The sequence below is a fragment of the Gymnogyps californianus genome, chromosome 3, assembly GCF_018139145.2.
Source record: "Gymnogyps californianus isolate 813 chromosome 3, ASM1813914v2, whole genome shotgun sequence".
In the NCBI taxonomy this organism is placed as follows: Eukaryota; Metazoa; Chordata; class Aves; order Accipitriformes; family Cathartidae; genus Gymnogyps; species Gymnogyps californianus.
The window spans coordinates 49,047,378-49,119,188 of record NC_059473.1 but is presented as its reverse complement, the minus strand read 5'-3'; the positions used below and the strand labels follow the sequence as shown (position 1 = coordinate 49,119,188).

General features: G+C 43.7%; 2 protein-coding genes across 2 annotated transcripts; both read right to left on the bottom strand.

Moving 5' to 3' along the window:
• Nucleotides 1–2,308: 2,308 nt before the first annotated feature.
• Nucleotides 2,309–4,018, bottom strand: TTLL2 (tubulin tyrosine ligase like 2). The gene has a single exon (XM_050894597.1). It carries the CDS (start codon nucleotides 4,016–4,018, stop codon nucleotides 2,345–2,347), a length of 1,674 nt encoding a protein of 557 aa, XP_050750554.1. The 3' UTR covers nucleotides 2,309–2,344.
• An 8,904-nt stretch (nucleotides 4,019–12,922) lies between these two features.
• On the bottom strand, nucleotides 12,923–31,780 carry UNC93A (unc-93 homolog A). Its single transcript, XM_050894873.1, has 8 exons — nucleotides 31,694–31,780; nucleotides 29,115–29,296; nucleotides 28,122–28,351; nucleotides 24,918–25,043; nucleotides 21,825–22,042; nucleotides 20,557–20,692; nucleotides 18,816–18,947; nucleotides 12,923–13,188 (listed from the first exon to the last, which is right to left on the bottom strand). Exons 1-8 carry the CDS (start codon nucleotides 31,778–31,780, stop codon nucleotides 12,923–12,925), a joined length of 1,377 nt encoding a protein of 458 aa, XP_050750830.1.
• Nucleotides 31,781–71,811: the final 40,031 nt, after the last annotated feature.

Sequence of the window (71,811 nt, the reverse complement as noted above, 5' to 3'; positions counted from 1 at the left end):
GCCTACAGTCCTGCACAGGTGTAACAGACAGGGATATGTGCAAATCAGTCTCTAAAACTATGCATGCAGCGATGCATGTGTGCAAACACCTTGCTGATGCATGTATTCACCTTGCTGATGTATGCATTCACCTTGCTGATGCATGCATTTACCTTGTTCGCACCTGCTTACAGGGAGGTTGTAATGGTATGTAAGTATGGGCCTGGTTCTACTTTCTGGCAAATCAACGGCAAAGCTTCCATTGGTGAAATCAAACGGTGAGACTACTGAGGATTTCACAGTACTTTTGCCAACCCATGTCTGGCCACCGTTTTTACCAAGACATGTTTTTCAAGTGATATTTTATAGTATAATAGCAAAGGGATTATTGAAATAAGGGGCACAAATTTGGTTTGAAAAGGAGGAGACAGAAAAACACCTACATAAATGACAAGCTCTGTCAGGTACGTTATAACTGGGAGTCCTTCACAGACCAGTTATGACACATGCCACATTATTTTTCACAGGCTGATTCTCACACCCTATCTCCTTGTCGTTGTTTAACCCCAGCCAGCAACTAAGCACCACGCAGCTGCTCGCTCACTCCCCCCCCACCCCTGGGATGGGGGAGAGAATCAGGGAAAAAAACCTCGTGAGTTGAGATAAAGACAGTTTAATAGGACAGAAAGGAATGAAAAACAATGATAACGATAATAATAATATGACAATAGTAATACTAAAAGAATTAGACTATACAAAGCAAGTGGTGCACAATGCAATTGCTCACCACGCGCTGACCGATGCCCAGTTAGTTCCTGAGCCACGATCCACCCCTCCCAGCCAGCTCCCCCAGTTTATATACTGGGCATGATGTCATATGGTATGGAATAGCTCTTTGGCCAGTTTGGGTCAGCTGTCCTGGCTGTGTCCCCTCCCAATTTCTTGTGCCCCTCCAGCCTTCTTGCTGGCTGGGCATGAGAAGCTGAAAAATCCTTGACTTAGTATAAACACTACTTAGCAACAACTAAAAACATCAGTGTGCTATCAACATGATTTTCCTACTAAATCCAAAACACAGCACTATACCAGCTACTAGGAAGAAAATTAACTCTGTCCTAGCTGAAACCAGGACACTCCTCCACCTTCCACTTGCATGAGTTAACCAGAAGAAGTAATGGCTCTACCAGCTATAGTTCATAGTTGTAGGAACACAAATAATCCAAATTAAGTGTGACTGCATATGTACTTAAACTGTAGCAATACACATACCTACTTCACTATGTTTTTTGTCCTAGAGGGTTTATAGTGAATGCGTTTTTATGAATCCTTCAGGGAGATGGAACACAGTTGGGAAACCCCACTTCTCATCTTTCCACAGGCTTTCTGGCATTAGCGGAAGCATGCTACAGCCAGTATTTGGCCTCAATTTTGATTCAAATTTAGAATACACTGTGACTTCTGAACAGAGTTACTTCCATTCAGACAGCTGGGGGCAGCAAAGATGTACAAGGGAAGGGCAGTATTCTGACCATCATCTCAAATGCTTCAGCTCAGTGTTAGTATTTTTCCATGCACAGCTGATCACCAGTTTTATTGCAAGCAAAACAAAGCTGCCTAACCACTGTACCCATCAGGTGGCTAATGCAGAGTCTGCGAGAGAGAGGTTCGATCCAGTCTTCCGAATGTGGTATTTGCAGTTTATATTCTGCCCTCTGATAACAAATTTCTCTGTTACCTTGGGAAGCCTAATTATTTCTTTCTTAAGAGTTTATCTGAAATAAAACACTGGAGCAGTATATAGATTTTTTAAAAATTACTTTCCATAAGAATTTCTACAGAAACCTACTGGTCATAAAATGAAAGTTATTTATTTCATACTGTTGTTTCATACAATGCAAAATTAATTTCTGGAAATGAATGTCGGGAAGCTCACTGGATTCGTCAAAAACATGATAGTTTTGTGTCATTCATACTACCTGCACCTTTGTAAACTGAGTGCATGCTGAATGCTCCCTGGTGTAAAGCGACCAGTTTTTCAAGTTATAAAGCCCCCTTAGTTAGGAAAAGAAAAGAAGCAAAGATTGTTGAGAAAAATAATAAACAAAGACTGGCATTTCTGAGGATGTTTTGAGAAATGCAATTCTCCATTTTTATTCTGGGATTACTTCAATATTGCAAGAATTACTTTAAAAGATTAGTACTTTAATTTTAAAAAATAATCTCTCATGGTAATTGCTAAATTACAATTTTTAAATTGTGTATTGTTTGAGATATCTCCCTTTCTAATACAATTTCAGTGTACATCTACCTCCTTCCAGCTAAAGCTGTCATTTATGATATGTCTATATAACCTAACATCATGAAGTTACACAGAAGTTAAATAGCCTACCCTTTTCTTTGTGTTCTGCTGTACCATCTGTTTTGATGGTAACTGTTTGCTCACTAATTTGTTTATTTCCTTTATGATGCTTTTTATATCTGTCCCATCCCTGGAAGCTTTAAGTGCAGCTTCATTGAAAGGAAAAATAAGGACAAAATCTCCTACACGGGGGATAGGCCTCTGGTCTTTATCAGAGAGGAAATAGGGGCGTGTGGTTAACTTGTAGTTGCAGAAGTCAGGTGTAGGTAACCAGCGGCTGAGTTGGGCAGACTTGTATAGAGAATGCCCAGCTCCTCGGAGTTGTTTATTTTTAGCTTCAGCTTTTGCTTGGGAGGGTATTTTTGGCATGTTCATGCTTTCCCGCAGCTGGGAAGTCAGTGTTTTTCTTGGATGTGCTCTGGCACTTTTCTTGGTCAGGGTAGCCACCTTACGAATTGATCCTCTTGCAGCCTGCAGGGCAGGTTGTACAGAAGAAGCAGAAGTACATTTAGCCACTTTTTGGGAAGTGAGTAAGCCAGGAGTCTCCTCGGTGGCACTCTCACCAGCTATGTTCCAGGGCACCCGCCTTCTGCCAGCCTTTATCCCAGCCACTTGGTTTTGCCTGAAAGTGTCAATCTGCTTGTAGTTCAGCAGTTCAACAATATCGTGAAGAAGTTTTCTTTTCACAGTGTCATCAATGGAACAGTCTAAACACAAGGCTGGATTGTAGTTGACTTCTAAAAGCCACGGTTTGAATTTGTCATCTATCAGGATGTCAAAGCCAAAGAGCTCAAAGCAATTGGAAGCCACTGGTAAGGGGGTTACAGCAAGCAGGGTGAGAATCACTATGTTATTGATCTTCTGCCAGAGGACCATGTCATCAACCCCAAATATTCGAAGGTAAGAACGAAATTTGCTGAACGTCCATTTGCAGCCACAGCCAATCCCTTCTTTATATTTTTTATATGAAGCTCCGTATTTGTTGATGCTGGTGTTTGTTAGGTGGGCATAGACATTGTCCAGAGAACCGAGGTCAAACTTTTCAGTGGCAAACCTCACCAATCCTTCTTCGTAAGTGTAAATGGTGAGGGGGCAAAAACTGGTGACACACACATAAAGGCGCAGATCCAGTTTATACCCTGAAATGAGCAAGGGGTTGCTAATGTACTTCTGCACAATGACTGTACAGTCATATACTAAGTCTTTAATGTCTTGGAAAATGAGTATGCCCCTTCCACGGGAGAGATCCACAGGCTTGCAAATCCAGTAGCTAGGTCTTCTGCCTACTGACTGTCTCTCCTTGCTGTACTCTGCTATAAATTTGACATAGTCATTGGGCATGATGAATGCCACTGGACTAAATTCATACAGAGCTGATCCATATGCTCCTTTCAAACGTTTCAGATGCCTTGCCAAGTAGTCTTTTCTGGTGATCCGGACAGCTTCTGGGTAGTGGTTGAGTCTCTGCCATGGTTTAATGCTGTGGTGGTCTGTCATGCGGAAAGGTGAGTTCCGCCAGTACAGGTTCCAGTCTGCGTCATCTTGCTCCTTTTTGTCAAATTCAGTCCAGCCACGTTCCAGTAAAACCTCACGGACTATTGCAGGGACATTCTCATGGAGACGGAACACCAACGGCCTCAAGATATCTCTTGTATCATAGTCATCTGCCATCATTTCCATCTTATTACCTGAAACAAAACAGAAACACCAGGAAGGAAACAATGAAATTAATGCCACAGATTCTGCTAGCAGTCATCACCTTCACTGTATTCTTAATGCCTGCCACTCTCAACGTATTCTCAAAGCATGTTGCCCCTGTGTGTTTCTATGGTCCACGACTGAGAAGTCAAAGGCTGTGTTTAAGCTGAAAGATATGTAAAAGGGCCTCGATTCCAGATAGCTGTTACAGCAGCACAAAGCACTGACTGCTGCAAAGTTATATGTCTCCACACTTTATTTACTTTTTCTTTGAGGTAGCTTACTACAGCAGTTGTCCCAAAGCTTTTGTAATTCTTGGATACTTAGACTTTTTCTTTTTGTAACTGCCTTCAGCCTAATGGCCGTAACTTTGCCTAGTAAGACTTACTTTACAGTGCCGCATTACTGAGACATTCTGCTGACTTTGCATGTTGCTGTGCTCTGAGCAAACTTAAGATTATGAAGCTCGATGCAAAACTGATGGTAGACAGTAGGAAAATGCCTATTGATTCCAAAGCTCTTTTCCTCCTCTGACATATGCTGATTTAACTCACTGATAATCTTCTACTATTCCTCCAGTGAGCTCCTCCCCAGTTCCTGAAGAGCAGGGCACATTCTTGTCTCGTCACTTTCCTCTCAAGAAAACAAAGTTCCATAGAAATGTATGTAGATTCTGAACGAAATACCATTTCCCACTATCTATAGTGGAAGTAGATGATGGTCCCCATCTATTTTTATGTGTAAGAAACGCATTTTGAGTTATTTTGGGCATAGCAATTCTCATATAAACAGTTCATGAAGTGTGCTCTTCCCTCCCCAGCTAGTTCAAAATATACAAGACTCAAACACCTGCCTTACTGGCTGGTGGCACAGAGGGCAAAAAGTCCCATGGACCTGTAGATTCGAGAGTGTTGCTGTTTCTCTCAGTTTTAATTTCCTGAAACCCTACAGAGCTGCTCCCTGAGGATTAGACTCGGTGTTTGGAACAGAGAGTGTCTTGGATGAGAGAAGAGTGTTTGGGCTGAGGACCATTCTGACACAACATCAACATACCCACCTCCACCTCCTCTCAGAAAGTAGCAAGCAAAAGAAATACAAAGTGGGCAGGACATACGCTAGACAAGACTCCTTCACATCCTATTACCAGAGTGACATCCTTGCTCTTTCTTTTCAGGTTGAGTTTTAGACTCCGGAATGAGTAGCCTCCGCCTTCCAAACCACCACAGAAACCAAGAGAACATGTCACACCTGGAAGTACTCAATGCAATGTGCAGCTGAGTTGGCCAGGGATGCTTTTTCTGTGGAAAAATTACCATTTGTTGAAATGGAAAGCTTTTTTCCAGAGAAAAATGTAATCTTTTGCTGGCTTTTTTATTTCATTTGCATTTTCTTGCTTTGAAATTGTCAGAATATCTTATTTTCATTTTTTTAAAAGACGATGGTTCAGAAGGACTTTTTTTAAATGCTAATTTAGTTTTAAAACTAAAAGCCCAAATGTGAAATGAAATGCTTTATCATTACCAAAATGTGAACTAACATAATTCGAAAGTTTTGCAAGTCACAAAACAGTTTAAGATTCTCATTATTTTATTTGAATGGGAAAAACAATTCAAAAATTCTTGCATGATGAAAAAACCATGTTTCTCTCTCCACTCTGACATTTGGTGACTCTCTCGTACGATGTACCTATGTCTTGGCTGTCCAATGCATTCTGCTGCTGCTAACAGGCTCTGAGGGGTCACCACAAAGCAGTCACAGAGCTCTTCTACAAGCAGTGTTGTGGAGTATGTAACAAGTGCGTTACAACACAGAGAGCAAAACCAGGAGGGTCTCAACCAGGGCTTGATGGGAGGAGGGTTTTAGAGGAGGGTCCAGGAGGTGTTTCAGGGAGGCTGGGAAGCAGGGCAGTGGTGTTAGAAGTATATGGCTACTTTACCATAGGACTGTAGTGTGTAGGTTAAAAATAGCCCTGGACCATCATATATCCTGTAGTGAGGGAATCATTGCCTAAAAATGAAGGGATTTGAAGCAAGCTTTCCTCCAGGATGTGAGGAATGAGGCTCCTATTGGAAAGGGATTTTAGGCCTCATTAATGGGCTGAGATTGTGGCCAAAATTTGAATTTCTATATACAAAGACTTTCTATATCCCAAAGTAAAATATAATTCTATATTCCAATACTAATACATATATTAATATATTTAGTGATGTTTTACAGTCAGACATGCAGTATCCTTCCATCTCAGGTTTAAGGTAGTGTTAGAAGGGAGCAAGACCTAAACTGCGTTGGGGTTATTTCTCTGAATCCCCTTGGAGATCAGAGATTCCCTCCCTGTACAGACTGCAGTTGAATTCTCCTTAGTGAGAGCTTCCTTGGGTGAGGTGTTTATAGGGAACAGGAGAGAAACACGGTAAGTAGGTACTGAAGTGCGGTCATGATGTAATAGAACTTACATAAAATACCAATAAGGGGAAAGTAGTCTTGCTGTGTGTCTTGCAGTCAGTGCTTCTTTTCAGACCTCAGGAAGTTGGGAGCTTGCTGCTGAGCTTGCACACAAACCTAACGTGGTGGTCCCAGGAAATGTTTGTTATCTTTGCTTCCACTTTCTTTCCTGGGAGTTCTTTCTCCTGTCTGCTTATTAAACAGCACCATGCTACATGCTAAAAAAACCAAAAACAACCAACCACACAAAACTAAACAAGTTTTATAGTAGCTGGTTCAAATCCTTGGGCAAAGATTATTAAATTAAGAAAAAAATGTAATTGAAAGTAGCCATGTTAAGCATTTGGATGAGTCAACTTATAGACTGCAGTTAGCTTTGTCCTTTCTGCACTGCTCAGCATTGCTACTAGCAGTGTTTCAGTGAAAGGCACTGTTGTACGTTAATCCAGTGCATGGTAAGCTGTGCCATCACGGTCTCCGCTAGGTAATCATAAATTAATCTGTTAGTAATGTCTGAACAATGAAGCCTTCTTTGGTGGTTTGTTCATGCCAGCTTGTATTAATGGAACATCTTTCATACCTCTGGCATTCAGGGAGAAGTTTACAGGAACTTGGCTCACCAAGCCCAGATATAAAAAATGTCAGCTTCAGATTCCCTGGTAATTAAGTGCAAAGAAAATAAAACATTTTAACTAACAAAGAACACCTACCCACTTTTAAGGAAGTCATATCACATACAAGTAGAAGCTCTTGAAGTGCAATTATGAAACGGTAACCCTAGGATTAGGCATTGGTCTGAACGAACACAAATTTCACTCACTTTACTCTGTATAAATGTGTGCCCAGATGAACGCCCATCTCTTCATTAATCTGCATTCCCAGAGGGCTCTGTGTTAAGCCCATTCCTTAATAACTTGGAAACCCACCTGTGTGTTTGCAGACATTCCTCCACAATGCAAGAACTGCTACAGCTGTCTCTGACCACGCTCGAGTTTAACACCTACCTACCGCTGTTGCCGACTGGCACCCAGAAGCTGAGACCTTCCCCCTGAGGAGAGCAGGACGCCGTCGTCTGTGACCTCACGGCTCCGGGGCCGTGCAGGTGTGCTGATGCCACAGCGGCAGACCCCGTGCCGGCATCCCCAGGGAAGCGCTCACATGAGCTCGGGCTTCCTGCTGGCCATGGTTGCTTCCAGTTGCTCGGTTTTACACCTATGGGAGGAAACACGATCCTTAATGGTTAGGCATTAAAAGTGTGTGTTTGCCGAGTTAATGCAGGCTGTCTCTGTGTAATTAAACTTGGCAGACCGACCGGCGGTCTTTCCTATCGTCTTTAAGCCCTCAGAGTCACAGATCATAACGTGGGTCTGGCAGCTGCCCGCCTTGGGATTTCGTTTCAGAAATAACCATTTTAATTATTTCTTGAGGTGATGGTTTCTGTCTGGTACACCATCCAGGTTCACCCTGTCTGTCCCAGGCTACACAGCTTCGTCCCGTGGCTCTTGCAGGCGACTGGCGTTGGGCTGCAGCCAGGGCACAGGGCTGCTCACCCACCCACAAGGGCACTCTGTAAAAACACCGTCCGGCGCTCTGACGGCACGCAGCCTGTCAGCCGTGAGATACTGCTACCAGCATCAAACAAACGTCCCCGAAGGCACAGGAGAGAGGCTGAACTGCTGCACATCGCGCTTGTATTAGCCAAAGTATTAATATTTAAAGCCGTGGCCGCTGGGGTGGGGGCCCGGCTGAGCACCCCCCGGCCGCACCTCGTACCTGGGCCCGGCCGGACCCGCCGCCGCCGCCGCGGGCCTGCCCTCCTCTCCGCCCGGACCGCTGCATGCCCCGCCGCCGGCTCCGGCCCACCCCCGGCCGGCGTAGGCAGCCGAGGCGGGCCGGCGCGGGGAGCGGCGGGGCCTGGAAGGGCCGGCGGGCGGCCGCGGGCCGTTGCTTGGCGATGGCGAAGGGGGGAGCGGGCGGGCCTTCCCCTCCCTCAGGCCAAGGCCTGCAGGGCGGGCGGCGTGTCTCGGCAGAGTTCACCCCGGCTGCCCTGGCTCTTCCCTCGCAGGGGCTGGGGCCGTTTGTTGTTTTAACCGCCCGCAGCCTTTTTACTCGAGCCTCCCAGGGAAGGCGCGCACCCAGGGTGCCCAGAAGGGAGAAAACCCGTCACCTGCAGCTCCCCCTTCTGCTGCGTCGCTCTTTACCCGCTGCCCTCACTCACGGTGCTCTCTTCTTTCTCGAGGGTTGGGGCATGCCGGCTCAGCCCCGCCACCTGCCCAGGATGGACCTCCATCCGGACAGGCCTCGTGGAGGTAGCCTGCTCCATAGGGCCACGTACGAGCAGAGGCGGGCGTAGGTGTCCTGGGAGCTGCAGATGCTGGTTGAGCCCCTGCACGTCTCCCACCTCCTGTGCGTGCATCTGAGACCCTCCAGCTGCTTGGACTGTTGGCTCATGCTATAAGCCACCACGGCATTATGTGTCTCATGAAAGCAATTACTTAATGTATCAATATTAATTACTGGAACCTGACTATCTTACGTTGCAGATGAATGCCATAATCCATGGGCTCCCCAACACCTACGTCCTCAACAGAGATTGGTGTGTGACCCAGCCCCAGTCCCTGAAGCCTCTGGAAGAAATGGCTCATCCATCCTTTCTCAGGGCCTCTCCATAGGTGGCCCCTCACTCAGTGTCCTCATTCATTACCTGTATTGTCTCATGGTTCTCTTGCGTGAAGGCCTGACTCTCCTCCTATGCCTCTAGGGAACCACAGTTTGGGACTGAGAATACCAGGGAACACAGGGCATTGAGTAGGTGAGCATTAGCAGGCTTATTACCCATTGCCAGGTTTAGAGCTGTTGAAGATTTCAGGCACATGACTGGGGAGGGATTCATCTGGCTACAACTTCAAACCCCAAAGCTAGCGTCCATTGAGATAGCTACACCTGCTCTCCTTAACCTCACACAGTCAGAGTCAGACTGATAAAAGCTATTGTTTCATTGCAGAATGAACACTGTTATTGCTGTGGGTGAGGTAAGAGCTTGTGTGGTAGTGAAACATGGGGTGAAGAAGGGTGAGTCTACCTGCACCCTGCTGCTGGTTGAGGCCTCAGCCCAGACAGACCTATGCTGCTCACTGCCTGCTAGACTGAAGCAGGGCTTGTGGAGTCCTGGCCATGAAAGGGCAGAGGCCTCATGCCACAACAATCCAATTTTGTTTCTTGCATTTCAGTGAAGAGGTGTTCCTAGCTGAACTTCTGCCTGAAGTTTTTTTGATATACTATGCAGCAAAATCCCTATTGCCTTTATAGTAAACAAAACCACATAAATTTTATAACTGTGTACTGTCCATGCATACTGATGTCCTAAATGGCAATTTCTGTTTAGATCATGTCCAAGACAGAGGGGCGCCTTTATCCTCACCCTGTCCCAGGAGTAAGCATGTTCACTGCATCACCACGTGTAGCTGTGGCTTTCGTTACCAGTGTGAGGAGTTTTTCCTCACACTACCTGTGGGATGGAAGAGTTGTTTTTCCCCTTATTTTACAGTTGGGGAAATGACTACAGTAAAGTTCTGTGACAAAATCAAGAGTGGAAAACAGCTCCCCAAACCACAGGCCACAAGGTTCTGTCTCCCATACTGACACTGTGTCAGTGATACTGAGGTTCTCTCCGAGGTCAGAGCACTTTTTTCTTGCTCCTTGGTAGCTCCTCACGATTTCAGCTGGAATCTGTGGAGTGAGGAGCCATTTGCGGGGATGCCACTGCTGAATTTTACTGCAGAGAAATCCTGGGCACACAGAGTACAAAACAATTAAGGGAGTGTGCTGGGTTGACCTTGGACACCAACAAAGGACCCACCTAGTTGCTGACACACTCCCCCCACCAACAGCATGGAGGAGAGAATCAGAAGAGCAAAAGTGATATAAAACTTCTGGGTTGAGATAAGACAGTTTAACAGATGAAGCAAAACCGTGTGTGCAAGCAAAGCAAAATAAGGAATTCATTCACTACTTCCCATTGGCAGGCAGGTGTCCAGCCACTTCCTGGAAAGCAGGACCTCAACACGCATAGCGATTGCTTGGGAAGACAAGTGCCATAACCAGGAACATCCCCACTGCCTCCTCCTTTCCCCCGAGATTTTATTGCTGAGCACGGCATCATGTGCTATGGGATATCCCTTTGGTCAATCTGTTTCAGCTGTCCTGGTCGCGTCACCTCCCAGTTTCTTGGGCACCTACTCACTGAAGGGGCAGTGTGGGAAAAAGAGAAAAGCTGGATGCTGCGCAAGTGCAAGTGCTGCTCAGCAATAGCCGAAACACTGGTGTGTTATCAACACTGTTTTAGTTACAAAAATCCAAAACACAGCACCATATGGGCTGCTATGAAGAAAATCAACTCCATCCCAGCCAGATCCAGTACAGGAGTAAAGAGAAAAACTTACCAAGCTGTATATCCTCTGAGGGAGGGATCATCTTTTTGTTCTGAGGTTTTATAGCATCTTGTGTAGTGAGATCCCAATTTGTGTGTTGGGCTGTTACAAATAAACAATAAATTATTACATTCACACAGATCAGATTTTCACTGATGTTGATCTCAAAAATCCTCTTGGCTTCACTTGCCATTGAACATTGCTGTGTAAAAGAGAATCAGAGGAGGATTCAGAGGTGTGTTTCATTGTCTGCTATTGAGATGAAATCAAGTTTCTGTATCAGATGGAAGCAGGGCAGGGTGAGAATCAGCAGCAGCCTAGCAAATCCATCTGTAATCTCTGGGCAGCTGGGAGGCCGTCAGGATTCTGCAGCCACAGTAGTTTTGCCATTTGTATTTCCAACAGAGAGATTAACAGCATGCCTTTGAGCTGACAGGGCAAAGGCGCAAGAGAAAGTGGATCTGTGAGGGAGCCCACCTGTCGCGTTCTTTTCTGCAGGACATAATGAACTCTACTAATTGTATGAGACCTGGAAAAGAAGCTTATAATTTGAAAAGCCATGAATCAACACAGGTGAAGTCTGGAGGGAAGTCCAGATCCTTGGGAACAAAAAAAGTTAGAGAGATAGTAAAGTAGCATGAAAGGTACTGTTATTTAAAAGCCCTAACAATTTGCGGATTTTTTTGCACATAAATTGTATTATTGATTTCTATCATGTTGTCACACCGTATGGTGCCTCATCCTCCTGTTATGGATAATAACCGAGAAGTAGTTTCAAATGTTAGCTCCATGGCATGCAGCAACTTAACTAGCCATGTAGTTTATTTCCAGGGGCAGCACTAATCTTGGAGATGAACAGCATTTGTCTTCAATTCCTTTTATGCTGTCTGCCTCACACAGAGGATCTGATCATAGTGTCATTACCAGTAATGATCATGATACCTGTACAGTGCTTTCTCATCAAGATGTAGGGACACTGCCCAGTAATTGCACTGTAGCACTCTTCTCCTTGCAGTAAAACCACAAAAATCCAAACCTGGAAACAACGTAGTATGGATAAAACTAAACAGAAGTTGAAATGAGATGAGGGAAATCCTCATCTGGGCCACTGCTAAATGCATATAGGTCTGAAGGAGATATTACAGCATAGGCCCATCCTCCTTTTCTCCTTCTCGCTCTATGACTTGCACTGTTATCTGCATCCTCTTTATGGCTGGGTTCCCCAAGTAACATGCCCTGGCTGCTTATCTTGAAAATAGCTCTGTCTGTGGATGGGAAAGTGGGGAAAGTTCATCATGACTGAAGTATTTGGTCACGTGGAAGGCCTCTCTTTTGGAAGAAAGCTGCTGTAAGTGGTGACAAAAAAATTGGAGACAGGAAAACCAAAAGGGAAAGAGTGCTGGGATAGAGGGATGACATGGGCAGAAACAGTTGTCTGCTGACCTAAGACAAGTTGGTGGACTCAGCAGTTAGCGGATTTTGTGGTGTTCAGATATGAACTGTAGATATAGCCAGTTTATAACTTGATGTTATTTACAGCAAGTGTTAAAGAATGCAGGACAAGAACAATATAAATATTTATAATTAGCGGTTCCATGAAATGATGTGTGTTGTCTGCAATCAGCTGAGCAACCCTAGTTGCTGTCACCTTCTGATTTCACATGTGGGCTTTTTAGGTTTGATTGTAAAGCTATGGTACTAGGTCTAATCCACAGATACAAAAATGTGGGGACTTTAGGAGTCTTGTTTACATTTATTAAGACTTTATTAATTAAAAAAAAGATAAAACATTTAGTTGGTCATCTGTATGAAAGGGTGAAGTGAGATAATCTTCCCTTATAAAGCTGAGATGTCAAAAGAGATTTTTACTCCTAAGACATTTGCATTGAACACTGGCCTTGAAATCTGTTCCTTTACCATCTTTCTGGAGACAGTACACGTTGGAACACCCTTGGAGACATGCCTGTAGGAGCCGGACAGTTTCCTTTGCCTCCATCGCTCTGACCCTGTTGGATTACAGGTGTGTTTCCTGAGTGAGGGGTCCTACATTTTCCTTCTTTGTAGCAGTAGGTGTCCCAGGGGAGCTCTTAGCTTCGAGGTATTCAACCGCTCCATACGTCACCATAGACAACACAAGCACAGACAATAAAATGTACAGTTTGATGTAGACTTGCAGTTTGGTGCTATAACCAAAGGCGATGACAAATCCAAATGATTCCCAGAGACGGTAATTTGCAAAGGCAGCCTCCTTGTGTTTCTCAAATAAAATGCCATAGAGTCCTAGAAGGAAGGAGAGACATGGCTTGTGAAGATTAAGTCTACAACAACGTATTTTCTGCAAAGGGAATAAATAGACCACAATGGGGAAGATAGACCCTCCCTCATAAATGTCAGAGAAAGGAAAATACAAGCTTTGTCTTAAAACGTTTTTGTGCTCCTGTGAATTGTTATAAGTGAAATAACAGAGCAAAAATGACAAAATAGAGAATATCAGAGAAAAAGGGAAAGAAAATGGAAGGAAGGAAGAAAGGATGGGCTCTACTGAAGTGAGATGGCAGGAAGTTTATTTTTCAGACTGTCAGCCACAAAAAGGAAGGTTCTGGCACTGACAAGCGAGTAAGTAAGGAGGAAGAGGAGACGGCCAGCAGCGGCCCTTGACACTGTAGAGTCTCCATGTGTAACTATTGAGAAGGTTATACCAAGTCCATACAGACTTTCACAGAACAGGCGCTTTTGTCTAGGGACAACACGGTCCTTCGGGACCAAGTTGCTCTTTCAGTCTGGGGTAGAAAGGATCAAAGAACCATAGGGACCTCCCTGCTGCCATCCTTCACCACTTTTTGGGGGAACCTGCATAGACCCTGCATGCACTGTCTACCTATTCTTCAAACCATTTCTTTCGCCCGCCTAAGAAGACGCAGAGACTGTTCACATAAAATGCATGTCCCTTGTTTTCCCCACAACTTGGCCTCAGGGAGCCCCCAGGTGAGGCTTGCACGGTGTTGCCAACGGTAGTAACGTGTGCTATTCATACTTGCCAAGTTAAGAGAAACGAACCGACCCAAAACACTTAAATCAGAAAGTTGAGGAGAGCGCTACAACTGGGCTCAGGTTTAATATGCAGAGGAGATTTGCCTCTCTGAGATAACGAGGTTTTCAAACTTTCAGCTCCTGGATGAGTTGGCAAAAAGAATATCCTTGATGCATACAGAACTTCTGGGCAGCAACTGGAAAACTTACTTGACATAGAGACTTAGTTAAACTGATCATCCTGATGCAGTCGTGTTGACTGGGAAGCTCCCACTGAGTTCAGTCAGCGGCACACCAGTAACTGGGGGTCAGGGAGGGATTCCCAGCCTCCAGGTCTGACGAGTTCGGCACACAGGGAAGGGGAGAGAGCTTGCTCTCCTCTGGGTGCTGAGCTAGCGTCAGTGGTGATAAAGAAGTGGGCTTTTCCACTGACTCAGCTGCGGTGTGCAGGGAGGGAAGGGGAGGAATATCATGAACCCTTGAATCTTCTCATCCACTTCTCTATCTAACAACACATCTGTTGTTTGAAATATGCACATTCAGCCAAAAGGCGCAGAGGAGTACAAAGTTCTCTGGAAGTCTGGGTGGGCTCAACTAACCCTTCAGTTTTGTTAAGAAGGGGGAGACATCATCTGTATGTAAAAACTTACTGCATCCTGATGACTATAAGAGGACATTTACTGAATGTTTCAATTTAGACATGATGGAAAATCTGGACAAGTGCATCACAAGATGTACTTAGTTCATTAAACTGGCTGAGTATAGTGTAGTGTGAATTATTTCATAATCCTTCATAGTTTTGCCTAATAAATGAACAAGTACAAGTTGTTCATATAACTTTGCTGATATGCCCTGTGTTATCTTCTGGAAACGGATTAGTAAGGAGAGTTTAATATAGGAAGGTGTCTGATGCCATGACAATTCTATGTGTAAAGATTCTGGTTTTCAGCTGGATTTCAGCCGGTACCTGTTTTCCCTTGCTATTTTGAAGCCTTCTTTTTCAATCAAAACAATGGGAGAATTGAGTGAGGATCTAGTCCAAGGTTCAGCTATAGGAAGGGCTGACTTGGCAGGAAAGTTCTTGTTTCCAGGATGCATATGTGGTATTAGCTAGCAGTTACATAGGAGCACAATGATGTTTTTGCCTCGACCTTAAACGTTTGTCCTTATCACAAACACTGTCAAGTGCAGCGTGGCGCAAGTTGCCTGGCTGAAGCTTTAGCAGGACCTGCTGGGCTGGCCGAGTGGAGAGGCTGCTAGGTCTGAATTCTTACAGCTGACTTCCATGGAAATTATTCTCCCTGTTTACTGCTGCCTGTTTTCCTACTCCGTCCCCCGGTACTAGTAGGCATGGGTATATAACAGGACTGCTGCAAATTATTTGAGTCCAGGTTTATGAACTTTCCAGACTGATTCATATCCTTTCTAAAGACGCACATCAGCCTGGAAAGAACTTTATTTTACTGTAGTCAACCCGATAACTCTGTGCTACACAATTGTTATGCCCCAAGTGCAGTTATTGCCAGGGGGGTAATAATAGCATCTGTGTTCAGGTTAGATAAGAGAGGGCACTGCACACTCTGAAATGAAGCAGCTTTCATTGGAAATAAATGAGAGCGTCCACACACGTACACAAACATGTTAGGAAACCTTTGTAAGATAAAGTGACTCATCTACTGTGAGCCTATGTATCCTCTAGGGGGAACTCCAGTATTAACTATCCACAGCAGGCCAAAGTAAGCCATCTTCGATTACCATGGAATGCCTTAAAGTATGTGGCACAATGCCATTGTATTTATTCAGTGGTTAATCTACTGAGGCCCAAGCAGCAGTCATGTCAGCTTGCCAAAGGAAGGACCACAGACCTTAGTTGCCAATGCTGTTTTAGAGGTCTTATCTCACCTCATAGCCTTTGGAGCTGGGAATTTCTCATGTGATGTATATCTGTATAAAACTGATGAAGGGGAGAAGAGATTTAGTCCTAAATGGGCATGTCAAATTGAAGATCCTGTTCTGGGATGCAGCATTATGGAGTAATGTCACTGCACCTCTCTGATAAGGTTTCATGTCATCACTCGCTGTTTCAGTGTGGCAATGTGACAAAGCAAACTCTGTATAACTTTATAACTGGGAGCTGTGGAACAGCTGAAGAAGGTAGACAAAAAAAGATACTGTGCAAGCATAAGGAACATTAGTTTTTTTCCCAGCTAACACAAACATGAAATTTTCACAAGTATCCTGCAGGAATATGGGAATGGAGATGACCTGTTACAGTGCTGTAATAGAGGGCAGTCTTGTCACATAGCTGCAGAGCTCAGTCACTATCAAGTAAGCATGAAGCATTGTCCACTGTCTGTGCCTCATCTGGGGGCTGGGAACTGCAGCCACTTCCCAGCCACCTTCTCTGACACTTAGGTCCTCTTTACTTACCCCTTTTTTCCTAAGGAGGGCATCAGGTCCGTCTTTGTCAGGCATGCAGGGACCTTATTGAGATGTCCTTCTTAAAGGACATCTCAAATGTATGTAAATCCCTGAAGAGAGGGTGCAAAGAGGATGGACCCAGCCTCTTTTCAGTGGTGTCCAAGAAAAGTGGACAAGAGGCGATGGGCACAAACTGAAACACAGGGGGTTCCCTCTGAACATCAGGAAAAACTTTTTCATTGTGAGGGTGACTGAACACTGGCACAGGTTGCCCAGGGAGGGTGTGGACTCTCCCTCCCTGGAGATACTCAAAAGCTGGCTGGACATTGTCCTGGGTAACTGGCTCTGCCTGAGTGGCCCTGCTTGAGCAAGGGGGTTGGACCAGGTGATGTCCAGAGGTCCCCTCCAACCTCAACCCTTCTGTGATTCTGAAAGAAGCCAAGTGTCTGAGGGCAAGGCTTGCTGGAAAAGAGAGAAGCAGGATAAAGGGCAGGTCCTTTATCGCAGTGGGAGACTAAGATACGGCTCTCAAGAGTGTTGGGAAGAAGCCTGATGAGCAGTCAGGAAGACTGTGGCTGAAGAAGCAGGAAATGAATGAACAGCTTTACTTCAGAGAGAGCAAATCCTCACTGATGTTGTCCTGTGAACCTGAATAATTAGAGCACTGATTTAAAATTGTACCAAAGGCACAAGGCTGTGGGTTGGGATGAGAGAAGATGAGAGGGTGTCCCTTGACGTATGTACTAGCTCTCCTCTAAGGGACATGAGCTGGACCTGCTAGAGGGACAGAGAAGAAGTCTGGCTGGTCACTTCCTTGTGTGTAGAGGCAAGGACCCTACATGTGCTTGAAAGGAGATCACTGTCGGTGCCGGGCAAAGGACTGTGGTGTTTTCCCTTTGGCTCTCTAGGAGGAACATGACAATTTATCTAGCGGGTGAAATCATCTAAGCTACTGAAGCAACCAGAGGGACTGGTGGGAGGGAGGCCAAGACACATAACCTGATGTGGGCCCAGATGAGCTAGTTCTGTCACATGCATATTCCTATGGCATCTGCCAAATATGAATTTGAGATAGAGGAAAACAATATTCATGAAAAAAAGAGGCAAAATATGGGAGCGGATGGGAGAGCATTTAACTGTCTTACTGACCCAGGCTATGACATTGATTTAAAAAGAGTGTGACTGACAGTCATGAGCAGACTACTTCAAGTCATCACAGACTATAGCTCTTTCTTGCCCTCTCCAGCATTTTTGAGTCTGTCTTTAGTCTCTATAAGAGAACTTCCTCTAGTTTTAATTAAGGGATAAGTTTAAATAATCCCTTATGGAAGTCAGTTTGTATCAGCTCATTATCTGAACTGTCAGTACATAATAATTGCATTGTACCACAAAGCAAAAGAACATAAAAGATTAAAAGAACAACTGTAATGCATCAGATAAGAAGTCCAACGGTATCCTTCCAGTAACAGACTCCTAGGATAAGAGTGTAAGAAATGAGGCAAGTATACAGTGATCTTTCCCCCTCAATGCCCTCCTGACTCTGGCAAGCAAAGACATAGGGACTTTCTGAGTTGGAGATTTCCTCTGGACCACCAGGCTTTAATAGCCCCCGAGAACATTTTCACCTGAAGTGATGTAATTCCAGCTTAAAAACATTTACCTTTTTGGCAATGAATTCCATACTTTGATTATGCATTGTGTGAAAAAAAGCATTTCTTTTGATTTCTATAAAGCCTGCTGCCTGATAACTTTATTTGGTGCCACTAATTCTGTTATTAAGAGAAATAGTAAATTTCTAATCACCTTCTCCATACTATTAATGATCTTACTGACTGCTTTCCTTACTTATCACTTGTCCAGGCTAAAGTGTTCTAGATTGTTAGTCTTCCTTCAAGTGGAAGTCTCCTATGACTCTGCTCCTTTTTATTGCCTCCATATGTCTTATCACATTGGATTATGATTTTTGAAATGGAGCAAATCAGAACTGCATGGATTTACTTGGTTGCATAATGTTGCTCTCTGTGGTTTTCTCCTTCAATTTTTTTCTAATAACTCCTAGCAGCCAATTTGCTTCTTCTTTTGTTGCTGTGCTTTGAGCTGATTTTTTATCCAGAGTGCTCTCCTTTATTGCAAAAGACAGACTAAATGTATCATTCTTCTTAGTTTTCTAATTTTCTTTGAAATACTTATACTCCTCCAGAATATTTATTCTGAATACCCATTATCATCTTCTGCAGTGTTCTTCTCTCTTCATCTTGGAAAAATTTGTTTAATGAGTATTTTACTTTCTTATTCCCAACTTGTTCTTATTTCTTCTACTTTCCAATGAGCTAACATATTTCTTTTAGATGCTGTCTTAAACCTATTATCATTTTTATGCACACATTGTTTTATACATACAAACATGCAGATTTTTGTATCTCAAGAGAATACATTTCATTGTCACCAGGACTTACCATTAGTTTGTGTCTGCCAAATGGCATCAGATAGGCCCCAAAGAGCAGGGAATACGAAAAACACAGCAAGCTGCTTAGGATGAGGTTTCCACAGCAGTAGTGCTATTATACAGGCGATGTTTGTAACTGTGGCTGTTGATTTAGAAAGAAAGAAGAGAAATATAAATGCGATTACAAACAGGACAGATAATGGTAGGTAACACTTTCAAATTCTTCCCCCAACTAGAGCACAAGGCAATCTTAAAGTCTTTCTGGATCATTGAGATTTGCGCTGACTGAGTTGATATCACATGAAATACAAGACAATGCAGTCCTTTGGCAGTCTTCAATTAATAATTCTGAGCAGCGTCCTGAGCTGAGAGATCCTCTGCGCTGACATGGGTGTTAGCCCAAAGGACAATAACTGCCACTGAGTAGGAGAAGGGGCTGCTGAAAGACTTGCAGTCACCATGTGAGGCATGTGGGAAGGGGGACGAAGCACCCTTCCGCTCTCCTTACCTAGTCCTTAAATGCAGGCTTCCTTTCAGGGCCAGAGGAGACAGTTAAGGATATCTAGAGGGTCTGGTGACTTTTTGTCTTTCTTTTTAAAAGCAGTTTGCAAACGAGTCACTGATTCCTCCCCCCACAGGCGCACCTTCACAGGCTGAGTACAAAGACCATTAAACAACTGAGAGGTTCAGAGGTCTTGCATTACCAACACTATAGTATTATTATTATTATTATTATTATTATTATTATTATTATTATGTGTGGGTTTTTTTTAATCTCAAATGAGTTTCATAGAGTGAGACATACACCTAGGACAGACATACAGAATAATCTCTGAACTAGTGACTGTAGCATAAAGGACTCTAAATTTCTTCTTCCTTGCCCAGGTTTAAAATATCCTGTGGAGGAAATGCCTAGAATGTCTAGATGCACATTGACTCAGTCAGTGACGTTTCTAGTAATAGAGGTTACTGTGTAGTGGAAGTAAGGTATTAGTACACTTCAGTATGCTTAGTGGATACAGGGACACAAATGAAATATTTCTTGGTATTTTTCTGCCTCCATTACTCTGTTACTCGTTGGAACAGTGTTCTCTGGAGAGGGAGATGTTCTTAAATATACAAATCTCTTCTCATGGCAACCTGAAAATTACTGTCCCATACACAAGCCCTCAAGTTATTCTAGCCTGACACACTGGCATATGACTTTCTTTTATTTTTCTCCCTATAGAACAAGAAGTGAAAAGGACACCAGGCCAACCTTTAAAAATTTTCCTGAAATTCCTAGGCTGATTGCTGAAATTTCCAAGTTCGCCATCCCCTGAGACTCAAATCAACAGTGTATCTCACGAAGTTCGCAGTTGCTTTTGCTCCATAAAGGTGAGGAGGTTTCACCCCGGTAGAGAAGTCTTTCTCAGGTATAGTGTAGGCCTCAACATCTGTATTGTAAGATCATTTATCACTGGTTGCATTAGAGCTATAAAGCATCAAAGCTGTACAGCACTTTCTGAGTAGATAGCACCCTCAAAAGCAGGGAGAACTACACCACGAGCAAAGTGATGTAAGGCAATGATCTCAATACAGTGGTTAACTGTGCTGCCTCTCTTCTCATGAAGGAAGTTTGCCTCCAGATTGACTTTGGTTTTAATTGATAGCTGACAGTGAGCTCTCGCTTTGTAGTACATGCAAAGGAGGGAGCACTGGATTTGGTATATTGCATGAGGCAATCAGTCCTTCAAGCGACCTTTACATACCTAATACAAATAGAAGTTTTCTACCCGTGAACTGAGACATCTTTCCGAAGAGCAGAGAGCAGAGGGAATTTACAGCTGAAAAGCAGATCATCACATAACCAACATAATGTATCCCCAGGGCACAGGTCACATATGTCTGGAAGAGAAGAGACAATGGTGCCACATTTTCTTCACTGAAAATATGCAGTTAAGGTTCAAGGGTCTTAGCCTGAGTATTTGGTAAATAGCCAGCATGGATGAGATCAAAGGAGCACAGCTACAGAGTTTACTGACAAGTCCCTAGTGTATTGACATAGTTGGCCTTCAGCAGCAATATTCCTAACCCAGTTCCCAATCAGACTGATGCCATGCAAACAGAGCAGTAACAAGTAGAAGAAATGAGAGCACTGCTTGCTATGCAAATAAAACTCCTGGAAGTGGCACTAGGAATTTTCTGCCCTTCCCTTCATAGCCGAAGAGATGAAAATTGACAGTCAGCACTATGGTCATTACAGAGCAGCTCCCAAGAAATGAAGAGGACCTCACCTGTAAGAGCATATGACCAATGGAGGTGGACATGGAGTGCCCATTCAAACACAACAGCAAGTGCACTCTTCTGTCTGCTTATATGCAAGGTTTGAAAGCTTAAGTATCAAATAAGCAGCTCAGGAAGATTGCCCCCTTTCTTTGGAGGCTTTCTCAACGAATGTCTGGAGAACACACCTGCTGTGTGTCTAGGTTTGTAGAGAAACTGGAGCAGCAGAGATGGTTTTGATAATTTCAGTCCATCAGGGTTTGGACCTGTTGCACTAGTGACTGGTGAGGGCTTTCAGCCAGCCACGCTGAGGATTTGCCCTCTTACCGTAAAGATTGTCAAAATAAAATACGTGGTATGTGTGCTGACTTGCGCTTATACAAACTCCAGGGAAACCAGAAGGAAGGAAGATATAAAAGCTTTGCAGACTTCTGGCTTTTCTCCCAGTTTGTTATTTACAACAAGCTGAAGAGTTTGAACTTGTAGCTCTCTGCTGTGGCCTCCACTGGTGAGTTAAGCTCTCTACAGCATTCTTTTTGAGGTTGTTCCAAGGGCCATATTTACTGCTGGCCTCTCCTGTTTGAAGATGTCACTCAGAGTTCATTCAAGTAGAAGTAAGCAGTAATTTAGCAAACCACAAATCGCCATGGAAAACATCTTCATTTAGCAAGTAAATATAGATCAGATGCAATAGTAAGACAGAAAGGCACAAAAAAAAAATCAGACAGAAATAGATTTTCATTGTCATCCACACCTTTGTGTAGTCACCAGAAAGAAATCCCTGTTCAAACCCACTGTACATTGTCAGAGGGATTAGAAGACACTGTCTTTTATCTTTAAGATGCTGGAAGGTTGCTAGGAACGTAGACCAAAAGGATGGTGTCTCTAGTATTTCTTTCTCAGTCTCTGCTTGGTCAGATTTGATCTGGTCCAGAAATACAACAATCAGCAACACAGCTAGCACACCACTAGCTGCAAAAACAAAACAAAAAGTTCATGAAAAACTGAGGAATGCTGGAAGAATGATGGGAAGTCGCTTGCTGCTGTTATTGTTCTGACTTAGTGCTTAGCTCTCTGTGGGATGTTTTGGCAGATGCCTCTGATTCCGCTTCAGTGTAAAGGCCATTTCTGTGTAAACAAGAAGGCCTGATCTACATTCACATCTTCTGCGTACAGCTGCGCACCTCACAAATCCCCTCAGCTTAACTGTGACTGGCCTGTTGTGACAGCCGCCGGGCCAGCTGCACGGCCGCAGAGGGTGATCGCTCACCCTTCCAGGGCAAGCCAGGGGTCGCGGGGATGGGGAGCTGGCCAGAAACAGCTCCCTCGGGAGCCATCAAAAGGCTTTAAATCAACACAAGAGAGGAATATTCACTTCCAGTGCCAAGGTTTTCATGGCTAGGGGGGATCTTCCTTCAAATACATGGAAAGAAAAATAAAGGGCTAGAAGTAGAACTGCTGTCTTGGATCCCAGTATACGTTGCCCTTTTTTTTTGATCAGCTTGGAGCCATGCTTTGAGTATGGAATATGTGCTATTTTAAAGATGATAGTGAGCAACTCTGGGTGACTTGAAAAAGGTGGAAGTTACAGCTTTGAACCTATAATTTCCTAGCAGAAGCAGCATATGAAAGAATACATGGGGTAGTTAATCAGAAAATGATCATGTATGTATCGGTCTAGGTTTGTTGCTTGTGGAGTGAATCAATACAATTTTTTTCATGTTATCAAGAAGATAACTGTGTCTCATAATATACATGAAGTAGCCACAGATTCACAACTGCTTGCTTCCTTACAGATGCAAGGCATGATTATGTTTCCTCTCTTACTTATGCTGACTAGAATTCCATCCATGGAAACAAGTGGAGTTCAGAGTAAGAGGAGAACCAGGCACCTCTTCCCATCCACACTGCCTGTTTAATGTGCTCCTATGTTACTGTGTATGGGCATGCTCTTTTCTGTGAACTTTTAATGTCCAAATACATTAGCAGGCTTACAGTAAATTGCCTCAATTTTTTATTGCTTATTATTTCTCATCCATGTCTCCTAGAATGAAATTGTGTTCTCCAGTGTCCTGGTTCTCCACTGTGGCTGAGCTGTAAACCCTTCGTGATGTAAGCCATTGTTGGTTCTCCCAGTGTGTTTATTAGTGCTTATGGGCTGATTGCAGCACTTATATGGGCAAGAGCAGGACATCCACATTTACAGGACAAATATTCTAACAAATATGTCACATGAATCAAGAGCAATTATAGGAGATAAGTAACTGCATGGCTTAATAGTGATTGGTATGAACATAAATAGAAACATCCACAGTCCTCGAGAAAACTAAGCAACAAAAGACTTATCCATTATTGTCTCCATCCAAGCTAGGCAAAATATGTATTCAGCAACCAAATAAAGGAGACATTTAAAAAATGTCTGTGAATGAAATATTTAGCTATTTGGTTTCCCTCAAGGTAGGAAAAGACATATCTTTTATTAAGAGCTTAAAAGAAAAATGAAACCCTACAAACGCGGGGTCAGTAGACAGCAGGGTTGCATTCATTTTGCATGAGCAAAGCCTAAGGGAGTGCTGTATATGTTAGTCATCAAATTTAAATTTAAACTTGTGAGCCAAACCTGCCTTTAGCAGAAAGGCATCAGCCCCAGCACACTCTGGAAGTGGGGGGATATTCTTTGCGTTTTCTCACCAGTTAGGAATGGAGGCTGGGGAAGGAGGGAGGATTTGCTGCAATGCCCTTGTCTGGTGAGGGCTGGCTCTTGACCAGATCACATACTCTCTGTTTGAGTGTATGACAAATTCCGTGCATCTGTCTCAGCACAGAGAGTACATCTATGTGCAGAGACTGCAAGGATATTTTAACAGAGCTAAGGTGACATACTGCCTTGCCAGATACTTCCCCTTTATCCAGAGAATAACTTGTTTTGAGCCAGGTACTTTTTGAACTTTCCTAACTGAATGAATCTTTGCACATCTATTTTTGTCTTTGCAATTTTTGATGGCATCAGCCTTCCCTGTCTTTGATTCCTTTCTAGCCTTATGCAAGGAAGGCCTATAGCAGCTGTAGTTACTAAATGAGAGACAAGCCAATTCGCCTAGCACTTCTCTTTATCTTTGCCTTTCACACTAAGGTATTACAATTCAAGCATCACAGCTGAGAATTGACTGAAGTTGTAAAATCTCAGCAGGGATCCAAAAACCTCCCCCCAAATGAGTGCATGTTCTGGGAGCCGTGGTTCAGGTCCACCTCTAATTACAGTGCAGTTCTTGTGCTAGAACTGTTTTACATGTGGTAGGACACCAGGCAGTTCTGACAGGCACCCCCAGATGACTAGAAGTTGGTGAGTTCAAGTACCACTAGCTGGGCTGCTCTTAGCATCTTGGACCTCTGCATGTGTATATAAATCTGCCCAATGCCATCAGTAACTAGTTCACTATTGCTGATCCCGAAGATAACGAATTTAAAACTATCTATCATCTCATGCATAACTGGATAAGCTGCTGTAACCCTCTAATTGCAATGTGGGCATACTTTTGATTCTAGTCTGTAGAGCAACACTGACTTTGGGTGAAACAGTGGGGTCACCATACTGAGCTTCAGCTTTATTCCAGGTGAAAAGTGTAAAGAATGTCTTGCTCCTTTAGGCAAAAATGATACGGCACTGGCACAAAGCATTTGAAACTATTTAGGAAGGAGCTGTTTACAGCTCTCACATATCTTATTCTTTTAAGCAAATTGGATTGAAGGAGGAAGTTGGAAACTTAATGTGCAAAGTCATGCTATGTTGCACAAGTAGGAGGTTCCTCATCAGTGATATTCATTAAAGTTTATGTGGATTACTTACCAGTGTAGATCCCTAGCAGAGTGTAGATTAAGGAGTTGGGGGGTTCTGCTGACCCAGTGGTGTTAGTGGTATCAGTCAGGCAGTCATATGCTCCGCAGCATGACAGGTTTTCTTCTGAGATTTCCACTAGTTCAGTAAGAACCAAAAGAAAGGCAGGTCAGGGAAAAGATCAGATGAGTGCACACTATATGTAAGGATATAAGGAGAAGGGAATCCAGTACTCGGTGATTGGTCCTGGTTTCAAATCCTTCCTGATTAGAGATGTTTAACTTCTGAATCCCAGTTTAACACACAAAAAATTTGGTTTAACAGAAACTGTTGCTCAAGACAGAACACTGAATTGATGGTTACATGGAGACATGGACTAAAGCTAGAGGCTGAAATCTGAATCCAAGCTCAATTTGCAGTATTTAAAGTTCCAGTGTGTATCTGTACCTCTTAATCATAATACCCCACAAGACAGGTCCCTCAGTTTACACCACTACTGAACTGATGGACCTCAGTTCTTACAGCCAGAGCACATTATCCTTCTCCAGATAATTTCTGTATATGTTATAAGAACAGAAACCACCTCAAGACATCTTTTTGTTTTATAAATTCAAATTACAATTACCCACTAATGCAGTCTTCCAAGAAATCAGCTTTTCCTGGCTTTATTACTTTATTAATAGCTTTATTACTCTTTGAGAACATACTTGAAACTAGAAGAGTTTGGCAGGGTTTGGAGTAAGACCTTTGCTTTGTTCAATCCCATCAGTGTTGTGCTGGGCATGTGTCAAAGCCACACACATGCGTGTACTCACCATGTGTGTCACCATGACACCGTGCCTACTTCTTCCAGTACCCTTTCTGTAAAGAAAAAATACTCACCCAAAGTGTGAGCCTGAATAAGCTGTGTAGTGGGGAAGGATGATCAAAAAACCATACAATTATTTCAATGCGTTCACTGCAGAATTTGTCACTGGTCCAAGCATAATAAAGGGCAATACACTGTACCTTGGCTGATTTCTTAAACAGGACTTGATCTGTAATTTTTCAATTAGAGTTATTGTGTAACTACTTTTAGTGTTTTTTTCCCCATTGCTTCCAATCAAAGCTGCTGCAATGTGAATCAGCTGTTTAACTAGCTTCATAAACAACTTTAGGTTCAACATCAGATAAAACTTAGTAACATAAAGAAAATCATTACCTTATTATAGCCAGTGGCTACCACTACACAGTTTTGAATAAACAGACCCTCAGCAAAATTACCATATGCAAAAGGTGAGTCACACTAGTAAAGTGTGGAAGTGTGTAAAGCAAGCTTTTTATCTGTTCATGCATCCTCTGAAGATGAAGATGCACATGCAATTAGTGATACGGAGCTGCAAGGCAGGGTTTGCTCTGTTCCTCTGGAAATAAGGCTGCAATATTGATGAGTGAGAAACGATGACTCTTGTAATTTACATTGATTACTATCTTCTGTTGTAGTATTACCTCATGGTATAGCTTGCCTTGCTATGTCTGGATGCAGTGATGCAGGCAATATGTCAAGTGTACATACGTGTCTGAATTTTATGCATTTTGATTCTGCAGATACATACCGTATCCTTCCAACTGCTCAGTGAAATTATACATTTTAAGTGTATGAACAATATGGGTGGATACCTTTGCTGCACTGTCAGAGGAGAGGAAAAGAAGTGAGTGACTGGAGATCCGTACCCCCTCACCTCCCAAGAAGCTCCCTCTAGATTAAAGCTGAGTCTCACTGAGAAGGCACAGTTGGGAAGCTTATGGTATGACTGCTCATCACTGTTGTGAAGATATGCAAGGCCTTTGGCTTTGAGAGATGTTCACAGCACACCTCCCAGGAACACAGCATTTCCTGAAATCCAATGTGACTGATATAAAATAAGTAAAAGAGTTTCTTTAGAATTTAGAGGAACATCCTCAGCTGTAAAACTAGGAGGGGATTTACAAGACAAAAAAAAAAAAAGATTATTTTAATCCTCTTATTAACATGATGTGTGCTGTGAGGCAGAGGAGAGTAAAATGGTTGCAGTCTGTGCAGACCCCACAGCTGCACCACAGCCTCTGCCCTGCAAATGAAATCAGAATGGACAGCCCCTCCCAAGACATCATGTGGCTCAGTGATCAGGCCAGCAGGGCTCTGTTGCACTTGATACAGTCCTTTAGCATTCTGCTTTGATCGTATTTCATCTATAGTTGCTTGGATTTAAAGGAAGCATGATCCTCCATAAGTATCACACCTTGTGACAACTACTTTGCCATAAACCCAAGTTTCAAAGATTAAAACCTGATGCCAGCTCCCTGATATTTAGTTTTAACCTAATACCTATTTGAATACCCTCCAGAGGACATACTACTTAACTGAGCCAGGGAAGAGAGGTAACTTCTTGCTATTCATAGTAGCAGTGTATGTGGAAAGCTCTTTCCATGTCCATCCTGTTCTGACTTTGACAGGATAGGGAATGCACAGGAGACTGCAATGATAATACACTGTAGCACTTTGAATCTCTAAGGTGGCATCCAAGTATTAATCTTCACAACTGCCCTTTTAAAGCTTACACCAATTACAAGCATGGGAAATGAGGGCAGCGCTGTTGAGTGATTTTTTCAAGCTACATCGGCATCTGCTGTCTGAGCCTGAAAAACAGCAGAGGAGCCCTAGCGTGCAGACTCTTGCCAACAGCTACTTCTATTTCTTCTTGACAATTCTGTAAAGCACTCATTTTCAGCAAGCACCAGCATCAGCTTGACTAACCTTGAATGTTTAACAGCAAATTAATCCAATACTACAAGCTTTGTGAAAAGGCTGCTTCAGTGTTTTGCCTTTTGTTTTAATCCACTTTAAATAGAAGTCAGATATGAAAGACTGTCACTGCCAGCAGCCTATCTATGCTTTACAACACAGGGGTGGAATTCAAGAGGAATTCAATAGACATCTATTTTTGAGCTAGTTGTCTGAACTCTCTATAGCTGATGAAGCGTTGATAGAAAACAGACACTTCCAGAGAGCAATTTAGCCCATCTATTTCAGACATCTACCTTCAGATGAGCTAACTCACATCTGAAGTGCCTGTTTCCACTGACTATGAAGGCAATTGAAGCTCACCAGTTCAGCTACAGAAATCTACCTTTTAACTATCTAGAACTAGCTGATGTTTCTAGAAAGAAGCGCCAAGATTTCTAAACATATTTTACCTTTGGTGGAAGCTTGGCTAAATATCAAAGATGAGATAAGATTTCCCCAGATGCCGGAGGACTGGAATATCAGAAAGAAGACCCCAAAGTATTGGTTGATAATGTCTTTCCCATTTTTTCCTGCTTTCTCAGCATATGAATTGCCAGCAATGGTGAGGTAAGTGCATTTGGCAGACCAGAGTGGTGCTCCTCCTAAGCCCAGGATCACAGAGGTAGGGATTAGTGTGTACCTGCCAAAGAACACTTTATTTAGCATAGTTATTATCCATTAGCATAATAATCATTTGCCCAAACATCCAGAGGCAAAAATAGACGTCAAAGAAATAGATTTATCCTTTGTATGATTCAATAAATCTGTTACATGGGACAAAGAAGAGGTCAGTTTTATGAAGTTTAGGATGTGCAAGCACTCCCAGCTGTGTCCAGGGACTAGGCTTAGCTAGGCTGGCTATGTCTGTGCTTATGTGCCTTATCCTCTTGTAACTGAGAATTAAATTGCACCTGCCCTTCAGAAGATGGATCACAACAACTTTCCTCTGCCGATTTGTGTCCCCTGTCACTGGCGAGCAGAAGTTGTTCATCCACCCCGAAAGGTCAAGGCAGGCGCTGGCCTCCTCCTGTGGTCGTCTGCTCCCAGAGGCACTTCAATCTTTTCAAAAACAGTCCTAAAAGTCATTTGGATTTTAAATGAAACTTCTGATTATTCTTTTTTTTTCTGAAGGGAAATCTCTGCTACACACATGAGTTAGAGAAGCAGCTTCAGGTGGGCGGATGGATGCATTCATTCTGGCTTTTTGCACATTTTCACCTCTCTGCTTCACCTGCTACTGGATTTATTTATCCCTGTTACTTGCAGGTAACAGCTTTTGCACCCAGCTTTCAAATCCACAACACAGAGGTAGAGTAGGAATTGAGAAGAAAAAGAAGAAAGAACTTTGCCCTTACTGATTTTGTTCAAACACAACAGACAGGGTTAAAGTATTTGAATTGTACCAGCTAGCGTAGAAGTTCCCTAAGGAGAACGCGACATAGCAGCACATAGAGCCTGCGATGGTCCACTTGCAGCCCAGCTTCTTGATGAGGACTGGAGGGAGGAACATGGATGATAAGATGAGCACAGCATAGAGAACACTTAGGGAAGCAACGCCCAGGCCTTCTTCTGAGTGGAGACTGCTCTGCATGGACAAAAACAGCAGATGAGAAATTTTATCACAGGCACATGTTACTATGGTGTACAGAGAGTGGCTTCAGGCAGAAACAGAGAGACAGAAGCTGGGGCTGGGTGGTACTGTCTCCTTTCCCCAAAGCAGCCTAGTTATGGATTTATGGTTTTCCTCACAATGATAGCCCATTTATGAAAATATGATACAAAACTAGGTGAGGATTGCTCAAATTCAAAGCTTTGGTAAGTCAGACTTTAGATTATTTAATGTAATTCATTCGAGTTTTTCTTTGAAAGCAAGCTGAATGAAGGACAACCTCTTTCTTGGCCTTCACTTTTTGTCTCAGGCAGCAATATCCTCAGATCTGCATTGCAAGAGCTGACTTAGCAACAGTGGAAGATTCTTTGCTTTAAACTACAGGTCTGATAATTTCTAAATTTTTCAGAGGCCAAGGTCCCAATATCCTAATATGCTCACAGCAGCCCTTTGTAGTTAGAAGTAATTGATTCACCCACATTTTCACAAGGGAGGAATAACATTTTACTGATCTAACCAGGTTTTATATTTTTATGCTCAAAATAGTTCTCTTTTTGTCTTGATACTGTGAAAGTTGCAATGAGGAGATCAAGATGCTGCTTATCAACATTTTCCTGTTTGTTTTCATTAAAAGCTGATGTGATCCAGTACGATTTTGGAAGGGGGAATGGATGCTGGGGGGGTAGCACTGGAGAGTGCTGAGGGGGAGCGAGGCTGCTGGTAGCCGCACTGAACACTTCCAAGCCCTGTGGTGGCTGTGTGGTCTGGCCATGCAGGACCATGGTAGCAGCCACGCTGCACGCTTGGTGAGAAGCAGGCATCAGGACAGTGAGGTGAGGAGGTTCTCTGTCAAGCAGCGTCAACGTATTTGAGAATCGGAATGGCTGTTTTGTAAACAGGCAAAGAGGCTTCCTGATCACAGAGGTCTTATTTCTGAAACACCACATGCCTGGTTTTGTCAGCTACAGCTTCCAAAAATTAGGAGCCAGGCCTCCAAAATCATATGATTAGCTTAATTGTTACTGGTTTGGTTTTTCGGGGGGGGGCGGGGAATGTTGAAATAAATGATGAAAATTTTTAATGCTTCTCCTGTAGGCTACAATACAATAAAATAACTTACTTTTGATTGCATCTCAGCAAGTCCTCTTTAACCACCAAGACAAAATGGAGAGAGAAGAGGGCTACTTCATGAATCAGCACCACTCCCTGCTGCAGCGTTAGGGGAGGCTTTATGTTCCAGCGCTTAACCTGAGCGTGCACTGTTTCAGATGGTGGGGCTGACTCGCGGCTGCTTGGGTTTGTCTTCCCCTGCCTCGTTAGTCTGCCCAGCTCATAACATCTCCATCCATTTTTGGAACTGTTTTTGCAGAACTTCCCTGAACTCCGAATTTGACAGTGTCAGCGAACAGAAACTGCTCAAGGAGAGGAAAAGAGAGAGATGTACAGAGCTAGCAGGGACCTCTTGCTGAAATGAGGTCAACCCCTTGTTATTGCAAACAAGTGCATCATGTTATGTATAAGGCTCCACCTTTAAAGCATCCAGATTCCCTCACCGGTGGGAAAATCTGATCCAATTGATCAGGGTCATCTTTTAATATCCTGCCTAAAGTTGCTCATGGATGGCTTATATCCTTTATTTGTCATTAGACCAGCAGAGTCTTCTAGTCTGAGAAGTTCCTCCTTGTGTTTATGTACTCTGAAGTATTCATCGACAGCAACAGCAACCCTCAGTCTTTTATTTTGGCTATGCTAAACAAGTGAGGTCTGATGGTATCGTGAGTGTTCAAGTCATTCTAGAAACCCATCTCTGCTACTGTGTTTTAAGATGTCAATGCCTGTACAAGCCACAGGCGCCTTTGATTTAAAATAATATTTTTTATTATTATGTTATATCATGATTCCAGGAATTATTGTATTATTTTATACTTAAATTATTTAATGGATTGGGCATACATTTTTATTATTTTGCATTGCTGTATAATAATAATAAAATTATAGCAATTTAGAAATATTCAAAACAAACCCTTTCCAGAAATGGAATTTGTTTTCCATTTTGCAATATCTTCTTTCGAGAAAAATCTCAGAGAAATTTAGTTTTCATTCAAACAACTTTTGTGGACCTAAAGAAGTAGTCTGACGCAAGTATTCAAACTATTTGAGAAGTACTAGAATAAAATATTTAGTAAATGCTATGGATCTGGGTGAAGAATACTAACCTGCAGCAAGTTGATGTCCTAACCCACCTCATAAAAAATATTGCGCGTGCCTTCCTCACAGAAACCATGGAAAGACGGACGGGTTTCACACTACCAGCTGGCCTGATGTCCTTCCAAGCCAACTGTCCTGCCAACCAGTGGGAGATGCTCCACTTACCTGTAGACTCTGGAGTCCTCCATAAGCGGTGAAGAGAAGTAAAAATCCAAAAGAAATGACCAAAACATTCTTAAGATTCCTTTCCATGTTGATTCATTCAAGACAAAAGGTCTGCTGGTGGGCAGAGCTGATCCAATTATTCCAGGGGATGCTTTGAGTTGGAGAAAAACAGCTTATATTTTGTTGGAAAAGGTCACTTCTCACTGCATTTGTAGAGGAAAGAGTTGTTAATTATTTGAGAACTGGGCAGTGAACTTTACTTTTGCTGATACTGAAAACTCCTTACGGAGTTGTTACTCATTCACCTGTTGTGACTGAGGCAATAACGAGTGCTCCCAAAGGACGTCTATCAGGTTTTATTAGGTAGGTATATAAGTCACTGGCAACAATTGGACCGATTTTAGTATTGCAGTCGTACATTATATGGTGCTCTCCTATTACTAGCATGGAAGAAAAAAACTGCAAGCAGTGGAATGACTGTCTGGCATAAAGACACACTAATCCACAAAGGGCAAAGATTAAAACATTGTACTGAAATCTATATTAGGCCTATTGCTTAACTAAGGTTACAAAAGCGTACTAGGAAATGAGATTGTGTTACAGGGTTGTCGGCATGCACCAGCTCCATAGCTGTGCAGCATAGCAAACAAAGGTTTCTGGCTGCTTGGCAAGCAGGAGAGTCTTCATCCGTGGTGAACCCCATGGCTTTGGTGTTTCAGATTTACCAAGTCATACTCATGAAAATAATTTTTCCCCATCTTTCCCATCAACTCAGAAGCCAAGAAGAAAAATAGATTGAGCAGATAAATGAAAAAGCAACTTCCCCTCCCCTCCTCCGGCCCCTGGAAAAAAACAGCCTTTGTGGGATGTATTTTGCCTTGCCAGTGCTGCCCGGCTCAAAGAGTGAAAAGTTTCCCCCTAGCCAGCCAACCTTGCCGTGTTTGCCCCTGCTTTCCCTATCTTCAGAGCCTGCCCTTGTGAAGTTGCATCATCTGTTTGTTCGTGACACATTGGCCATCCTGCAAGTCTTGGCTGAGCTTTTGAATATTCCCCTTCTGAGCACACAAAGTCCTCTCTGCCCCTAAGCCTGGCAGGGCGAACAGACCCTTCCTGCAGCTGTAGCAGAGGAGGGATTTGAACTTGGGAGCAAAGTGGAATCCAAAAAAGTCCATGCTGTAACGTAAACAGATTCAAGTGGAGGTGGTCTGTAGGGTGTCTGTAGTGTCTAGTGGGAACGCACAGCTAAGACTTGGTCTGAATCCCACTAGATGGCACAATTTTGCTTCCCACGGGGACATTCGAGGGTGAGGGGAGGAAGCTTTAATGCATTAACTCATTTAATACATTAAAGAGGTCACGGCTAGTCTCTAATTTGGAGAAAATTCCAGTATGTGCCTTTTCATTTTCTTCTTTTGTCTTATAATCTTCTTGAATGAAATAATGCAGAAAACATAATCTTTTAATTCTCTGTTGTTAATGGTGCTTCTATATTGCAAGTCTAGATAGTGAAATACTGGCTTTTTATTTTACAGACTACTATGCTCAGCATACAAACACTTTCAATTAGATCACAATGCTACTCTTGTTTTGCAGTGTTTGTAATCCTCTACAAGGCTTATAAACCAAACTGGTGGTACTTTTTCCAATCTTTTTATGTTTATAGACCCTTGCAATTTTCAGGTGAAGAAATTTCAGAAGAAATTTACACCTGGTGATAACATGCTTGTTTCTGTTTTGGACCCCTTAGAAATAGTCTGCAAAATTCTAGGAGTTTGAGATCATAGGTTTAAAACCACTGGAAAAATGAATGAGAAAATGTAAGAATAATGCTTATCCTAAACAAAAGCGTAATTATCACCTGCTCCGGCAAAGGCAAGAACCAAGGATAGTGCAAAGCACACTCAGTTATAAAAGCCTTTATTTTAGTGCTTTTTCTTGACTTTAGCAGTAATAACAACACAGCTTTAAAAAAATCAGCATTAACTGGATGCTATTTTTAAAATGCAGCGTTGGATAGGTTATCTGATCAGCACTTCTGCTCTGGAGGAATTCTTAACTCCTAACTCAGTCACGTCCTCTCAGCAGCATGATGTTGGAGAGCATATGAGGGATGGTGGGGTTTTTTGTGGAGTTTTTTTTTCTCTCCTTTTGACTGATCAAAGGCATTTCGGCCTGTTCCACATCCCTTGCCCAGAGCTTTGGGTTATCCAACTGCCTGGTCCTGAGCCCCTCCTTAGGAATGTGCAGAGTCTTTACCAAGGAGATCTGATAAGGCCGAGGATCTCCTCCTTTGGTACCAGGCAGTGAGCGGCTCCAGCAGGCCTGCTGTGTATCACCCTTGACACTGCTTTCATTCTTTCTGCCAGTCTAACTAAGATTAAGTGAGCCTCAGGAGCTGTGCACTGCATTTTGGGCTTAGCTTTCGCATAGGACACTGCAGCCACCAAACTGAAATGTCTCACAGAGCGCAATCACAAAAATGGGAGATAGAAGAGGATGGTTAAATTCATGACTCCGTTCCACAGCTGATCACATTTATTTTCCTGTGTTTATTTTCTCAGTGCAAATGAGGGCAGCCTTTGCTTAAAAGATTATCGCACCAGAGGCTAATCTTTGGGGGGGGTTGTGCTTCATAATTATAATTTCCCTATTTACTCTTTGCTGATTAAATGTATTGTTTAGGCAGTTATTTTAACAACAACAACAAAAAAAACCCCAACACCAAGAATACACACCATAGGATTTTCTGTCTTAGGAAGCTTTTAATTGATTAGCTCCTTGGTGGTACACAGTATCCCTTGAGTCTATCTGTAGAAAGGATGAGTATTTTTATATGCCAGCTGGCATATATTGTATTATGTATATATGAGTATTTTTATATGCCCACCGTTAGGTGGTCTTGGCCACCCACCTAATATCAGCAAGTGTTGCAAGAGCTGTTCTCAGAGCTGGCCCTAACTGGCACTGGTGTCCGAGGAGTTGACACTGAGCAGGAGTTGCAGAGGACAAGGGCTTGCCCATGGATTCCTCCAAACACAGGGTTGGGGAGAGGGGAGAGTGGAGACAGAGTCTGCATATTCTCACTTGGAGAAATGAAGCTCATTCCTGCCCTTTTTCCATGGTGAAGGCATTGCAGATGTACTAGAGGGGAACATCAGGACCGAGCCTGTTGTCCTGAGCTGTAGCAGTACCACAAAGCCCTTAATATACTGGCTTGTGCTGGAGATCTTAACTGTGGCAAAGCCAGCAGATTGCATGGTCCTTCTTGGTAAGCTACAGAGAACTACCTGGCTCACACTCCCAGCTGGTTGAACCCATGCTGCTGCTATTTAATTCATCCTGTTAGACAGATGAGCCCTGAATTATCTTTCCAGAGACTACTGTGGGGTAGTCAGGACCCTCCTTTGACTAAGCTACCACCACCCCAAATGCCTACCTTCTGGGGCTGTCACACAGAAGACACTCCCCATGGGCTGCAGCAGTGTGAGTGTCCTGAGGAAATAAATTACTTCTCCAGAGAGTGGGGTACCTGTAAAACGTAAGGCTGATGTATCGGGCAACATTAAATGATCTACATGTGAAAAATCTTTCACAGTTTGCAGGTGGCATAGGAAAGCGTGGTGGACTCCTAGGAGACACCCAGGCATGTCTAACTCTACTGCAGCCACTCTTTGTTTCCAAAGTCCTGTTCTCCCAGGAAATTATCCTGTCCTGACATACCTGCAGTGTTCCCACCTGCCAGACCAATGTCTGAGTTCTCCATTTTTATTAGCCCCTTCAGAAGAAAAGGGCCTAATGAAAATTCAGGGCTGCTTAGACCAGGCTGCCTACACAGCGTTTCCTTTCTTGATGTGAAAGCCTGGCCATGGTGCTCTGTTCTTCCCCTCCTCCTTCACCTGCGTTGGTGCCCTGCTGATTTTGGAGTTGAAGCAGGAAGGGCTAAATGTGATGCACACGTCTTGCGAAGCCCGGCCATTCCTGACAGGGGCCCCCTGTGTTAGAAAATACAGGCTGTTACATGTTGAGAGAGGATCACAACTTGGATGTGAGATTCGTAACACTGAGCTGAACAGATCAAGCAGTAAAAGCTGTTTTCTCCTGGGAAGGGGGTGGGAAGGGAGTTGCCAGTCAGTGAACTCATTTTGCCCACAAAGTTGGAGGAAAATAATTTTTGTTGTGCCAAAGGCTCCAGCAGTGTGAGTTGCTCCTGTGTGCCTCTAAAGGTCTAAACATCTCCCCCTCCTCCAGCATTTCAGCTCTCATTTTCAAATTTCCTGTATTTCCCTTCTCTCCTTTGAAATATTGCTCCTTTTCCACCACGCAATGCATCCACAGATATTGTCCTTTCATCTGTTCTCCCAAGATCCCTCTACATACATGGCTGCATAGACATCAGTATGCCACTTCTGTCTGAATCCTACCTGCTGACATCCTCTGTCTTTCTCTGGAGGCACCAAACTGTCTATCTCAATCTTCCTTTATGTACTTGATACATGCCGTCCTTCCTTACTGCTTTGCCATTCCCTAGCCATCATTGTGCCTTCGTCTCTCTGCTTCTCCCTCCTTACCTCATCTCATGAGTGCCAACAGACTTTTTGCTTCTTGAACCTGAAAACTGCTGGTTGTGTTCCCATCTCACAAGTTGTTACACTACTTTTAGCCTCACTGGCTGTAAGGTCCCTCCTCCCTCAGCACTGCTCTTAATATCTCACAAAGCCCTTTTCCAGCTCCACTACCTATCCCTTAAGGAAGAGGAGGAGAGATGCCTTGTTTCTGGGCTGGGAGCTAGCTCATGGTAGAAGGGGGACAAAAGGGAAAAAGAGCAGAGAGGGTGCAGGCCATAGGCTTGAATGAAGTTGTGACTTTTCTATCAGTAGGACCGTGTAGGAGACTTTCCCCGCAGGACACTTGTCTGCTCTGCCGAATGCAGCTGTCCAAATAACCAATATTGTCTCTATAGTAAAGGCAGGACTCAATTTAGGATAGGATGATGTGATGCCAGTCCAGGCTCACTCATAAATTTTTATGAGCCGGAGAAACAAGTTCCTTTAAGTGTTGGACTCCTTATAGATGTTACTTGCCTCCTGAGATTTGCATCTCTCTTGGCTGGAGCTTTCAATGCATGAACATGTCTATGAGAGTGTTCACAGATACTAATTCTAGCCTAGGGAGAGATTCAAGCATTTTGAAGGTAAGCCCCTGCCCTGTGTAGCAGCCGACCTCTCTGCAGAGGACAGCTAAGGAGATCAGCCTCTCTAGGCTGACAGCTGCCTGTGAACAACCCCCTGTTTCTCCACCAGAGTTGTCTTGCATTCATTCTCTTATAAAAAAATGCTTTCATCTGGTTCAGACTCAGCCTATTCACATTTTACCTTCTTAAAACTGTTGCCTGAGCACTGACATTGTACATGTGCCTTGCCCTGCATTTTGGATGTTTTGGAATAGCTGGGGTAAACCCATTTCTAATCCTAAACCAGTGGCTGTGACTCAGTTGGTAAGACTTAACACCCTGCTAAGATAAACACGCCACTGTTGTGATCTGTGCTTTTATAATGAAAGGGTAGGGAGGCGGATCCTGCATATGAACAATAGACTTTTGTATGGCAGCGGCTCTGAAGTCTTAAGAGCCACTTACTGGAAACTGCTCAACTGCATACTAGTTGTTCACATGAGCATGCATCAGAAATTCCTTGCACACACCCATGATGTGGGCTGGGAGGATGGGACTTTGTCAGCAGCTCAGACCATGTTCTTTCACCTTTCCTTTTTGGTTCAGAGGTGGCTGCTCATGTTATTAACGTCCGCTATCAAGTTAGCACAAAAAAAGGGTCTAATATTGCTCAGCCAGGAAGCCCCTGCTTTTGAAAGTCTATCACAAAGACTTGCGACCAATTTATCTCCTTGTGGAAATAAAAGGGGAAGAAGAATGAGGCTTGGTCCCAGAAAGCAGGGTTGCTTAAAGGCATATGGGTGTAGACATCCCGGAATGTGGAGGTTCTCACTCTCCAGTGCCTTCCACATTTCATTTGTTCATTGTTTGCACCCATGGCTGGAGTCTGGCGTAAGACGAGTATTTACCACTTATTTATTGCCATCAGTGTAATTATCTATGGCAGATAAAAGGAAAAGGTAGCATGAGTGTCTTCCTCTGTAAGCCTTGCTGCCCCTTGCTTCTGCTTTCTGTCACTGAGTATACTATAACCGCATATAGGAGCAGGAGCTACCAAGCTGCACAAGGGCAAGCAGGGGCTCTTGAAGTGAAACATAAAAAAGCCTGTTCTATACAGGCTGGTGTGCAGTATGGCATGAGAGAAAGGGGTTGTTATAGGCAAAAAAGAAGATCTATTAGAATTAATCAGAATAGACAATTTTGTTGTTGTTTTCTTTCCGGCAGTAAATTTTGACGATAAAACTTCTTCCCTCTCCCCGTAGATATTACCAAGTGCCTGGGGCAGGTAATTTCCTGTTTTACCAGGCCGCTTCTGTCACACAGAATATGGGGAAGCTCCATAACCTTCCCCTAGGGTGACAGAGAGTCTCTCCCAGGCCTGAGCAACAGACTCCTTCGCTTGCCCCAGTATCGGTAAACCACACAGCCATCCAGGACACTGTTTCTCTACCAGCCGTCCCTGACCCTTTTTCTCCCATCCGCAGCCCTGCCTTCTCCCACACACGACCCTCCAGTCGTAGGCCCATTAGTCTGCGTCTCCTCGTGTTCAATCAGATCAAATTACCTTTTCAAGTGGCTTTCTGTAGTTTGAAATTACGGAGCTATGATAGACCTCCCTGGAAACAGGTACTGGAGTTCAGCTGGAAACATCTTGACGGTTGCTGCTCTGAACAAGCTTCACATTTCCCATCCGTTTTAGGGAGATCAGCAAGCCCTCTGTGTATTTCTAATCTTGCACTGATCTATACGGAAGCTGCCCCAGTATGCTCATGAGGGTTGCAAAACTCCTATCCCATCCTTGTTTGGAAACTCCTCTTCATTTTGTCAGTCCTTATGTAAGCCTTGAACCAAGAAGCAAACAGTATTTAGGAAGACAGGACACATACAACTCCACCTCTTGCTTGTCATCTGAAATAAGAGTAATTTTACACTTGCATTCTTGCTTGCATATTCATACCTTGTGAACTGTTAATATTCCACCAAAGTGCTCCTGCCTCCAGAGAAGTACTGAGATTGCTAATCAGAGTCACTCCGTCCATTTCACAGAAGCCATTCTATAACTTCAGGATGGTGAGGACTATCAGTTGCCCCCACCATGGTATGATGGGCACTTAATGGGGACCTGTAGCTGAAAAGTGACAGTCTAGTACCACCGGTTCCTTAGTCATTTAGCAGTACCACAGGAATAGTCACTGCATACAGATCGTTTCAGCCTGAATTGTATCTCTGGAAAGTCATCCTTGTTGTTTTTTTCCTGTTAAGAGTCACTCACAGAGTCTGTTCCAGGATACACTGCAACCACTGCAAGACTGCTGACTTTGGCAACAGTAGCTTCAGTCCTTCATACGCTGGCAGATGGATGCCCTTGGCTTTCCCACGTGAGAGAGTGTCCTGGTTTCAGCTGGGATAGAGTTAATTTTCTTCCTAGTAGCTGGTATAGTGCTGTGTTTTGGATTTAGTAGGAAAATCATGTTGATAACACACTGATGGTTTTAGTTGTTGCTAAGTAGTGTTTATACTAAGTCAAGGATTTTTCAGCTTCTCATGCCCAGCCAGCAAGAAGGCTGGAGGGGCACAAGAAGCTGGGAGGGGACACAGCCAGGACAGCTGACCCAAACTGGCCAAAGGGATATTCCATACCATATGATGTCATGCCCAGTATATAAACTGGGGGGAGTTGGCCGGGAGGGGCGGATTGCTGCTTGGGAACTAACTGGGCATCGGTTGGCGAGTGGTGAGCCATTGCATTGTGCATCACTTGTTTTGTATAGTCTAACTGTTTTAGTATTATTATTGTCATTTTATTATAACTATCATCGTTATCATTATTTTCTTCCTTTCTGTCCTATTAAACTGTCTTTATCTCAGCCCACGAGTTTTTTGGGTTTTTTTCCGATTCTCTCCCCCATCCCACTGGGTGGGGGGAGTGAGCGAGCGGCTGCGTGGTGCTTAGTTGCCGGCTGGCGTTAAACCATAACAGAGAGTTAAAGCTTGGTGAAGTCAGCTTAAGCAGGAGGCTAAAGACTTCTGAACATTGTAGGACAACTCTGGAGGAATGTGGAGGAAACACTGTCAGAGCAGCGGACAGGAAGTCTAGAAGCAATATTGAGTTCCTAACAGACTGCTAACTTCAATAGGGTCTCTGTGAGAAAAGGTATTTCCATTCTGTTTGCTAGATTCCCTAAGGCCAACAAGCAGACCAGAGTGGACTAAATATGTCTGTGGCTACTTTAAAAAAAAAATTCAATATGCTTAACTGTCAGAAATTACAAAAATGATGCTAAATGTGGATTCCTCCATGCCAGCCCTCTAGAGGTATGGTAGTTTTAATTATTCCGCATTAAAGACTGACTTAATTAAGTTTTATCTTAAACATTCTCTTCCAGAGATAGCTTTTTAAGTGACTATAAGTGTTTTTCTTAAACGGACCAATAGAAAGAAATCCAGAGTATACTACAGAAAATCTCGCTGCCTTTTTATTGTGAGATCTATGCTCTGCAAGGGAGGAGAAGAAAATTAGGGAGTAAAACCACATCACGTGGAGAAGGAGCACCGGGGAGTTTACTGGAGCAGTCAGAGAAAAGCAGACAAACTAGTGACCTGTTTTTCTGATTACCAAACCCTTAAACAACCAAACTCTTCACATCTTCTTTTAATGATCAGAGGCAGAAGACATACATTCACAGCTCTCTATTAAAGGACCAGAACATGCATGAAGAGGCTTTCAATAAACCTACAAAATCCATGCTACAAAATCCTGTAATGAATGGTAATTTTGATTTTCAGCATGAATGATTCTGGCTTTGTGCATAAGTATGTCCAATTCCCTCTGATACCTGCAGGTCCCTTAAGCTGAACCTGTGTTGAGCCTCAAGGCTGTTTTAAACTATGGCCCCTGGCAACAGCTCTGGTGCCTTTGACCAGCCAGGGATTTAGGCGGTACAGGGTGCATGGGCTACTTCCCCAGAAAGCCCTTCTACGATGGAGGGGAATGGTAAAAACAAGTGGGACTTCTGCATGAATCTAGCTGTTCATGGTAGCTTTTGCCTAGAACTGGGGCTGTAAGGAGACACGGTTTGGCACGTAATGGTGCAGGCTATAACCTAGCTGTCTGCTGTGCAGGCTCCCTCTGCAGAGATGAAAACCCAGCCAGAAAGAGTCATCTGTTTCTTGTCCTTTGCATCGCTATTGGAGAACCACCAGGGCCTTAATCCCAGGGGCTGAGACCATTCAGGGCTTGGTTTTGCAATGAGTAGAGCTTAAGCCTGTGTTTTGGGTTGCAAGCATTCTTTTACAAGTCAAGGTCCTGATATGGGCTTTTAATTAATTATACTTTTAAATCTTCCTCCTTTCTATTTACGTTTCAGGCGTAGGTGCAGAATTCCAATGGAGATCAGCTTCTGCTAAGACAGAGCTCTTTGGCAGCATGAGTAACTCAAACCTCAGAGAAATAGATTAAATATTGCAGCCTAAAGAGTTTGCTGAAATTACAATTCAAAATAGGTAAAAGTCCTTTCATTTCGCCTTTTAAACAGAAGCACGGCTCTCCTAAAGATGTAATCTATGAGGCATGTCAAAGGTTTTTGACATTTGAAATTATAGCTCCAGTACCGAAGAGAGGCTGTCAATTTGTAGGTTTGTGCTTTTTCTCCCTGTAAATGTGAGTAATTTCTTTTAGCCCTCAGTACATCACGAGTATATTGTTGTTTGTGGAGCTGCTTGGATTTAGTAGATGAGAATCAATAAATGAACCATTTACTGACTGTGAAATTGACTTTTATAATTGAGAGACTGCTGAAAATGTATGCATATCTGAGGGAAGCAAAAATCAAACTGCATTACATTGTATGTTTGCTGCAGATCTGAAAGAAGTTGATCTTTTTGGATAAAAGTCACAATCCCATAAATGTTGGATGGAAGGGACCACTGGACGTTACCTACTCCAGCCTCCCACTCCAAGCAGCTAAGTTATATCAGCCATGACTTTGTTTAGATCGGGTCTTGAAAAAACCTCCAAGGATGGAGCCTACACAGTCTTTCTGGTAACCTGTTCCCGTGCTGTGCTACCCTCCCAGTGAGGAAATGTTTTCCTTTGTGTAATGCAAAAGTAATCATTCATGGTTTCTACTTATTTTCAGTTTTATGATAATATTCTTCTGTTAAGAGAAAAAAAGTCCTACCTGCACAAACTTCAAAGGAAAAGGGGGGGAAAGCTTCTGTCTGATGTCAGAAATCAGGCATCTCAGCTACTCAACTCAATTAATCATCTAGGGTCCCTAAATGCACTCTCTATTAATGGGGAAATAGTGGCACTCCCAGATGGAGATTCGGAGGGACCACACTAGTTACTGGCCAGAATGGCAGGCCTTCTGCTACTTCATCACTGAAGGTGGCGGGATTGTTTATGAAATCAGCTGGCACTTAAGGTTATCGAGTCAGGGTGTTTTCTGCTCATTGTGTGCAATAGACTGAAACATTACTGAAACATAAGCAGAAAAACTGATGTGAGGCCTGGAACAACATAACCTGGGCTGAAGTTAATGTTCCTGTACCAAGGACCACTGCAACATTTCTCTCCCATGAAATAAAACCAGCCAGTGGGAGTTTCCTGCGGACGGTTCTGCTGATGGATCTCACTCCCATGGCAGGAAGCCCTGCTGCTGAGACTTTTCCCAGAGACACACGTGAGCAACGTGTTCAGCCACTAGATGCTTGTGGAGAGAGCTTGTTATTTTACAGACTGCTTGGGTACCTGACATAGCCTTACGCATTAAGTAGTACAGAGTGGCCTCATAGAGAAAGAAGTTGCTGGTCTACAGAATCCGTTGTGAAATTTATGACAAGTAAATGGTAATATAAGCTCTTGCTAGAAATGACCATAGTGCAAAATTAGGCTAATAGTCATGAATCTTGCCTTAGTCTTCATTTTGGGTTCATACCTTGAATCTTTTTGCAGGTAACGGGCTAGTGCAAATCACTGAGTTTAAATAGCTTGTTCTTTGGAGGACTGAGAATTTGGGTCTAGATATAGAGTTAGGACACCTATTGTTAGTTTTTGTGGGGTTTATATACTTTTCCTACAGAGTTGCCACTAGGCCCTTTTCTCTTGAGTGGAGCATTCCGATGCTCCAAATGCTATGGGATTTTAGGAACTTCCTTTAAGAAATCAGAAGCACTGTTTGACTTGCTGCTCAGGTTTGATGCACTCTTTCTGTCTGGTTGAACTCTTTCCATCAGATCAGTTTTCAGGTATTGAACTTATTTGACACCTTGCCCCAGTAGCTTCCCTGGACTTGCTCAGCATACTAATTTTCCTCAGTGATTCTTCCATATCTATTCAGAGGCTGAGGGTCACACCTATGTCATGGCTGATCTTTCTTTTACCCTGCTTATCGTATCATCTTCCCCCCTCCAATCTCTGAGCCATGAGTTGATAAAGAGAGAAGCTGAACATAGCAGATATAGTTGACCTGTCAGCTTGAACCTGGAAACCTGCTTCTTCAGCATCTGACTGTTTAACAAAAGATGGGCATGGCGAATTATCAAAGGGAGTTCTGCCTCTGACTTTCTGCTTTTCCCTAAGAACTTTCTGTGAAGACCTATTTAGTATCACAAAGCATATAAAATGGAAAAAAAAAAAAAAAAAAAGCCTTCCAAAGACTCAAAAGCTCCCCTTAGAAGCATGTTGGCAGAGGCTTCGTGAAAATGGAAGCCAGACATCATGTTAAAAGCTGCAAAGTCAGTGTGCAGATCCATAAGGGTCAATGTAGCTTCAAAAGGATGGGGGGGTGTGGGGGTGTAATGTGTAGGTACTGTGTCATGATGATCTTAAAGATCTTTTCCAACCTGAATGATTCTAGGATTCTAGGATTCTATGGCATTCTGTGTTTGTATGCAGTTACTACTTTTGGCAACTAATACAGTAAAACACTTTATAAACTGGGGCCAGACCAATCAAGTGACCTAATTTTCATCTAATTTAGATGAGCTATTGAGTTTAAAAACCAAGGCAGGAATCTCTCAATTTGGTAACATGAAATACCACTTTGTTTGTGTGTGGCTAGTAAAATTGCACTGTACTTAGAAACGACGCAAACAAATAACATTTTTTGGATTCTGTTGTTTCCAAGGAGAGAGAACGTGGGCACCAAGGAGAAAAGTTGAAAAAGAAAAAGAAACGTGGCATGCGACTTAAAGAGCTCCTCATCTGTTCCATGGCAGGATGATCTCTACCTAAGTCATTTCTTAAACATTTGTCTAATCTCTTCCTAAAGATGTCCAAGCAAAGAGGGGGTATGGACCTCCCTTGGCAATCTATTTCAGACCTTTTACTCTTACAAACTTCTTTGAATATATAACTTGAGTCATTCTTGCTTCAGTAGGAACCAATTACTGGGGCCTCACAAATGCCAGGCAGAACAGAGAGGTAGCTTTGTATGTCCTGCAGACAACATCCCTGTCTATAAAGTCTTAAATGACACTTGTAAAATCATCTTGAATTCTAATCCTGTCTTACTTGTGGTCTCTTCCAGCATCGTGTCTTCTGCAGATGTAATCAGCTCCTTCTGTATTCAGGCCTCCAGATCATGAGTTAAATCAGTAGGCGGGACTAGATCCAGGATAGATACCTACAAAACCTCGCTCAGTTTATCTTTCCACTCCAATCGTGAACCACAGTATGTAGTCGCTGAGTGTAGCTCTCTGTGGGTTTGCACCCAACCTGCACTAGTTTCATTAGCACTCTAGCTAGCTACAAAGCCTGTTACCCATTATAGGAAGGAAATTATATTGGTGTGCCATAATTTTTTTTCTTAACAAGTCCATTCTGGCTGCTACCTGTTTTCATGTTACCTTCAACAAATATTTTATAACAAATAGATCTGATCTTTTTTTTTCTTTTTTTTTTCCCCTAGGAATTGAAGTTTTGGTGACAGGCATCTAAATTTTCATGCATTTTTCCATCACTTTTTAAAGACAGAGATGATCTTTACTCTGTGCCTCTATACAGATATTTTTTTAAAACCTCTTTATACTAGAAAGAGGGATGGAAATATGTGAATTTTAGGACAGCTAACTAAATGCACAGGGGGAAAGAGCTGGCTTAGTAGAACAAACCATTTGAAATAAAGTTTGTTGGAAAATCACTTAATACACCTGTACATTGAAGAATGAAAAGAAGTGCTAACAGCACTTCTTGTTGTGAGATATCAGTGCTGAATATACAAGTCACTGTTCTTGATGTTGGTAAACACAACTTCATCTAGAAAAGCAGGATTTCATTTTTGCTTGTTTAAGCATAATTTCCGTCTTCTTATCAGGAAAACTGAATTTCAGAAAACTCTTACCAGGCCTGTTTAGGACCATGCAGTTTAGTCTGGCTGAGTTTTCAGGTGAACCTTTGAAAAGCAGTCTTGTCTGCATTGAAAGGATACGCCGGATCCCCGCAATCCAACCTTTGACAAGAAGCATATGTTTGCCATAACAGAAAATCCTATTTTCCTCCTTGGCACATCACAGTTTTCCATTTGTTCCTTTGTTTCCTGGACTATGTAGTCTTTCAGGTGTTACCATGTATTTGCACCACGTAGTCACCCTCCAGGAGAGCTGCAGGGAGCTGGTGCGGAGGAACTCCCCAGACTCAGTGGTATGAAAGGACCTACAAAACTGCCCTGTTCTGCATCATTCGTTTCCAAGCATTGAGGGCCCAGCTCCCCTCTGGGGAGAAGGGCACTGTGGGCCAGAGGGAATCTAACATGGTCTGAGCCCTGAAGCTGGACAGCAACGGCTTGGCATAGCACCATCAGACCGTCAGCTAGACAGCCAGGACACAGGTTATTTGTCACAGGAATGAAAGTAATGCTGTCCCAAATATATCCTCACGCAGACTTCCCATGTGTTAGAATAGGTAAGGATCTATGTATCTATTGCATTGGGCAGTCCTGCCTATCTAGGCAGCATTGGACCTTTGCTGATTCGTAGGAAAGTCACCACTGGAACAAGGTGAACATATTTGTTTGTTTTCTCCAAATGGAGAACTTCAGCTATCAAAGGACTCTTTAATGCCCAGTGCTACAGGAAAGTATTTATTGTAGGCCTTCTGCTTGTCCTTGGTTTCCCACAAAACAGTGGTGAATGCTTTACGAATAATTGCACTCATCCATACTCAAGGTCTACTTTACCCAAATTTCCTAGTCAAGCAGACATCTAAGGTTGCTTTATAAGCAAATAAAATACAAATGATCTCTTCATCCCACATACAAACATATTAAAACCTTCTGGGAATTACACACTGTAATCTTTCTCTTATGCTTACTCAGATGCTCCCCAATGTGAGTGTTTACTGATTGCCTAGAACATCCTTGTGCACAGACCTGCACACACATTTCGGGTGTTTGTGATATGCAGGCCAGTAAATCCAGCAAGTTTGAATTAAGTGGGTTGAATGTCACCAAATGCGCAGTCATACGTGGTGCTTCCTCTCTGTTCCTCTTAGAAGCTAATTGACAGGAAGCTGTATTGCTGGCTGATGAGCTATTACTGTGTGTGGAGAGGCACTGTTGTCAGACTGAAGTCTTAGAGATTCCAGTAAGTTTGTAATAAGAGGAGAAAAGTCTAGGATTGTTTCAGTCTCAAAAGTCACATCTGTACCGATGTGAAACAGTGTACTTTAATGAAAGTCAATGAATCTAGGCTGATTTACAATAGCTGAGCATTACTGCCTGTATGTAATTAATCTCTGGGGTTTGGGTTTTTTTCTGCCTGATTTGGCATCCATTGAAAGCCAAACTACATTAATGGGACCGTAAGAATTGCCTGTAAAGGCAGGCATATCTTCTCAGAAGCTTCTGCCTTGCTGATGAGTGCATAGGAGTACCGTGTTGCTAGTCTACCCAAACTGATTCTAAGAGTAAACAGTCCTCTCCTCTTATATTTGACAGGGAAACACAGGACAGGAGAAACAGCATATTATGAACCTTTTTTTTATTGCTGGGGAGTTAGGAGCAGATCCACAGAAAAACATAAGGCTTTGCAACTTTCAGCGCATCATTTTAGGTGCGTGGGAGAGGAGACCTAGAGCTGGTCCCTGTTCCACCTTTTGCTATTTCGTATTAACCAGTACACAGGATAAAACACAAGACCCAGTATCCAGTCTGCCTGTTTCCTCTTTCCCCACAGAGTGAATACCTGCGTCACTGGATTACAGAATCATTCACATGCTTACTCCTTTTCCCCCATCTAATGTATCTTCTGGTCTTTTTGTAAAGTGGGAAAGGCGGAGGAGGGTCATATATTCCATAAGCCAGCAGGTTGGGCACTCTTCTTACAGGAGGTGAGAGAAATGGGCTTGAATCTCTACAGAAAGAAGAGGGAATTGAATTTGTTTCTCACAGCCAGTCCTACAGAGGTGTATTGGGCACATCTCAACATACTTGGGTACAGTCCTTCTGAGGCCCTATGGGAAGCATTCCCTACCCTCTTATTGCTAATTATAGATGTAATCTACTAAATGCAGCCATCTGGGAAGTGATAGTATTTAAAGAACTTTAAGACTCTCCAGATGTGGAAAATTAGGTGCTATCCTGGTTTACACAGACTGTGCTCAATTATCCATAAACTTCATTGGCTGTTGGGTGGGACTTAGGTTTTAAGGATTCCCGGCATCCTTTTATGGATGGATGATTTGGAATCTTAAATGATAGCTTCTTCTCTTTTACTTTGCTTGACTACTTCAGATTTAAGTGCTGAGCTATCATATATTTGAGTGTTGTGAAATGGGATTACTTTTTTTCCCTTCCTAAAACCCCCAGAACTTCAATGCGCTGAATTAGAAGAATACTGATGTTAACACAGAAAAAACCTCAAACCTCTCCTTTGGCAACATCACATGCAATCCCAGTCAACCATGGAGAAGAAAAAGGTAAGATGGGGGGACAGGGTGGGGGGAAGGAGTGAGGGGAGGGAAGAGAGTCTGTTAGATAGGAAGAGACAAAGACAGCAAAACAAAGGATGAGCAGCCATGTGCTTGCTATCTACAAATAAACACACTACAGAAGGATATTTATGTAGATTAAAGGACAAAGGTGGTGCAAGATCAAATAACTATGAAGTAGCCACAGTTAAATAGAGGCTGCATATAAGCAAGCTGTCAAACCATCAGAGGAAAGACATTCTGGGGTGTCTATCGGAGAAAGTGACCTGAGAGAAACCCAGCAAATTTAAAAAATAATTGTATCAATTTACAAAAGTGACAAATGGAACCTGTCAGACTGAATTCAGTAACCCCAGATGTCCTGCTTAGTCCTGTGTCCTGTCAGCCTTTTGGTAAAAGGGTTTTTTCTTGCTAATTTTCTGGGAGGTTTATTTTCTTCTGTGATGGAAATGGGTTACAAAATATGCATTCTGATTGTTGTTCAAGTTGCAAACTGAAATATTCAGGTTCAATGTATGTTATTCACTCAGGAGTGCACATTCATGCAGGAGGATACTGTTCTAGCAGCTGATAAGCTGGAGGAGAGACTGTACTGCTTTCAGCCTCAGGCTGTCTGAAATGATTTTTCAGTGTCCTCCATTCCCTGTGCTCATGAAATCACAAAGACAGCACTACCAATTCTAAATACTCAAAATTGTAACCAGAACCCTTGCTGTAACTGCTAACATCATCATTTTGTCTTCAAGATAGTAAGATTTCAAGAATCAGAAGTAAAGGATGTCATTCGCCACTTGGTTTTGGAGATACAAGCTTCACTTCTTATAGTTATGAGGATAACAGCTCACTGTGTTTTCTAAAATGAGAGCTGAGATACTTGTACATAATTCTAGAAACTGGGACTTCACAAAAATACCAAGTAACAGGGAAAAAAAGCCTCCATCAGCATGCCACTTCTTTTTCCAGACAAAAACGTAAAACAAACCAACCTCTTCAGAAAGTATTCTGGTGACATGAGTATTTTTATAACCCATTCTTCCTAGCAATGGGTATGGAGGAAAAAGCAGCAACAGAGAGGTGCAATGTGAGAGGAATACTGGCTTGTTGTGGGAGCAGTGGTCAGGAAGGGCGTAAGGGTGAGAGGCTTCCACATGCAATCTCCATTCCTGGAGGCTCCCAGGTCTGACTTTGCCCAGGCAGGCAGAAGAGGAGGGACTATCCTTGGAGCTAAATAAGGAAAACTTGGCCCCTGGAAGAAGCGGCAGGAAGCAGAAAAGTTTTAGGCAACCATCTATGAATTTAAATACTTATTTTTAGCAAACCAGGCCCAACTGCCACCAGTGGAGATTAGAAACAAGGGCATTTCTACTTGAGAGCAGCCAGGCCAGGCTGACACTCCCCAGCTACTGGTAGCGCTAAAAGTAGCAATGTTGGAAGCCCCCTGGTTCTGGACATCATGTTCCAGTTAACAAAAATCAGCCTGACGCTCCTGACCGTGTCCAAACAACTGGGGAGCCTGAACACAAAGTTATGTGGTCAATTAGTCAAACATAACATTGCAAGGCTTCTTGACCTTTCAAAACTGGAACGAATTTGCCAAACAGGAAACAGTAGGAATGAAGCGGAACAAGTAATTCAGAAACCCTCTGGGTCTCATCTGCCAATGCCTTGCACCTTCAGCGTCAGTTCTGGTCTCCTAGCAGAGTAATTCATGAGTGTCAGCAGATTTCCAGGGGTGAGAGCAGAATCCTGCACAACCTGCTCCGCCACTTCTACTTGTGTGAATTAGAAGAATGTGGTGGCTTATCCCCATTCTACACTGACAGAAATGTGTGTCCCTGTGTACCTCTGGCAAGTGCCTGTCCCAGTTGAGTTATTAAATGAATGTTCATTGCATGTGACTGACGCACAGAAGTAAGGACATAGGAACAGCTGTATTGGTTCTGGCCTCAGGTCCCTCTGCCCCACAATTTGGTTTCTGACTGTGCCATAGGTGGAGGCATGGGAAGGAATAAGATGGGGGCAAGAGCATACCATGCTCCTCTCTTCCAATATCTATCTGTTTTCAGGTTATGTTCCAGAGTCTGACACAGTACTCTTTAGTAACCCTTAGCTGATCTTATCTTCAAGTACTTTGGGTCTTTTGGCCCCACAAAAGCACGAAGAAGTCCTTTTGGCTCCCAAAACTGTATCAACATAATGATGGGGTTTTTCCTCTTTCATTGTCTATCTCTTTCCTAATAATTCCTAGTATCTGATTTACTTTTGTAACTGCTACCCCAGCACTGAGTTCATAAAATACACATGGAGGAAAACTCATAGCTGGGTGGCACAGCTTTTACCCTCATGTTCTTTGAAGTCACCTAGTCCCCCTTCAGGCTTTCCCCTAGCAATGAATACTTGGCTGAATTAAGGGAGAGATGCAAGGGCTGAGGAAGCCATGGGAGAAAAGGGAGAAGTAGCAGTGCCTGTAAGTGGGGAGGCACCTACGGCTGTGTGAGCTGGAGGGCAGTGTCTGGCTTCCCTTCCAGCTGCCTTCACTCTTCCCTCAGCAGGTTCTTGAGGAAACTTGGGCAGCAAAACACAGAGGATGGGGTACACCTCAGCATCACCCCAGCCCCCTCTTCCAGAGGTTGCTGAGGGCAGGATGGCTTTTCCCAGCATCTGCTGAAAGCTGCTGTCTTTACACCTTACCCTCTGCCTGGCCCGGGCACACCACCCTGCGCAGTGCTTGCATGAAGCTGCCAGCAGATCTGCCCCTCAGGAACAGACATGGTCAGTGAAGCCGATGCCAGTGAGACAGAAGCTGCCTGGATTTATTCATATTTTTTTTCTCACCGTAATTTGCCTGTTCTTCCTTGATAGCTGTTACCCTCTCCTCTGGAAATAGCGGTTGCAGTCTATTTTCCTGTTTGTTATACTTCGGGAATATTTGCAGTGAGGTCTCCAGGGCTGCCCACCCTAGCCTCAGCGCCCCATTTCTCCTTTGCACCCCTCACCCCCAGCCGCACCCTCTCGGCGGCCCTGCTGCCGGGACCTGCAGGCACCCCCCAGGTACTCACAGAGAAGAGATAAAAAGAAAGGAAAAAGAAGCAGCAGCTCATGAATAAATGGAGCTGCATGCCCCATCGTCTGACAGTCGTGCAACTGCCTTCCCTGGCTTCAGACCAAGCTGCAAATTAGTTTTGCTGGTCTGCCCCTGGGGCAAGGCTGCACAGGGAGCCAGCGAGGGCACCCCGGGCACTGAAACTAGTGGGTACACTAATCCCCCATGCCAGATCAGAGCAGTGACTCAGTAGGAAGTGTGCTGCTTGGTGGGTTCCCAGCAGTGGTATGAATGACACCATGATCAGGCAGGGGGTTTCCTAGGGGAAGCCTCCTCCCTCACATTGTTGATGTGTCAGCCCTTCTCTGAATTCCCCAAACTTAGGAAACTTGGCTATAGAATTTGTGGTAGCAGGAGATTACATTTGCACTTTTCCCAGGGAAAAATAAAAAATAAAATAAATAAAATTTTAAAAAAAAGTCGTGCAAAACCTGGAGATGGATTTATATTGAAAAAATAGGCCTGGGCACTAATTTGGGAAGATTTGAACTGGATGCTCAGACTGGCCTCTACCTTAAATGAGCACAATGAATATTAGATCAAAACTCAGTGAAAACTTGCATCTAAATGCAGATGTGAACTGTGTGGCTTGAATTTTTCTCTGCAGGAAATCGGTTTTATTTAAGTAATACAGTAGTCTTCTGCCTAGACATTCAATGAAAGGGACAGTAGCAGGATACCCTGGGGATAGTCCCTTCTTAGTTGCCTGGAAAAAATATTATTGCTGACGAATCTGTTAAAGCAATAGCTTCCCCTTAAGCCTGTTAATGCTCAATGACGTGGGTCCTTCTGTGCATTTCTGACCATATCTTTGCTATGAAAGCTCATCATTGGCACTGCACCTGTTGGACTGAGGAGAGGTGCATACAAGTGGAGCATTCAACACTGCGGTCAGCAGCATGACTGGAGAACATCCAGCCTTTCCGGACCTGCCGCCATTCACAGGCTGCACTGACATTGTGCAGCTCCTAATATTTTGCTGCCCTAGGCAACCACCTGTAATGCTTTTTTGTTGCAAAGCCAGTCTGCCATGGAAACACTTCCAGCCCACCAGCAACTGTCGTGCCGTTAGGTCCTTACAGAGTTGTTAAAACATGGATTGCAGATGTATGCATTGGGACCTGAGACATGAAGTGCTGTATTGCTTTGGGATGAAACTGCCTTCACTCTTGTTCATGCCAGCAGAGTCTGGCACAAGTTCCTCTGTATCACCTGAGACTCTCTTTATGCCATGGCAGGTAGAATCGTGCACCTGAACCCTGACTTTAATAATTACTGATGTCTTCCATGAAACGCAGTACTAAATGCTGCATAAGCCAGCAGAGTGACAACCTCGATGCCAGCAGCAGCTGCCCAGAAGCCCAGGGTGAGTGTGCTGCATGAACTGCTGTCCTCAGGATGCCAGGAATAGGGAATGATGCGTATGAGCTGTCACTGCAAGGCGGGCAGTGACACAGCAGCATTGTTTCATAGGACTGAAAGCCTTGCTCATGAGCAGCAGCGGAAGGATGACAAGGGTTTGTCCCACCGATTTTGCACACACAACTCGTGGCCCTTTAAAGCCATCATGTCTGACCTCAGTGACTCAACACGAGGGACACCAGTGAAACAGAAAGGAAATACCACAGCGCCACACAATTGTTTCCAAGCGAGAGGGTTTCTGGTAGAGAGCCAGGTGCTAATACCCTGCCTCACGCGGCAGTCGATGGAGTTGTGTGGGGGCCAGGTGCTGCTCATTGTTGTGTGTGTCAGGAGCTGGCCTGTCCTCGTGCAAACCGAAACAGGCTGTGAGTTTCTGTGTGCTGAGGTCTGCTATTCCACTTGCGTGCAGGATATGCAGTACATCTGGAATAATTAATTTCTCAGCCTATTGTTACTTTCTTGTGGATCAGACGTTTGCTGCTTCTGAAGCCTGTTGACTGTATTCAATATCTCTTCCTGTTTAACTTCGTTATTCCGGCCTCCTACTTTTTTTTTAGGGCCCGTCTTTTCATTTTCCCCTTGAACTAGAGAATTTGCCTGAAGTATGGATGAGTCACAGATACCATATTTCCTCTTCTCTGAAGTACATTTACATTTTTGAGGAATTACAGCTGACAGCGATCAGCCAGACATTCCAAAATATCCTTTCAGGGAGGAGAAAGGAGGAACAGTGATGCTGAAATCAGCCTGAAAGGTAAATGACTGAAAGAGAGAGAGAGAGAGAGAGAGAGAAGTAAGACACAGAGAGTCTTAGAAGGGCAGCCGGATGCAGGCACTCACTGTGCAGCATTTGATGGCGGTGCCTCAACTGATAACATTCCTGTAATCAGAGACACTCTGTCATACCTGTCAGCAGCCATTCAAGCATATTACAGGCAGCTCTAAATACAAATATTGGAAGCAAAAAGGATAAATATCCAGAAAGTCAATTTGTTTCCTGTGCTTCTAGCCCAGCATTTTCTGAAGTGAGGGAAGATTAGTTCATAATGGGGTGTAAAAGGTGCTGCCAACCCTGTCTTACACCATGAAAGCCATTGTACTGGTTTTAACTGGGTTAGTTTTCTTCATTGTAGCTGGTATGGGGCTATGTTTTGGATTTATGATGAAAACAGTGTTGATAACACAGGGATGTTTTAGTTATTGCTGAGCAGTGCTCACACAGAGTCAAGGCCTTTTCTGCTTCTCACACCACCCCACCAGCAAGGAGGCTGGGGGTGCACAAGGAGCTGGGAGGGGACACAGCCGGGACAGCTGACCCCAAATGACCAAAGGGACATCCCAGACCATATGGTGCCATGCTCAGCAATAAAAGCTAAGGGGAAAAGTTTGCCAAGGCTGCTGTTGCTCAGGGACTGGCTGGGCATCGGTCAGCTGGTCGTGAGCAGTTGTGGGTGGGTTTTTTTTGCTTCACTTGTTTTTTCTTGGTTTTGCTTTTCTTTGTTTCCTGTTTTTACTTATTAAACTGTCTTTATCTATCTCAAGCCATGAGTTTTCTAACTTTTGCCCTTCCAATTCCCTTCCCCATCCCGCTGGAGCCAGGGGGATGTGACTGAGTGGCTGTGTGGTGCTTAGCTGCCTGCAGGGGCTAACCCAAAACAGCCACACAGCTCCAGAGGTGTTCCATGTTGTGGGTCTCACCTGAAGGATTGCAGTAATGTATTTTTAAAGCCTTTCATTTTTGTCTCGGAGGTCAACTGAAAATGGAGTTTCCCAGCTTGTCTTGTGTCCCAAGCTGTTTCCTGAAGCGGGTCTTGTGATTTTGTTTCTCACGTTTCTGTGGGATTTTTGGTTGAAGGGTTTTTTTTGACATAAAGCTGTAGCAAGTATTCACTTCATAAAGAAATCTGCTACTGAGGTTATTAAGGGATAAAGTTTACAGGGCTACTATAGCCTCTGTCTTTTCATCCCCAAATTGTAAGACTGTGTGGGGCTCAATAATAGAAGTCCTATCTATGAGTATCAGAGTGCAAATCAGGCTTCTCATATGCAGTCATTGACAAGACAGGCTAATTCCAACTGTCTCTTTCTGTGTATCAGAGTACCTTACATAAAAGCCCATCGAGCGCTCATCTGTAGTAGAGAGTATTTGTGTAACGATCAGTGATGGCACACTGCAGTCAGCTGGAGCCCCAGAAAGGGTCATCCTGTCCTTCAGTCATGACTGGAAGAAGATCATGTTACAATCTCACTGCACTGAACAAGTTTTTCCAGCAAATCTTTTGTAACTTCAGCACAAGGTAGGCTCCGTAGCTGCTCTTTTGAGGAAGCATAGGTAGGAAGGGGTCTGCTCTTTGCATCTGCCTCTGTGAGATTTCACTGCACAGCTGAAGGGTGCAGCTAGGAAGATGCAATGTGCGTAACCATCCTGCTTCCTGGTTATCTCCTCATTCCCAGTGTCCTGCCTTGTCTCACCTGACAGTAACCAAAATGTTATCAATTGTTCTCACTAATTCCAGGCAGTGCATGGGACTGACAGGACAGGAGAGTGCCAGCACTCAGATGCTGCATTGTGGGAGGCTGGTCCTCTGGAGGTCTGCTTGGTGGGGGACAATCTGGGGTGGGAAGGACAGGACAGCAGAAGAGAGTGAGGTACTCATTATCCATAAAAAAATATCTCTGTGTACTTGTTTACTTGTCTGAAGATCTGCTGATAAAATTCAGAATATTGAGAAAAACAGTGATGGAATGGGAAACACTATTTATTGGTTTTTCTTTGTATAGTTAGAGCCTTATTTCCCAAATCTGTGTTGGATGAGACATTCACTCCAGCAAATTATCTGTCCCGCACTTCCTCAAGGACTATTTTCACCCTCTTGCAGTTCTGGGGAAAGCATGACCCTTTCTTCTCTCCACATGTCTCAAAGACATTCCCACGATGAGAGGCATTAAGGCAATTCTAGGTGGATGGCCTTCCAGCCCTCCATTTACGTGTGAGGGGCAAGCTGGTTTAATATGATCACTGCAAAATGGGTAGAGTTACCTGAACAGTGTTCAAATGGGGTGTTGCCATCTGTGAACTTAAGTGGTCCCCAAGCAGACTCGATGAAGTTCATAGCGCTCGCTCTGCTAACAGCAGATGGTAGGATATTTGAAGGAAGGACTAAGGAATTAATAGATAAGAGATTGAGGCTTCCAAACTACTTGCACCAGGAAAAGTATTGCCTGTGAAGTTTGTGTGGCCATTTGCTCCAGTGTCATTGGTTATTGTGGAGAAAAAGCACAGGTGCTTTGAACCCAGCCCTGCCTGCTGTGGTTAGTGTCTGGCAATGGGTTACATTAATCAATGCCCAGCGATAGCTTTACTGCTGTTGCAATCATTCCCTGACAGTATTTGAATTTTTGCTTTGTTTGCTAAAGGGAATGTTATTTACATAGCTATCCAGTTTATCATCTCTGCTACTTAACTTCAACATGGGTGTGTCAGCCATGGCAGGGCTAATGAAAGATATTGAATCCACAGCCCTAGCAACTAAAGAGGTGGAGCCCCAGAAAGACATGTCTTTCCTGAAGGTTCCTTGCCCTAAACATTAGGAGGGAGGGAAGGGGAGGCTGTTGTCTGACCCAGTGAGTCCCTGCTACTGGGAAAGTCCCTCTGGACCATGGGCCATCAGTGCCATTTAGAAGAGTGCTCAAGTTCAGAGCTGACTGAGGAACAAGGGGAATCCTGCTGAGCTTGTCATTTCTTGGACATGGCTGAAAGCACCGTGTTGGTTTTTTTACATAATTCACTTCCCACTAGCTTGCCCATTCCTAGTAAGTTTTGCAGAAAATCTTAAGATTAGCGTAACAGCAGTGACTGTGGTACAGGCCTTTAAGATCAACTCAATGCTTTCAAACTTCAAACAGCCAGACGTCTGCGTGCCTCGCTAAGCATGGATTAGCCAACTCCAACTCTCTCCCCAGACTGTGTATTCTGACAGCTCTTCTTCAATGAAAGTATGAGGAGTCTAACCACTGGAGCTCGCTGTCCCTACTAATTCACTGCACACCTCTGCCTTTTCCTTTCTTCAAAAGATACCAATGACCATTCGTGGGTCCTGGTGGCAGTGCTGTTTTTTTCCCCAGCATTTGGCGATCTAAAGTAGAATCCGTAACCTCTATTCTAGAGCCAGCAATAGTGAAAGCGCAAGTGAGTACCAGCTATCAGCCTTTCAACCACCTCTGCCCATACTTTTGTTCAAAGTGGCTTTTGATAGTACACTAGCAGCCAATGTCTTATCTACACTACATTTCCTTCTTGACAATGCCGGAGATATAATGTTGGGAAGTTTGAGGAAGATAAATCCAAAGTAGACAAGGGCAATTAGTTTTTCTCCTGGGATTTAAACCAAGAGGACCTACTACTGCCAATTACAGTTGTCATGCCAGAGTAACTTGATATAAATCACTGGGGTTACAAATAGTGCAAACCGTATGAGAGAGGAAAGAGGCCTAGGACTCTCCAGTTCACAATGTCTTTCCCATAACCACTTGTCTGCTGCCTTTGTTGTCTCGCTTGCCTTAGTGCTGTGAATACCAATAAAGTGCTGGGATATGAAAGAGAGGACTCTGCCAGTCTGAGATGAGAGAAGTGGAGCTGGAGCAAAGAATCATGCAATGCAATACAGCAAGACTTACGGCAAAGATGCTCACGTCACCATGTAGGAATGCAAAACTCCCAGGAGTGATGGCAGAGGTGCTTGACAGGATTTACTTTCAGGTACTGAGGAGGCCAAGATAAAAGCAGGCTTCAGTGTACCCTGTTTCATTGCTGCTCTCAACCTCCTTCATGTTGATGTCTCTGTGGCCTGTACCTCTAGTTTCTGCTGCCTTGTTTCCTTGGAGAACATTGTGCCTTCTCCAAGAGGACACACCAGGAGGCTTAGCAGCCAGGATAAGCTTTTGTGCCTGAGGTTGCTTTGGATGATACCCTGCCAAGGGACAGCGTTTGCCATTGTGTCCCCTCTGGCCTTGTAAAAAGTGCCACTGTGACAGCTGATTTTCCTGATTCTGCCAGTACCTTTTGGAGCATTGATTGTATTGAGGCGTCAACTTGCAATCCAGTCAGTTCTTGCTTTTACACTAACATTTTACCTGTGGTGCAGTGGTGTTCTGCAATTGTTGGCCAGATGTATAATAGGATTCTTTATAAAGTAGTCTCAAGGAATGTCCATTTGGCTCCTTTCGTTAGGCCTGCCATTTCTAACACTCACATATGCGTGTGTCTACATGTATATACAACCTTGAATGAATTCCTGGTGATAATATACATTGAAGGTGTACTTGGATACTAGGGGACAGCCTCCAAACAAGACCTCAGTTTTTTGGAACAACTTTTGAAGTGTTAAATTTTGCTTCCATTCTGCTTTGGAATAAATTCAAAGCTTTTCAATGGAAAAGATAAGGTTTTCAGTTCAGGCTGTCTCTCAAGAAATGGCTAGAGTCCACCTTAGAGCTTTGAGACCTTCTGTTACAAACTTTATCAAAATCAGTGTATCTTGATGAAACATTTTGGCTTTGACTTAATCAACATTTTTATGGAATGGCTGAAAACTTAAAATGTTCTTATTAGTTGTGCACATCAATCAAGGTATCTTTATCTTTAAGACACCTGTTTACTCTCTGTATTTGTTATGAGCTTAAAGATCACAAAGATGGTCAAATGGTTTAACACTCCAGATTGAAACACTTTTTGAACTTCCTGCTCTGCACAGATTCTATTCTTCCCTTTCAAGTGGAAAAATTAAAGCAGTGATTAACAAATGTACATCTGAAATTGGAAGATCTCCCTACAGACTGCAGAGGTTGCTTTACGCAGGAAATGTTGTTTCCAGTAATTGAATATGGTGATACAATTTATAGCTGCTCAGCCACAAGTTTGCACAAATCAGACATAATGCTCCTGATTAATTAGATTTTCTGTTTATCACAACACCACAATCTTCAGGCCAAAGACGATAGTTCCCCTTTTATTTACAGCCTTCCAGGAGGCAAAAGGCTTCTGAGAACTGGGATTGCTCGGCTTCTCACATCACTGCCAGTCAGATGGGCTGCCCTTCATGCTGCAGCATTTGTCATGGTTTGCCCAGCACCATATGTCCCGTTGCTGAATTAACTGTCCTGTGATCCTGGGACACATGCAGCATGTGCAGGTATATGCATATGAGCATGTGCCCACACATGAGCATGTGCCACACATGCATGACAATCATTTGGTGCTGTTCTCTGTTTGAAAGAGATAAAGATAATGGTTTTTTTTTTTAATGATGTGAATTGGGAAAGCAACTCCTAGATTATAAGAGTGGGTTTTTTGTAGATGATTCCAGGATTGGTTTGTGGTTTGGTGGCTGGGGGGGGTTATTTTTTTTCCCCAGCATTTAATGTCCTCGGGTAATATAATCCCCATGCAAAATTCTATTGCTTGTTCTGGAACAGGTCTGGTTAGCTCCAGTGAAGCAGAACACTGATATGATAGTCTATTATTGTTACTTTCTATGTTTTAAAGCACTAGCATTGTGTTTAGCATTGACCGAAACACAGGAGATAATGGGCAGCCTATTGACTGTCTCTGAGCTCACTGCTCAGACAGAAGTTGGGATGGGAGAAGGTGATCTGTTCAGTTCCTCGCATAACACTGCAGCAGTCTTTGGTGCTGAGCACTGTAGCTCCATCCCCATGTCATATGTACAGATGTCAAGGCCATCCATGGATTTGTCAAGTCCTTAGTCATTTGGGTTCTGGCAAAGGGAAGAAATTAAGCTGAAAAGTGAGAGCTCTGGAATTTTTCCTTTAGTAAAGAAAGTAACATTGTGTGAAGTGCCCTGATATACGGTTTTGTAGTCCCAAAATACAAAGCATTGTTAAAAACCTAAACAGAAAGCCTGATTTTCATGCAAAACCAAAGTAACGCAAAGTCTGTACAGATGCTGAGGAGCAAGTGAGCTGCCGTCCCAGGAGCAAGGCTGCCCTCCAGCCTCGCAGAAGACGAGCAATTTTGATGCTGGTGGAGCAGGTGGAGTGGTGAGTGTGGAGTGTCAGGAGCACACCTTCCTCACCGTGCAGCTTGGTGGCCTGCTCCTTCCCACTACACGGCTGTCACAGAGGTTCCTGGAAGAGGGGAGGACTCTCTGGTTTGCTTTGTGGGAGCAAGTGGCAGTCATGACTAAACTACAGCACTGAAAAATAATCGGGTGATATCAGCCTTTTTTCAAAGCAGGGAGGGAAGGAATAAAGAAAAAAAAGGTAGGTGCATGGGAAGGTTTGCTGGCATGTGTAGAAAAGGTGGAACTCAGTTCCATAAAGTAAATAAACTAAGACGTATAACATTCCCTGTAACATTTCACTTTGCTATTCAGGCAGGGCCTTTTTGAAGTCAATGGGAGTCTTTCCACTGCTTTCAGGGGATTTTGAATCAGGTCCATCCAATTGTCTGGGCTGCTGACATATATCTGGCCCTTTACCTGTTGTTTTTAATAAACGCTGCATGGGAAAAGCACTGGTTTCCCCTCTGCTCAGAAAGCACCTAATGTGTTGTAGCTGCAACCTAATGTGTTGAAGTGAACGGGTGGACGCAGCAGCCCGGTGTTTATTTACCCATACTAGTTTTGAGTTTATTTCAGCAAAGGAGTTTGTGCAGAGGATGAGGCTGTGACGCAGTCCTCTGGAAGCTGGACCCCAGGAAGGAACGATCTGTGCTGCTGAGCAAGGACTGCTTTGGAGCCAGCTACCACGCCGGGAGCAGAGGCATGTGCTAACCCTACCCTCTTACAGCACAGGTTCCTTTTCTGCACCTGCAGCTTTGGCAGAGGGCTCTGCTCTGTGCCAAGCAGAGGGTTAGGGGTTTTTGCATGGTTTGGGGTGGGGTTTAAGTTGTGATAATCTTTAGCATAGAGATCACAACTCTTCAGCAAAAAAAACCGCAGCTGCTCTATAAACTCAGGGAAATGCCATCCTTTTCTCTGTCCGTTTACAGAGGAGAAAGGGGAGAAGCAGAGAGGAGATGCTCGCAGAGCAGGTTAGCAGCAAGGCCAAGCCTGTGGGTTACCATCGCACTGCCTGTTTGCAGTTTTCCAGACAGACCTTTATGATTCTGAGTATCCTGGGGAAAAAAGCAGTATTGGAATCCTATTAATTCTTTTAAAAACAAAACAAAACAAATAACTGAGTTTTTATTTTTAATGGCTAAGAAACAAGTGAGAGGCCCAATATCTACCTAAATGTAGAATCAGTCAGTGCTTTAATGCACCCAAATTTAGAAGTGAATCTTTGTTTTTCCTTAAGGTCAAATAAGCCACTGAGTGTGCCAGGTGGGTGTTACTGGTCTGCTGCTCCAGGCTCCGGTGCTAAAGTACTCTGCTGCAGTGCTCTCCTAAAATTGATTGTTCTGGCTTTGCAGTGTCCCTGGCTTGGAATTTTTCATGCTGATATTTTTGTGTGTCCTTTCTGAGATGCTATTACTTGGGATTTTACTAGATGCTGCTGAGTTCAGGCCAGTTCAGCAGCCACCGAAGTAAAAAGACTATTTCTCTTTGGATGGGTCCACTGTTCTGACAAAACACAGGGGACTGGTGTCATGACTGGGGGAAACTGCTGTGACTTCTTAGGCCTTCTGGGTAATAAGTATGGAACTGTTTTTGATGAATTCCTTAGCTGTGTAGTGAGTCAAACAGAATACACCTTTCTCTCACTGCACAAGAGGTGAAAAAACAAACAGGAGCTTTTAGGATTAATGCCTGTGCTGTGAGTGGGACAGGCTAAGGACAGCACCAGACTGTCAGGACAAGAAGAGAAGCCTTTGTCTCCAGAGAGGAGAGGCTCGGTTCCCTTAGAAGAGACTCCAGGAAAAGTTGCATGTAGGAGAAGGCCTGAATTGCTTAAAGGGTATGAGATAGCCTCAATGAACACCAAAGATGACTGAGAATTACATACAGGTATGCTTATTTTGAATAACTGTGAGGGCCACCTCTGATCTCAGGAGGGCCACAAGCAGACTGAGCACAGGTCTCTTCTCCAGGATGGCTTATACACATCCAGCTAAAGAAGAATGCCAGAAGTGAAGGACAATGCTGTTACAGCAGCCTCCGCTCACTCTCACAGGAAGCTCAACGTGCAACAGAAGCGCGTTGAATGTCCAACAAGGGATTTCTACAGGGGTGGTCACAGCTCCACTGGGGAGCATGATGTAGGAGTGATGAATGTGCATTAGGCACGGCACTCCAGTAATGCAGAGGGGTAGCTGAGTTAAGGAGTAATATTTCCATCAACATTCGTACGTCACTGCATACAGGGTGTGTAGCCAGGCAGGCTTCTCTTCAACTAAGCACATTGCTTGGCTTGTGAGCCAAAAGGTTGTGGCAGAAAGGGAAAAACTTGCAGATGCCTTTTAGTGTAATATCTATCTAGGAGTTTTAATGTATTCATCTCTGCACTATCTGAGCACACAATTTCCAGCCATGGCCTTATGAATTCTTGTCTCTCACAAGGTGTGTTTGTGTTTTACAAGTAACCTTGTGCTGGCTGGCTGAAATATGAGCCCACAGCATTTAGACCAGTAATACTGTACATGTTGTAGTGTTTTCCTCAGACTCCTGGGTATCGGTTAGCTGCAAAGCTGCCAAAGGACATTCCACAGTCAGAGGAAATTGAGTGTAGGTGGGCAGCCCAGAGCCCAAGTGCATACTTTATAAACTCTCAGTTGTTATACTTATAGAGGTGAGTCACACAATAATCATCCTACTATCAAATTCACTGTTGGGTGTGTTGGGTTTTTTCTTTTAACTCAAATGTCATGTAAAAGTTGCCAATATTTTCCAGAAGTATAATTTCTGAAAGTGGGAGAAAATGAAGCAAAGCTAGCTAGCTGAAACATTTACATGTGTGCAAATACTACTTTAGTTGTGCACTGTTTGTTTTTTTTAAGTGCCAAAAAATATTTTAAAGTATCCTTGTATTATCTGAGGCTGAGGGACTCTGGCAGAATAAAGGGGGTTGGACATCTCTATTGTCTGATGCCAACCGGACATCTTTCAGTATTAGATGGGCCTTCAGTGCTGGAGAACAAGTGGCTTTCTAACCGGCCAGTGTCACCAGCTGGTAAGTAGGCAGTCACTCGCAGCAGGCATATATAAAATATTTATACATTGTGCATCTACAAAATATTTTGCCCCCAAGGATTAATCCAGTCTGGCGTAAGATAGAAATCGTTGGGGTTTTGCTATGCCTAAATCTAGTTTTTAAAGCAGAGAGCCTTTTCCAAGAGACCTCCTAGGGTAGTGTCTGGTGCAATCAACGTTGGTTATGACAAACTCCGAGTGACTGGCCTGTGACAGCTGCCTCTGGTCTGCGTGCTGCTCTACACAACCAGTTGTTTCTGTGGGGTTTGCTGACACCACAAGTGAGTGGGCCTGGGAAGAGCTCCTCAGAGATTGGGAAGGAGCTGTGTGGGACTTGAACATCCCCCTCTGCCCAGTACTCATGCCAGTCCTTTTCCAGTGCCTGCTGTCCATGTTGCACACAAGAAAGCCCCATCCCCTACAGTGAACAGTCCCAAGGAGGGTCTTCTGCCAAGGGATCCTCAGGGTTTCTGTTTCCCCCGGGTTTGTCTCCTGTGGTATTTCAGGCAGGGGAAGGGTGGAGCAATGCCTTGGTCAGGGATGTCTTCCAGCTCTTTTCCTCTCCTGTGATGGAAGAATTCTAACTTGGCCTCTGAGGCCACCAAAGTCTTGCCCAGCCCATTGCAGGCTGAGTCCCCATGAGTCATGGGCCAGCACCAGCTGACACGTCTCCTCCAGCTGGCAGGAAACAGCTTGTAGTCAGAGAGGCAGAAATAGGAGGATAAAAGGAGTATCAGTAACGATAGTCCTCTCTTTTCACTTGGTTACTTCTTGGATTAACCTGTTTTAAAAGCCATTAATATCCTGACAGCATAAATGAGGAGAAACCTCCTTCATTTAGATGATGTTAGGAATTCGTTCTCTACTTTGAAGCCATTCTTCCTGCTCTCTGCTTTGTCCTTCAAAGACGTCCTAGAAAAGGCAAACCTCTTTACTCACACTGCACAGTCTCCATGTAGTCCTTCTTTTTTTCTAAACTACACCCCAAGTGAGCAGAAAGGCTATAGAAATGCTACCTAGCACTGAGACAAGCCAGAAAATAGGTGCCCTCCTCAGCCATGCACCGTTCTCCGTTTGTAGAAGTACTGGCCCAGAGGTGACTCAGTAATTTCATTGTTGGAACCGAGTGTCTTGCAGGCAACACTAATGCTGAGGAGTGAGGAGCTGATGGCTTTTTTTGCTGAAGATAAAAATAATTTCTGATAAGTGTAATGCGGTAATTGTTAAGAAGGAGACAATCACTGTCTTTGTATTGTGCTCATAAGCAGCACAGCAGGCCTTGACTATGCATCAGGGTCCCTTGAGAGCTACCAATATTGGCTTGGCAACCCCAAATCCATATCTGGATACTTCCTAAGCCTGTCTCCCTTTCATTTCCTTCTAGTGCTCAGGGGCCATATCAGCAGGCAGGAACTATTTTCAGAAGAAAATATCCTTCATTTTTTGTGACTCAACCTCCCTTCTTCCTAGGGAAGCTGAGGAGCATGCCAAGTGGTGTACTGTACAGGTGTCTTCTGGATGCTGGCTTAGGCATCTGGGGCCTCCCAGTCCTGTGCACTCACAGAGCATTTCCTGACATTGTTCACTGGAACAGCTATTTGTTTCATCATTTTTTCACCGAAACCACCTTTTCCCACTGCTACTGCAAACCATATTATTCTTGCGGAGGCTGCATTTCAGTGGTTCAGTGATCCATGTATAAACTAGCCTTTGTACCAAAATGTTTAAATTACTGTTTTGCAATTTGAAATGAGCAGTGCCGCAAAAATGCTAAACATTATCAGTTGCTGGTTTTATTTCCCTCCTTTGGAACAGGAATGAATGAAACAGTTGTGATAAATAAGACTATATTACTCATGCCTTGTACTGTTAACTAATCTGAAACTCAGATGAGTGTTTTTCCCCTGCAGGACAGATATTGCTCTCTCTCTGGCCAATTTGCAGCTTGAGTATTGCATTTCGTTTGTTACTTCTCCCCATGGATTCAATTTGATGTGCTGTTCTCCTTTGCGTGCCCCTCCACCCCCAGCACAATGCCTTGTCTTACATGCTACATCCAGGCAGTGCTTGAAGTCATTACCTTTCGGGTTTGCCTGCCTCACAGTGCCTAGCAAAGCTGAATCAGCTAGGACTCTGTCCATACTGCTGAAGCTAATAAAAGCTTTTTCATTAACATTAATGGGAGTTCAGTCTTCTTTTGGTACGCTGCTGCACATCCTGAATTCCTGCTGATTTTTAGCAGGACCAAGTGGCACAAAGCCACTCCAGTGCAGGCCAAAAGTGTGCTCCTAGCTCCCACTGACATGCACTGGAGCGAGGCACATGGTAGCTTTTGAAGGTCTTGTCCTTAGACTCGTAATGCATTCCAGGAATTTGGTATGAAAGGTACTATAGATGCACAGCTCAGTACTATAAAAGCAGGAAGATAAATATAATTGTGGTATTTAGCCAGCTCAGCGCCTTCTATTGTCCAGTACAGTATATCCAAAAGTGACCAAAACAAACCACTTCAAAGAAAGGTACAAAAAATCCCTCCATCCCACATTAGGTAGTTGTGGGATAATTGCTGCTAGTGCTTCTTCCAACCCACCGTATTTAACAGCTCACTAGCACACTGAAGCTTACATATGTGCATATCTTCTAAAACTCTCACATCACTTTTGAGAATTAATATTTCTCATGCTGGATGTTCTTGTTTTCTGCGACAGTGACTGATCCTTTTGCCTCTGAGATGTTTGTGGGGCCATTAAGTTGTGCCACTGAAACATGTCCCACTAAAAAAACACTCTGCTGGCGCAAAGCACAAATGTCTTCCTCTGATCGCAAAGTGATCACTACTGGCACAGCCCAACAAACAAAGTGAGGGTTGTTGAATGGTGAATGGAGAAGTTTTTAGGGAACCATGTTTCAATTTCAGTCTTCCATGAGGTGGCTCATAAAAACAGCAGAGATGATTATTTTAAGAATTTTGAAAGATCTCTTTTCTGTGTCCTTTTAAAGAAATGCAATTTAGTTTGTTTTCCCCCTTATGTAATAATCATGGGCTACTTCTGCTGTGCATGCTAAGTATGTTCACTCTTCACCAGATGAAGCTTACCTATTAGTGCAGCTTGCACTAGAGATTATTCAGTGCAGCTGAATCCCAGTTTTTGCTCATTTTGTGGCACACTGCTCGTTAGGCAAGGTGAATGATGTTGTCTCTGTGTAGAAGAGCAGAGTGTCAGTGCTGTCTCATTTTCAGTTTGTATCTCATTACAGACGTCCAGTTTCTGTGGTCACCGAGTTTCCCCTTGTTGCTTGTTAGCTTTCCTCTTAGTGTTATCTACCTCCTCATCTTTCAAGCATGCAATAGTCACCTCTGCAGGGCAAAGGATCTCAGTAGGTAGATTGTTTTGCTGAGGGAAAAGCACACAGTTTAGCATATAATGAACAGACTCTGAAGAGGTGCATTTAAATCAGCACTTAGGGCTGAAGGTGTATGGAGAAAGAAAGATAAAATATTGTCATCAGTGGCAAAAGAAGTTACAAGAAATAAGGACAGGAGGATACTGTGCTGTAAACACAGAGCTAAAATGCTTAGATTTTCTTGTGGGTCAGATCTAGTTTATGAAGCACTAGAAGACCTTTTGTAGAGCTAGTGTTGAATGCTGGCGTGATAGAGAGCTGAGACAAAGTATGGCTGTTCCCTCGTCATGTAATGGACATGGGAGGCTGTGTCGGGTGGGGGAGATATTTCCCACAGGATAATGGAGTGAGAGAAGCACTGCTGCTACAGCCTCCTTGCACTCACGCCCTGAGCAGCTGATGTCTAGAATTTGGACTTGTTATTCCTCCTTCTCACTATGATATCTTAGTCTCCCTGCCAACGGCCTCGTGCCATTCCCCTGCTAATAAATGTTCGTGGTTCCTTCCCATACCATCCCCTACCTGCACCCAGCTCTTTAACCTCTTGAGAATCCCATTTCTGGAAGCTGCCCTGCCTATTGTCAAGTTGCATGTTCCTTCAGGCATGAGGAGCCTCTTTCCTATATCAAAATTTCCCAGTTTCCTTCTGCTTTGAGGCAGTCATAGACAACTCTTCTGTGAGGAGGCAGTCCAGGCAGTAGTGATTCAATTTAGCTTCTTTTATGTGGGAAGGTCAAAATCACTAATGCTGTTGCTTGCCTTTCTAAAGGGCCCCAGACCATCAGGAGCTGAGCGCTCATGCATTTCTGGAAAGCAGCTTCCGCTAAGAGGTCTCAAGTGGGTCTTCCACAAAGTGATATACTCCAAATTATCAGGTGCATGCTTTGCCCATTGCTAATCAAACGGACTTCACTGCTTCCCTTCACTCTTCATTTGCTCTCTCACCTCCTTTTGCAGAGTCTTCTTCTCCCTCCACATACCTTTTCTTGGTCATGCCAACTAGATGTCTGCATATCATCCTCCTTCCCCTGAGCATTTTTTTCTCCTGACAGCTTGTATACATTTTGACTCTCTTGGCCTGGGTGACTTAGTTCTTATCTCACTGCTTTGCCAAAAAATATTTCTCTTTTTCCTCTAGATGTTCCCCTCTGGTCGTGACTGACAGTATACCGACTCTGGTTTCTGCAGGAGGCTTTGTTTCCTCTCCTCCTCCCAGAGCAGTGACAGTTTTTGCAGTTCTTCAAAGTGAAAGTTTTAAGTACCCGTAGATGTTCCAGGGACCAAACTCTGTGACCCTCGGCTCTTATTCACAGTATTCCCCTGTAGGAGGAATCACTCTTGAACATACAAAGTTTAACTTAAACATGGGCCCACATCAAGTGTGGTACCTGCACATCTGTGCAGGTTGAGTGACGGTCAGTTTCTGAGCTGATGAGGGTATTGTTCCTAGGCCCATCCCCATCATGAGCTGATCCAGATCTGCTGATTCAAAAACCTGTAACCACTGGGATACATCAAAATCAGGATCTCACTCTGAATTTTAGAAGCTAAGTGTGTTCCTTCTTGGGCAGCTAGAAGCAAGGAAAATTTCAGGTGATCCAGCTTTGCAATGCACTCTCATTCTTCTCCACTCTTTCTGCAGCGTGGAGGAACAATTTCCCTTCTGGACTCAGGAATAAGGATCAAGTAAAGTGGTAACTTAACAGGAAGGAAGAGAGACTTGGCTTTTTGACTGTATTCTCCAGTTGTTGCCATCTTTAAGCTGGTTTTTTATAGCGCCCTGTAACTCAGACAGGCTAGAGCATCCTTGAGCTAGCAAATGGCTGCGCCTGCAGAGACAGCATCCATGCAAAGGCAGAGTCCTTTTATATAATAGAGCTCCAGGGAGTAGAAGGACAAGTATTTTCACCAATGTGCAATGATGCTATTTAGATACCAGTGAAGACTTTGAAGAGCATCCTTATCATGGCTCTGCACATCCATGCTGTGTTGCTTAGTGAAGAGGAGTTAGGGCAAGTTGTCATTGCCAACAGTAATGCTACATTCATGTTGCAAAACAACTGCAGTGGAGATGAGTGAGGAAATTTGTCCAAAATGCCTTTTCTACTGAGTGGGGAGAAAGTGAAGGGGTAAAGGAAAAGCCCCTGTACAATGAAAGACATACCTTACCAAGCTGACTACAGAACAGGAAGAAGATAGACATTAAAATGCCTACCATAATGTACATTTGATAAAAAAACAAGAAAAGTTCAAAATCATTTTTCAAAGTTAATTGAACAGGAATGTTTTTTTCTTTTTTTTCTGTACAAAAGCTTTTCTATCTCTTGTATTTGAATCTTCTCCCAATGTGCTGTACAAAGCCAGTGTATCTCCTGCCTTTAAGGAGAAGGGCTATTGGGCTCCACACTCAGGGTGGGATTTCTTTAAGTTCATGTTCACTCCATTCTTTTCACTGGACTTTTATCTGTGTATCTGGGTGCACTGAAGCAGATGTGCTGCAAATAGGGAACATGCTCCCACTTCTCCTTTTGTTTCTTCCTGATCGGACTGGAGCCAAGAGCTGTGTAAAGTGGCAGCGGATTTTGATTTCCCACTGCCCTTGTCGGGATGGATTTATACTAGAATAACAGCCAAGCTGTGTATCTCTGGTCTCCCACTGTAACTCCTGTTGAGATAAAGGGGCTACTTCAGCAATTAAATTGGAAGACATCTCAAAAATAAGTAACATCTCCATGGCTCCCAGCCCCAGAGGCTCCATATGGACTCGCCCAGCTGGGCATCTGTGGAGTTTTGGCTCTAGTTCAAGAGGCACAACTGCTCTTCACATGTGTGTTTCTGGGTCTCCATTTCTGCCCTATCCACCCCCCTACCCTCCCACCCCCTGCTCACAAGCCTTCCCAGTATCTGTGTCCGTAAAGTTTTAACACCGCCTTGCTGCAGATGGAAGATGGCCACCAGCCCTGAGCAGGTCAATCTAATCCTCTAATAAAACATCCACTGGTATTGGCAAGAAAGCCCCTAGGGAATATATCTTCTGGAAAGACAACAATTAAAAGAGATGGTTAGGGTAATTGCACTTGATTGAAGGGAGAAATACTTTTTCTAGCAGAAAAATGAGCACTTGAAAATGTTCGGCCAGCCGAGGACAATTATCTGGCTGGTGATGCGCAAGTACAGAGGGCAGTTAATCCATTTTAAATCGCTCTTGCTGTCAGGAGAGTGACTGGAAAACGCCACCAGACTGGCTCTTGCTCTGGGTGCAGTCAGGGGGACTTCGGTGATGGTTGGGACCAGGCTTGTTGGGCGCAACCCCTCTTTTCCTTGCCATGACTTCTTACCAAGTGTATTCAGTTGGTAACAAGGTGTTTTCTTCCACCTTACAAGCCTGCAGAGGTAGCCTGGGGCCTGAGCGTGAAGAGGGGAATTATTCTCTCCCTCCCAGTTACAGTGTTGTCTGTAACACACAATCTGCTTCCAAGGTTTAGCTGACAATGCTCTGTCGTTTCGGGAGCCCGCCCCATATACCGACTGCCTACTGTGGCAGCACTGGCCCCAACAGGAGAAGCTGTTCTTCCTGTCAAAGAAAATATACAGGCATGACTGAAATGCACACAGAATACACCAGCTGAGGAAAACAAAGCCGTTTCTGTGGTCTTTCCCCCCACTGATGTGTTTTAAATACTGAGTCACAAAATCTTTTCTTTTTCCCTTGGTTGCACTAGGATGATGAAAGGAAAGCGAGCTGGAAAAATGGCACTTTTCTAAATTTACTCAGAAGCCTTCGGAACCAGTCCATCCTGGGGTTTGTCTGCAGCAGGAACCAAACCGCCTGCTTGGATTTCCTTTAACTTGTGTGAGTAAAACACTTCAAACTCGCTTATGTGCTACAAAAGAGGGAAGGGAAGAAAAGCTTAAGCACTGGCATGCTTCCCTGTCGCCCCCCTTTTTGCCTGTAACTGTGAAGATCTGAATTCAGATGCTCCTTTGCACCAGCACAACAGAGAGAGAAGTCTCCCGGTTTTATCTCATTTAAGGAGAATTACAAACCACCGAAGCGCTGCCATAGAGTATCAAATACAAGCATTACCTCATCACCACGTAGTGTTATTGGCTGGAGATAACTGGAGGTGGGGTGTTGGTGCCTACCCACTCAGTGAGCACTGGATTTTCTCATTATCTCTTTCTCTTTCTTTCAAAACAACTGACCCTTTTAATGGATGTCACCTACAGGGACAGCCTGCCTTTGTGGAAGCGTCTTATAGAACCTGGGAGGAGCAGCACAAACATGATCATAAAGAGATTGAATGAGATAGATAGAAACAATTTTAAAATAAATAAATAACTCTTTAAATGCAATAAGCAATTGTGTATTCAACATGGCAGTTTTAACCATCCTTTTAAAATTGCTATTAAATCCCACAGAACAGCTCTAAAAATTATGTAGTCATTAGAATCCATAGAGCTTCTTGATTTTTTTTTTTTTTAGTAAGTATGCTTAATACAAAAAATGCTCTGTATGCTTCCTAGGGCTAAATCATGTCATTTTTATTCAGGACCACCTTCTGTCATTGGCGTTCAGAAAAGTCATCATTGATTGCAGCAAGCATGAAAAGCCTGGTGATGACATTACTTACTTACCTCTTGTGAGGACCTGGCTTCTCAGTCATTGAGAACATACTGTCCTGTCGGGAGTCACCAGGAAATTAGGATTTCAGCTCTAAGGTAAATCCCATAATACTTTCTGGGAGACAAAGTTACCTCTCCTTTTACAGACAAGGAGAGCAACAGCAGTTTCAGTCACCTGCTAATGTGATAGCTGCACAAAAGTGGCAGAATCAAGACTAGAGGCATTGTGTGAATCCAAGCAGTGCTCTTGCCACTGGCCTTGGTTTCCACTTAGATCTCACTTCTGTGAAATTCCTTTTAGCATAAAAGCAATTCAATGTAAATTAAGCGAGGGTCTCAAGGTTTATCTCTTGATGAATAACATGGCCAGGTGCAGACCCAGTTCCAAGACCCTCTTCAGCATCTGTGCCACACAAAGCGGTATGTCATGTGTGCTGCGAATGGCCTTTAATCCTCTATTTCCTTTATGGTGGTTATTAATAGGGGACTGAATTCTCTCTCTCTTTGTCTCTCTGATGTCGTTTCCTTTGTTTCCTTTTAGGAGCAGCACAAGGGGATAGAGAGCAGACAAACTGCATTATCCTGGTAATTAACTATCTCAGCAATATAGTGGCACCATGGCAGTGGTAATGCTGTGTAACAATTTGCATACATTAGTTTTCATGTCCCAGGAAAGCAATTTCTGTAACATTTAAGAGGAAAATAAGGAGGAAAAAAGGGAGGGAAGAAGGATTGAGCTGGGGTAAATACATGATTTTAATTCAGAATTGTATTCAAAGAAAGAGAATGAGTGAAGCTCTGAAAGTACTTGGAGCCTTGTTAACATGGATGCAATTATTCCTGAAGCAGTTATTTGACAGTGCTGGTCCAGTTTGGAGAGATATTCAGCACCTTTAGGACCCACTGATTTCAACCAGCACTGTGGGTGCAGACTCTCAGCTGTAAGCAAGATGTGCATGTGCAGCGCTCGTGATGGTGCACGGGCGCTGCCCCCTCCCTGCATTGCTGCCTGGCTGGTGGATTTCAATTCCTGCAAGGAAAAGAGCTCTGAGGAAAAGAGAAGACCCCCAAAACCTGTCACCATATTAGATGATCACGTACTAGCAGTGTGTCCATCGGAGAGACAGAAGCTTTGGCAGTGAAAATTTATCTGTCACTGCCAAACTCCTTTGCATCCTGGGCTCCTTTACACATCAGGGCTGTTAGAACAGATGGCAATAGCCTCCTGGACATTAAGAGGAGATAGGGGCTCTCAGATCTGGGGTACAATGAAGTGGTCCATTGCAGGGGCTGGTCGGAGGTAGGAAAAGA

Excerpts from the sequence above, each read along its gene's own strand:
- TTLL2 (XM_050894597.1), bottom strand. The coding sequence starts at position 4,018 with ATGGAAATGATGGCAGATGACTATGATACAAGAGATATCTTGAGGCCG.
- UNC93A (XM_050894873.1), bottom strand. The coding sequence starts at position 31,780 with ATGGAAAGGAATCTTAAGAATGTTTTGGTCATTTCTTTTGGATTTTTA. Across the intron at positions 28,352-29,114 it reads GGGAACTTCTACGCTAGCTG|GTACACACTAATCCCTACCT; the intron begins GTACAATTCAAA and ends GTTCTTTGGCAG. Across the intron at positions 20,693-21,824 it reads TTTCTGGTGACTACACAAAG|ACATATGTGACCTGTGCCCT; the intron begins GTGTGGATGACA and ends CTTCTCTTCCAG.